The following is a 72,089-nucleotide window of genomic DNA, read 5'->3' as shown; positions in this document are numbered from 1 at the left end:
CCACCAATCTTTAACTTTTTTTGCGGAAATGGAAACCTGATTGTGCCCCTCCAGGAGCCCTCCGTGGTTAACGTCCTCCCACAGTTGCCCATGGAGCACATGATAACACCTAAATTCCTTCTATATCCTTGCAGGATCTTGCCACTCTCCCACTCACCCTGCTCTACCCACACCTGGCTGCTTGTGGATTTCTGGATGGCCCATAATGTCATGCTTTGTGGCTTTCCATATGCCGTCCCTTCCCCCTGAAGTCCCTCTTTGTGTTTTGTCGCCCTGGAAAACTCCATTCTTCCGTCAGGATTTGGTTGAAATGTCATCTTGTCTCTGTGACCCATGATGGCTCCTCTTCTTGCCCCCAGTCCTGACCCCGGTCACCCCAGAACACATCGAACACATGACTATTAACATTTACTTTAATCTATTTGTATTATTTCTACATTTTTATCAGACTCTCAGCCTCCTGAGAGCAGAAGTTATGCCTTATTCTTCTTTGTATTTCCAGTAGACGGAAGAAACTGGGGTTATAAATGGATGAAAGTTTTGTTCTGAATTAAATCCTCAGGGTTGGCCACAGAGAACAACTGTTAAGGTACCCTGAGGATAAGCTTGCCTTCCAGAATTCTGTAAAGTTGGCTCTGTCCCTGTCTAAATAATGATGAAGCTTAAACACTGCAATTGGCTCTGTCCCTGAATAAACAATGATTGGAGTTTAAACTCTAACCAAATAAATCCTTAGCTCACTTTTTTTTTTTTTAATGCTTAAGTATTGAAGGAGATGTGGCCTTACATCAAGGAACAGAGTGGTTTTATGTACTGTGTGAATGCTTTGAAAGTCAGGACATGTCCCATTCCTTAGTAACAGCACAGTGATACTGTAGCAACAGGTAGGGTCCAATAGCAACCATGTGTGGACAGATTCACTTTGGGGGAACTCCAAGGAGTAGACTAGCGGTGTTTTCAGTTCCAGCTTGGAGAGCCAAGTGTGGTTTTCACATGGTACTCCTCTCTGTAGGGTAGTTATGGTGACTGTCAATGGAATTATAAACTGCTGAGATGAAACCCCACAGAACTTTTTATATACTTTTTTTTGGTGATTTTTTTAAAATGGTACTAAAATATACATAACAAAATTTATCATTTTAACCATTTAAAAGGTATAGTTCGGGCTTCCCTGGTGGCGCAGTGGTTGAGAATCTGCCTGCCAATGCAGGGGACACGGGTTCGAGCCCTGGTCTGGGAAGATCCCACATGCTCCGGAGCAACTGGGCCCGTGAGCCACAGCTACTGAGCCTGCGCGTCTGGAGCCTGTGCTCCGCAACAAGAGAGGCCGCGATAGTGAAGAGGCCCGCGCACCGCGATGATGAGTGGCCCCTGCTTGCCGCAACTGGAGAAAGCCCTCGCACAGAAACGAAGACCCAACACAGCCAAAAATAAATATTAAAATAAATAAATAAATAAGACCCGGCGCAACCAAATAAATAAATAAATATTTTTTTTAAAAAAAAAAGGTATAGTTCAATGGCGTTAAGTACATTTGCAATGTTGTGTAACCACTATCCATTTCCAGAACTTGTTCATCACCCCAAACAGAAACTCCGTCCTCATTGAACTTTCCATTCATCTCCCCCTCCAGCTCCCGATAACCTTCATTCTACTTTCTGTCACTATGAATTGGCCGATGCTAGGTACCTCATACAGGTAGAATCACATAATATTTGTCCTTTTGTGTTTGACTTATTTCACTTAGCATAATGTTTCAAATGTTCATCCATGTTTTAGCATGTGTCAGAACTTCATTCCTTTTTATGGCCAAATAATATTCCATCATATGGATATACCACAATTTGTTCATCCATTCATGCATTGATAGACATTGTTTCCACGTTTTAGCTATTGTGAATAATGCTGCTATGAAAATGGTGTACAAGTATTTGAGTCCTTGCTGTTAATTCTTTGGGGTATATACCTAGAAGTGCAATTGCTGTACAATATGGTAATTCTACGTTTACCTTTTTGAGGAGCTGCCAAACTATTTTCCACAGCAGCTGCACCAGTTTACATTCCCACAAACAATGCACAAGGGTTCTTTATATCCTTGCCAACGCTTGTTATTTTCCCTTTTTTTTTTTTTTTTTTTTTTGGTTATAGCCATCCTAAATGGGTTTGGTAGTTTTGATTTGCATTTCCCTAATGACGAGTGATGCTGAGCATCTTTTCACGCGCTCATTGGCTCCTTGCATATCTTCTTTGAAGAAATATCTATTCAAATCCTTCGCTCATTTTTTTAATCACGTGTTTATTTTTTTCTTGTTGAGTTGTAGGAGTCCCTTATACATTCTGGATATTAATCCCTTTCAGATATATGATTTGCAAATATCTTTGCAAAATTTTAAGATTTCATCCAAAAGAAAGTAGTAATGTTATACTTAGTAGCCATCAAAGTGGTGATGCCCAGGCTTTCCAATGCTAAAATGAAAGCTCTGTTACCAGCCGGGCAATACATTTCCCTCCTGTCAGCACCTCAGAAATGGGGGCAAGCAACCAACAGCAACAGGTGGCAAGAATGAGAGCTCAGCAAGGTCAGGGTGGGAGGGGAAGGATGACCAGAGCTGGAGCCTTGTTTTAGGAACTCAGAGGGTCAAGGGAACAACCTGGGTTCTCCCTCCCTGTGCCCCCTGCTGCCATGGATGTTGACTGGGAAGTCTCTTCTGACTCCTTCTAGAGCCTACTCAGAAACATCACTTACTGAATTTGCCACCTGGAGGCACCCACCTCCCCTGCCTCACCTCCCGACCCTGTTCCCCAGTCAGGAGTCATGCAGTTATTTTAGGCCAAGCTTTCTTTTCACTTTGTTTCTGGGGCCTCATTCATCCAAGGCTGACAATGGAGCTGGTAATGAGACAGCTGAAAGTCCCCATCTCCCCCAAACAGAGCTGCAGTTAAGAACAAGGGCTCAGGTGTCAGTTGTAGTATCATTTTTTTTTTTGGCTGTACCGTGTGGATTGCAGAATCTTAGTTCCCCGACCAGGGATTGAACCCCAGCCCACGGCAGTGAAAGCGCCAAGTCGTAACCACTGAACTGCCAGGGAGTTCCCAGTAGCGCCATGTTTGAGCTCAGTTTTTGAAGAAACCGGCTGCGTTTGAATCCTGGATCCCCTGTTTATGAGCCCCGTGATCTTGGGAAATCACATCTCTGTGCCTCATTTTTTTCATCTGCCAAAGGGGGATAATAATAGGATCTACATCAGAGGGCCAAGGTGAGGATTAAATGACAAAGTTCCTGGAATGTGCTTAGACCAGGGATGGCACATTGTGAGGGCTTAATAAGCATTAGTTATTATTATCTTCACTCCCTCCAAGGTTCCTCTTAAGCTCTGGAATTGGCACTTTCCTGTGAGTGACCCTAAATGTTGTTCCTCCCGTGAATTTCTGCTCTGCACCTGTCCCGGATGGCTGACTGCATGTTCTACGAATAGGTGATGATGCTGCCAAAGGGGTCCGGGACTCACCCCCGATGACATTAGAAACTGAGTCACAGTGCCCAGGTACCAAGCGAGAGAAGAGGGTGTCCCAGGGAAGGTGAATCACTCAGTGCCACCCTCTGCAGAGCATCCACAATGCTCTGTGACATTCTCCTTGACCACCGACAATAACATCGTCCTCACCTGGGAACTTGATATAATTTCAGTGTTCTAGCCCAGAGCCAGTTATGGCAGCAGCAACCCAACCACGGATAGGTCTGGCATGCCCGGGAAGAGAGGCTTGAATGGATACCCTGACTCAGTCCAGAATCACTACGGCAGAGCAGCTAAGAGTGTGGATACTGGGCTCAGGCGGCCTAGATTCTTACCTGGGCTCTGCTATTCATCAGCTGTGTAACGCGGGCAAGTAGCTTAACCTCTCTGGACCCCAAGTGTTATTATCCATAAAATGGAGATCAGGGTACTAACCACCTCATGCTCTTTTATGAGGATAAAAATAGTCAATACATGTGCAGGACTTAGAACAGTGTCTGGTGTACAGTAAGCACTCTCTTAAAAATGTATGTGATGCTCTGAATTCATCAACCACTAAACGCACAGTAATGGAAGAAAAATGGAACTATCAAAGAGAGACAGATGGAGAGGGTGACCCCAGATCCACCAAGCAGCATGTCTGGCTGTGCGGTGAGGGAGAAGATAGCGTGGTGCCACGCCTTGGTGCTGGCACTCAGTGGAGAGGTTGGCCCTCACTATTACAGGGAGACACCTGCACAGCCCGGTATGGGGAGGAAGCTGAGGTTAGGAAGGATAGAGAAGCCTCACTGGGGCTCTTTAGGGGCTACGTATTGGGAGGTACCCCTGATGGGGCATTCATTCCATTCAAAACATCTTGGAAGAAGACCAGTTTATATTTGTATGTGACTTAAGCAACATCAACTTCATTGTTTCCACCAGCCTTTAGCTGGGAGATGACATTAACACAAATTCAGAAACCCTTCCCTGGCTCTCCACACCTCTGCCACTTCCAAACTGGGTTAGCATAAGGCAGTGGCCAAGGGTGCTGCCTTTTATGCTCCTCAACAGGCATGCGGGGTCTGCTCTTCTTGCCTCCACTTAGTGTCCCAGAAACACCTCCGCTTGGCCCCGTGGTTTCCAGCTACTGGACTGCCACTTCTCAGGTCTCAGACCCCTTCTGGTTTTGACACTTTGGCAATGACTGCCTTCCTGGCTCAACTGGCATCTCCTGGCACCCACCCTTGTTAAATCTATCGGCCTGAAGCAGCAGTGCACCCTGATGCTGCAAAGCTCAGGGCTTGAGAATCAGGTGAGAGTTCAAAGTTGCTTTCAGTTCCTACTGGCCATGTGAGTTCCTACTGGTCACGTGGCAAACGACTCCATCTCTCAGTCTTAGTTTCCCCATCAGCAAAATGGGAATCACTGGCACCTTCCCGCACCGTGGTGAGGATTACAGGAAATAAAGAAGTGTTTAGGGCACACCTGGCAGAGTGAGTGCTAGATAAATGCGAGCTCTTCTTAGCAGGCGTCGGATGGCACATCTAGGCCCTCCAGCTGCTCTTTTGAACCCCTCCTCCTTCCTTTCTGCCAGGCACCAGGTTTTAGGATTAGGGTAATTACTAAAGTGTTGACATCTGGGTGGGGCACAGGTACATTTGGAATTACAAATCAGTTTGTGACAGACTACTTCAGCAGTGCAGATTGTGGGGAGTCACTGGCCCCAGGCAACTAATTGCTGCTGCCTTGTGAAGTAATTTGAGTTGGGGCCCCAAATACTAGGCTCTGTTTTTGGCACCGGGAAGTGCGCTGACCTGGGCAAGAACTCTAAAGGAACCCACCCACAGGAAGGGGCGGATCCGGTCCCTTTCTGTTCTCCACGTTCCAGCTGGATTACTTGCGAGGGTTGGGGACAACTGAGCCAGAAGCCGTAGGTACTAGGATTTGCTTTTTGGCACCAGGGAAACCAGACCTTAACTGACTGTTGTACCCGCTCCTGCAGGGCAAAACAAAACAAAATCCACCACCACCAACCCAGGTGTCTTTGGCCCACACTGAGCACGGCTACTCTGACGAGGGGTGCTGGTATTTGGTGACCTTTGACAGCACTGGAATGAGCTCTACTTGTCTTCCAGGCAGAAACAAAATAGAGCTTGGGTCCTCTAGCTCAAAGGAAAACAGTCTCTATCTCTTGGAGGTCAACCTCCTCCCTTTTTGCCTAGCACAAAAGGGTCAAAGGTGCCCATGCTTATCGCTCAGCCAAATCCAGCTTTTCTTTGCCGAAAGCAAGCTTTCGGAACTGGCCACTCTCCACTTGTTACAGGTGAACCAGATCATTCTTCCTGGAGTCCCTTGGGGCTACTGCCCTTGGGGCCCAAGAGCCCCCAGAGGTCCTTCCCACCAGGAAGCATCAAGCTCTGGCCTCCCGGTTTCATGAAAGTTGGTGTAACGTGGCCGTGTGTACTACATCACACTTCCTGTGTGAAATCCAAACTGGAGCTTTCTGTTGCATGGGAGGAGGCAGAGGAAAAGGACAATTCCCTGTGGCATTTCTAAGTGGGGCTGTAATTATATACACAGATGTATTATATCCTCTAAAAACAAAAACTTGTGACTTTTTTTTTTTTTTGCTTCCGGTTAACCTTCCCTGAAAAATCTCCTAAGAGAGTCCTTGATATTGGTTTCCCCTCTTTCCCTTTCCCTCATCTTTCCTTAGTGCCTTCGCCTTTGCTCCCCTCCACAGACATTTTTGGAGGCTGGCAAATCAGCCCTATCAGGCAATTGCAGAGATCGGATATGGAAGTAAAGATGGTTGGACATACAAACATTGCCACAGCTTCAAATTTCGCACAGTATTTTCTAACAGCCAATGCCTCTCTATGGGAACGGCAAGAGAAATCTGAGCCATTGGCTTATGACTCTTTTCATGTCTTTAATCCTCAAGCCCACCAGCTCTCTGCAGGTCTCTTGGGGCAATCTCAGAAGCAGCCCATTTGACCCAGGCCTCTCTGCTCTGTCCCTCCCACAGTGGTCCAGCAGGACCTGGAGTGACCTAGAGTGCTGACATCAGGGCTGGAGCAGTTACAACACTATGGATAAGCATGAGTATACAAGGGCCCTGGGCTGGCAGGTCTCTAATGACCAGGCAGCACACAGCTGAGCCCAAGAGAACTGGAAGAGGAACAAAAAAGGAATCCAGAATCTCCCCATCCACAAGTCCTTAGGCATGTGACATAAAATTCATATTTTAAGGCAAGACAAGAAAAATCTAAACATAAAAATTCTTCTCTGGGGAATTTCCTGTCCGTCCAGAGGATAGGACTCTGTGAGTCCACTGCAGGGGCCATCAGTTCAATCCCTGGTGGGGGAACTGCGATCCCGCATGCCACGCGGTGAGGCAAAAAAAAAAAAAAAAATTCATCTCTGCCCTTTGGCCTCCCTTCTCCCCTCACTGTGCATTGTGTATCTGCATTATACTTCAACCAGACCTCCCCCACGAGCAGCAATACCTGCTCAGCCATAAAGAGCAACAACAAGACAACTCCTTAAAAGATAACATTCTTTCTTGATCTTATAAGGGGTCACATGACCCACCACGATGAAGACGCTTAGATCTGGATTATGTAAACTGTCAATAATACGTCATTTATGTACAGCCCTCTGTCTCAAAAAACTTATATAACTGTGCCTTGACTTCTAACCGGCGGAACAGTTCTCAGAGCTTTCTGATGTGCTCTTCCCGCGTTATAATCCTCAAATTTGGCTCCAATAAAGTTTTCCATTTCTTTCTTAGATCGACTGATTAATTTTTCATCAACAGGTACCTTCTTTAAGAGGTGGGTGAGTAGGAACTTCTCCCCATGGAGGGGCTGGGCTGCATCTGAGGGGCTCCCTGCCTTGAGGGGAGACTCAAGAATCCCCTTGGCATGCAGGGAAGCAAGACCTAGAATTTCCCTGGGGCTTCTCCTGAGTCACTCATTCTGCCTCAGCTTTGGCATTGGGGGGGAGGCACCAGAATGGTGTGAAACCCCTCCCTCGCCTCCTCATGTCTGCCCCTACCCAAGAAGGAGAAAGCTTTCCTTCTCTTACCTATGGGAACCTTGGACATAAGTGGCTTTAATTTATCTGTTTTCTTTTTCTGTGAGTGTTGGGAGCCACAAAAAACAAAACCAAACCAGGAGGTTTGTTGTTATTACTATGGAGAATTTTTTTTTTTTTTTTACAGTTAAACAAAGGCAGAGAAGAACCTCTCTAAACTTTTTGCTCAGAGGACTAAACTTGAACTTCCATCCTTGAAGGATTCTTGGAATACTATTCAGGTAAGCACAGAATCCCCACTTACCCCACAGGGTTCTTAAACTTTGCTGCCCAGCCCCTCCACGCATGCCAAATAGACACTGTGTCCCAACCCAAGAAGCTGAAAGGCTCATGAAGCTTAATCAAAAAATTATTAAGAAGAAACAGAGTAGCAAGGCCGCAGAGGGCTATGATGAATCACACCAACAGCAGCTCACACTGTTTTGCATGCAGGCACTGTGCCCACGCTGCTACCCGGGTTATCCCACTTGACTATCACCACACATAGGAAGGAAGCATTCTGTTTAGCCCATTTTACAATTCTTGAGAATCAGAGGCAGGATAAGAAAGCGGCCCAACGCTCTGTTCCTAGAGTCACACAGCCAGGTTCAAATCCTGACTCCATCAGTACCTGGCAGTGTGACCTTGGGCAAACTACCTAACTATCCCTTGCCTCAGTCTCCTCATCTGCAGAAGGGGGATAATAATAGTACCCAGAGTTGCTTCGAAGAGTAAGTGAGGGAGGCTTCCCTGGCGGCACAGTGGTTAAGAATCTGCCTGCCAATGCAGGGGACACAGGTTCGAGCCCTGGTCTGGGAAGATTCCCACATGCTGCGGAGCAACTAAGCCCGTGCACCACAACTACTGAGCCTGCACGCCACAGCTACTGAGCCCGTGTGCCACAACTACTGAGCCTGCACTCTTAGAGCCTGCGAGCCACAACTACTGAAGCCGGCATGCCTAGAGCCCATGCTCCGCAACAAGAGAAGCCATCGCAATGAGAAGCCCGCACACTGCAACGAAGAGTAGCCCCTGCTCACCGCAACTAGAGAAAACCTGCGTGCAGCAACAAAGAACCAAAGCAGCCAAAACTAAATAAGTAAATTTTATTTAAAAAAAAAAAAAAGAAGAGTAAGTGAGGTAAGAGACACAAAGTGCTTAGGGCAGTGTTTGCACACAGTAAATAATGTTTTATCATTGTGACCTTGTTCGTTCAGCTGGCAGGCCAGAATTAGACTCAAGTTATCTGGCCACCAAGGCCTCTCGCTCCTGACTGTGCAGGTAGATTCTAGGAAGCAAGAAGCCAGGGCCCGCTGACAAAGCCCCAGGGCATAGCCTGACTTGTCCAGCTTCGGGCACCTCTTGCTCAGGCAGGTCCAGGTCTCCCCTTTCACGCAAAGGCGGAGCCACAGCTCAGACACATCTGATGTCAGCAGTGAACCTCAACACACAGGCGAAACCTGCGAGTGCCCATCCTTCCCCTCAGTGGCCAGCTTGTGACGCAAAACCCTGCTCCAAGAACTGATTTTGGGAGGCCTTCACTGTACCTTTCACCTTGGTGTCCTGCCAAGCCCTGTGCTTGAGGCGGCCTCATTCTCCAGCTCTGGCCTCTCAGGCACCACTCTCTTCCATGAACAATTCAATGAGTTCTTTCTTCAGCCCAGCCATGCGTCAGCGAGGCCCGACATAGGCTTGGCTCACCACCTCCAATCAGTGGGATTGCTGGACTCCAATCACCAGTAGGGGTGGCCCCCTCCCTGCTGGGGGCTGCTCTTTCCCGGGTGTTCCCTTGGCTGGTACCCTCACCCTGGTAACTATTCTTGAGGGATTTCTGTGATTGTTATTAAATCAATCGCTCCTCCCCCTCCTCCATCCCCACACCCCACTGTCAGGTTGGGCTTCCCTGATCTCAGGGAAATAGACCTAGAATTCAAGCTCATGTTGCTGCTTCATGGAGAGGCTCAAGGGACACCAAGGAAAACCCAGCCTTTCATGGTGGTTGTGAGGCCTGGAGATATTTATGTAAACTGTTTAGCACATGCCCAGCAAATTATAGACTTTCATTAAATAACCTAGATGCTATTGTTATTATTTGCTGTGCAATCAACCTAAAAGCAGTCCCACTAAAACAGAGCGGGAAGACTGCAAGTGCACCTCCCAGAGTGTTGCCCTCTTACTGTGATGGACTTTTCCTTCTCTAGGCTGCCTCTGAAGTTCAATGCCAGTTGGGTTCTCCTACAGGAACTTCTTGTCATGGGAGGGGAAACACACAGGTGATTTGTTCCACAACTTGCTTAGGGTCATCCATTCTTAGAAAATAAGGCAAATAAATTGAATGGGTGAGAGGAAGCACTACGTGTTTGGGAAGCGTCTATAACAGTGTTGGTTGCAGAAAGTAGGGGTGAGGTAGAGAGGGGGCAGAGCAAATATGAAAAATGGGAAGGGTGTTCCAAGGGCACCTTCATCTGCTTTGCAGTACTGTGTAGGACCAAGATGACAGCTCCATTCCCCCTTTCATCCTCGGAAAGTCCTATGAGGTGGGATATTATTACCCCATTTTCACTTGAGAACACGGAGGGGAGCGGTCAGATAACTTACCTGAGGTTCAACAGCTGTTGAGAAGCAGCATTGAGCACTGAGATTCACCCCAGGTCAGCCTGAGCCAGAGCTTACGTGCATCCTTCCCAGATTGCTGTCTTCTCCATAGTGGTCTTGAGGTAGGGAAAGCAAGAAAGATCTGGAGTGAGGTAGCCTGATTTCCATTTCTTGACCCAAGCTACAAGAGGTGGGACGGCACTGCACTCACCCCCAGCACAGGGCCTGGCTACGGTAGGCTCCCAGCAAACATTGAGTGGGGCAAACAATGAGAACCGAGTTCAGGTGAACTCTAGCCAGGCCATGGAAGTAGGGCAGACAAATACCCACACTAGAAGTGCCACTTGCATCTTTTCTAAATGCTCTTTATTTGCTTCTCCCACAAGGATCTTGAAGCAGGAACCCAGAGAAAAATGCAATTATATAGTTTGTTTGGGAACCATTACTTTTCATTTATTTATTTATTTTAAATAGACAAAATAACAGTGCCCATGAGATGCCTATAAAAATAGCGTTGACCTAAATAATGTATATGTAATTTACAATGATTTCTCTTTCATTCTAAGATTCTTATTAGAATTAATACTTACATTTGGGGGCTGGAAAGGATCTTGGCATTTTTCTGATCAAAAAACCCCATTTCTCAGATGGGAAAGTTGACACAATATCATGCGGCTTGTCTAAGGCCAGGCTCCACGGAGCAACAGAGCTGGTTAGAAGGCCAGGGCACTTCCTACAGGTCACAAGTTTTTAAATTGTGGAGAAGAAGCCACCAGCAGGTAGTAAAATTAATTTTATAAATTACAACCCACTTTTATTTTTATTTTTTAAGATATTTTTTAATAGATTTCATTTTTTAGAGCAGTTTTAGGTTAACACAAAAATTGCACAGAAGGGACATTTTTAATTGATGAACTGATATTGATACACGATTATTAACTAAAGTCCATTGTTCATGTTAGGGTTCACTGTTCGTGTTATTCTATGGGTTTTGACAGATGCATAATGTCATGTGTCCATCATTACCATATCATACAGAATAGTCTTGCTGCCCTAGAAATGTCCTGTGCTCCGCCTATTCATCTCTCCCCCACTCCTCCTGGACTTGTGATTCAATTTTTTATACACAAGATAGAATAAAATAAAAAACTCATAGTGCATACCTCATGGTATGGATATTAGTTCATGAAACTTTTAGATATTTGTAAATTCATGTGTATTTGGGTTAAAATGTAAAATATATTTCTTACTATGGATTGAAGAGAAAAAAAGTTTGAGAAACACTGCTCTAAGCTATCTTTTACTTAAAATTCTAGGGAATAAATCCAGAAAATGAATACACAGATGGAACATTTCTTATATGAAACCGAAGCAAGAAAAACACATAACCAAGAGACATTACGAAAATAAACAAGCATAAAAAATGCTCTGAAGAGTGTGTACAAAGAGGTCAGAAAATTACTGTTTTTCCCCAAATCAGTTTTGATTTTAGTTTTCACTGGGACTGCAGATCATTCAGATTTGAAGACTTTAACATTCTCAGAATATAAGCTACAGTTAAGTGTGTAGGGGGGAAGGGGTAGGAGCAAGGGTTGCCTCCTTGCAAACTGATTCTGTTCAAAGTTTCCAAAACTGTTAGGTCCGGATGGTAATCAACAAAGAAAATTTCTTTTCCGGAGGGTTTTTGAGGTTTGTTTGGCTCTACAGCTTCACATTTCTTCCTTTTGCATCAGAAAAATCACAGAACAGGGATGCCGTTGTATTTAACTTCATGTCATATCAGGTGTCTGAAGATTTCTAAAAAATTTGAATTTATGCTTGAGTTAGATTCCTCTATTTTTAAAAATCTCCTTTCCATGTACATCGATGCTTCATCTGTCCAGGAGACATGTGGAATCTAGATATACCAGGGTGTCTAAGAGAAAATCCTGATTTCAAACTCAGAATCGCATTGGCTCATTATGTGGCCTGCAGGTAGACTAGGGTTTGAGTCCCAGGTTCTACTAGTGATCCCTGCATGAGCTTGAAAAGGAATTCTCTCCTAGGGTTCTTTTTTTTTTAATTTTTATATATTTATTTGGCTGCGCCGGGTCTTAGTTGTGGCATGCAGGATCTTTTTAGTTGTGGCATGCGGGATCTAGTTCCCTGACCAGGGATTGAACCCAGGCCCCCTGCCTTGGGAGCACAAAGTCTTAACCGCTGGACCACCAGGGAAATCCCAGGATTCTTTTTTAAGAGTGACATATAGGGCTTCCCTGGTGGCGCAGTGGTTGAGAATCTGCCTGCCAATGCAGGGGACATGGGTTCGAGCCCTGGTCTGGGAGGATCCCACATGCCGCGGAGCGACTAGGCCCATGAGCCACAATTACTGAGCCTGCGCATCTGGAGCCTGTGCTCCGCAACAAGAGAGGCCACGATAATGAGAGGCCCGCGCACCGCAATGAAGAGTGGCCCCCACTTGCCGCAACTAGAGAAAGCTCTCGCACAGAAACGAAGACCCAACACAGCCATAAATAAATAAATAAACCCAAAGTTTAAGAGTGACATATAAAAATTCCATATTAAATGATGCTAAGATTATATTAAGAGCTTCTCCTTGTATGAGTAATGTGCTGGGCTAAGCCCTTTGCATGTGCTTCTAATCCCATCAAGAATCCTATGACACAGAAATTATTGTACTCATTTAACAGTTGAATAAATTTAATCTCAGAAAGTTTAAGGAGCATGCCCAACACCACCCAGAAAGATAGTGGTTAAGCTAGATTGGAACCGATGCCTGAAAGAGCACGGGCCTATTCTGTGTGCCCCCAGGGCCTAACACAGTGCTCCGTACGTAGAACATGCTCAGTAGATGTTTCTTGAAGGGATGACTGATGGATAAGCTCAGCAAAGATTTGGGGGTGAGATAAATAACATACTACTTCTAGTACTGCAATAATAATATATTATGCAATATAATAACATAATATACGACCACTACTTCTATATCTGTCATTCACTGAACACTTATTTGTGACAGGCACTATGTTAAAGGCTTTACATGCATTCTATTACGTACAGAATGTACATAAAGGAATTAACATAGCATATGATGTCAATGTTACTAACATTATTACATATGACTATAATGGGAGCTATCAGCATTATAGCAAAAGAGCTGAAAGTTATGATCTCTTCCAACACACACACTTGGTGCTTCTCTTGGAGCGGTATTGAACAGGTCCAACTGAGGGTCAGCTCTTTCAGCAGTGAACCAACCCCAAACCTGGTTTCTCCTTCCGTCTCTTTTTCAGGTGGGTGCAATTATAACACGCTGTGTTGGTTAATCCCTACATCATATAAGGACGTGCTTTTTGGTGTGAGGGAGGAAGGGGGTTGCGTTTTTGTGCTCGCGCCTAGTTTCCATAAGGTGCTCTTCTCTTTCGGGCTGAAATGAGAAAGAAGCCATGTGGTCTGATGGCGGCAGCTGGGAGGAGAAGGCGGTGACTCAGCAGGACTCTGCGTGGAACAGTGCAGGGCAGCTCTGGGGAGCAGCCCGATCAGCCTCCCCCTAAGCCATGTGTGGGCTGAGAGCTCTGAGCAGAATCAGCCTGTCAGGCAGCCCTGGCCGGTAGGAAGGAGAGGAAGAAAGTTGCCTGTGGTGGGACCTGGTCAGGTTGTGTCAGTGGCCTTGGGGACACCATGAGGAAGTTCTGGGGAACAGGACTGTGTAGCATCATGCTAGTACTGAAAGTTCTTTGTGACCCAAGATAGCATATTTTTAAAGTGGGAAAGTACCAGGTATTGCTCACAGGTCTAGGTAAGGTCTTGAGCCTGTAGCCTTGAAGTTAAACTTCCAGATGGTAACTGGAATCCTTCATGAAGCACATGCCACAGGCAGGAATATTATGCATATTTTTAGAAATATAGCACTTTATCATAACTGGAGGTCTTCAATCTAGTGGTCCTACTACTGAACTCAGTATCAATATATTTTGAAACAGGACTTATATAAATAGAATATGAAGTCACTGTTACCTCTAACGACTTGAAAGTTTTTCAACAAAAATTCTCATGGAAGAGATCTTAGAGTGTATTCATTCATTCATTCATTCATTTAGAGTGTATTCATTCATTCATTCATTCAAGCTACAATTTATTATCCTTTTAAAAAAATATTGGGCTTCCCTGGTGGCGCAGTGGTTGAGAATCTGCCTGCCAATGCAGGGGACACGGGTTCGAGCCCTGGTCTGGGAAGATCCCACATGCCGCGGAGCAACTAGGCCCGTGAGCCACAATTACTGAGCCTGCGCGTCTGGAGCCTGTGCTCCGCAACAAGAGAGGCCGCGATAATGAGAGGCCCGCGCACCGCGATGAAGAGTGGCCCCCGCTTGCCGCAACTGGAGAAAGCCCTCGCACAGAAATGAAGACCCAACACAGCCATAAATAAATAAATAAATAAAATTTTTTTTTAAAAAAGGCCTTCCAAAATGAAGGGATAAACTTTAAAAAAAAAAAAAAAAATTTATATTCTCTGAGGTAGGCTGACGGTGACCTGAGTATACAGAGATCTTGGGAAGTCTGTAAAATATGAATAAAAATTCTTTGCCGTATTCTAAGAACTTTTTAAAAAATTCATGTGAGATAATGTATGGAAAGTAATTGCTAAGTGGTAAAACATGATATGAAATTATTGCGTTTTACCTATTAAAGAAACGAGACATGGAGTGAGCAAAAATTTCGCCGAAAGTCATCATTAGCTAGTAAAGGAGGGACAAAGATGAGATATAAATTCAGGTGACTGGACACATTACATGCCGGAGTTGATTCAGCAAAACAGTTTCCTTTTTGTAGCCAGGATGTGCGTGACTGTAAGAAACATCAGTCCGACTGAGGTAAAACGGGGTACTTACTGAGAGTACACAGAGATCTCACAGGATCCAAGGACAGAAAACGAAGTGTTGCTGGGCTCCATTCAAATTGGCCAGAGAACTGGGGAGCCCTCAGGAGCGGGGTAACTCTTCCCCGTGTCTCTCTGTCTCTGCTTCTGCGCCAACTTCCGCCTTTCCTCCATTTTGCCTTCCTTTCTCTGCTCCTTCACCCTGCGAGAGGCACAGCCTGGCTGGTCCTCCTGGACTTACACCATGGCCGGTAAGCTCCAGGACCCACCCTCAATTGACAACACACACTGAAGTCCTTCAGAGAGGAAGGAACTAGCCTGGCTCTTCTGAGGAAACCTGGGCCACACAAGTCGTTTCTGAGCAAATGATTGGTTCTTGCTGGGTCAGGTGTGTGCTCACCCCTGGTCCAATCAGCTGTGCGTTTCCCCGCCCCCATCACCTCCACCGCCCATCCCTAGAAGTCACATTATCTTACACTGTCTTGTGTAGCTATATCTTCCAGAGAGCCGTGGGTGGCAAGGGTGCTAAATTGCCAGGCTGGATGTTATCACATAAAGAGAGAAGCTATTTATAGGGAGACTGTACTTGGAAAGACTTTATGATGTATTTCATTTATGAAATCTAAGCCCCAAATTTCCTGGTCAAAAAAATTCAATTCATTGGAACTCCCTGGCAGTCCAGTGGTTAGGGCTCCATGCTTTCACTGCTGAGGGCCCAGGGTTCAATCCCTGGTCAGGGAACTAAGATCCCACAAGCCTTGAAGCATGGCCAAAAAAAAAAAAAAAAAATCAATTCAATTTAATAAATATTGTGTTGGGCTCTGAAGATAAGACATATATGCCCATAAGATATGCCCACAAATAATTATAATACAAGACAATTCTATGAAAGTTTCTTAGAAAACTTTTAAGAAACTGGGGCTTCCCTGGTGGCACAGTGGTTAAGAATCCGCCTGCCAATGCAGGGGACACGGCTTCGAGCCCTGGTCCGGGAAGATCCCACATGCCTTGGAGCAACTAAGCCCATGCGCCACAGCTACTGAGCCTGCGCTCTAGAGCCCACGAGCCACAACTACTGAGACCATGCTCCACAACTACTGAAGCCCGCGTGCCTAGAGCCCGTGCTCGGCAACAAGAGAAGCCACTGCAACGAGAAGCCTGCGCACCGCAACGAAGAGTAGCCCCCGCTCGCTGCAACTAGAGAAAGCCTGCGCTCAGCAACGCAGACCCAATGCAGCCAAAAATAAATAAACAAATAAATAAATGAACAAATTTTTTAAAAAAAGAAAACTTTTAAGAAACTTACAAAATTACATGAAAGCTTTAAAAAGGATTGTAAGGGTTAAGAACAGGCCTCCCTAAGGTGTACTAATTTGGCATGTGGATTCTTTTGTGCTAAAGGCAATGGAGACCCTGTAGGCTGAAGAGAAACTACTGCCCCTCCCTTAACTACCTGGAAGAATTAAAATTGGGAATTTTTCCCAGAAAAAGAGTTATTACCAGAAATAAATTTTATCTAAGCAGCGCCATCTACATGGCAGAGTAAACATCTAATTCCCAGCCATCTGCTCTTCTTCTTATCATTCTGAAATTGCCTTCCTGTCCTTGGAAGTTCCAGGCCCCGATCCCATTCCTTAGCTCAGGATGGCATATATGCCTCATTTTATCTTTCTGTCTCTGAACCTCTCATGTATGTAGGGTTTCCATATGCACAGATTAAAATTTGATTCTCTCCTGTTCATCAGTCTTACATCAATTTCATTCTTAGACCAGCCAGAAGAACCTAGAAGGGTAGAGGTAAGCTTTTCTTCCTCCCAGACAGCTTTTTTTTAAACACATAAATTTATTTTATTTATTTATTTATTGGCTGCGTTGGGTCTTTGTTGCTGTGCGTGGGCTTTCTCTAGTTTCGGCGAGCAGGGGCCACTCTTCATTGAGGTGTGCAGGCTTCTCATTGCCGTGGCTTCTCTTGTTGCAGAGCATGGGCTCTAGGCACGCGGGCTTCAGTAGTTGTGGCACACAGGCTCAGCACTTGTGGCTCACAGGCTTAGTTGCTCCGCGGCATGTGAGATCCTCCCAGACCAGGGCTTGAACTGATATCCCCTGCATTGGCAGGCAGACTCTTAACTACTGTGCCACCAGGGAAGCCCCCAGACAATTTTAAATCTCCTGGGGGAGTCAGAAAACTTTCACTGAGTAAATGCACTTTGAGATATGTCTTGAAGTGTTCATCAAATTTTTATAGAGTGACCAGGAGGACATATGTGAAGCAGTGGGAAAAGGATAAGCAAAAACTTGGAGGAGTGAAACTATGTGTGTGCTCTGAGACAGCAAAAACTACAATGTGGCTGAAGAGCAGGGTGCAGGAGGGAGAAAAAGAAACTAGCATGAATTGACTGGTCTCAAGTATATGCCGGACATTTTCAGATGTCACTGCATTTAATCGTTTCAGCAATCCTTGAGGTGGTGTCTATTGCCCCTATTTTACCAAGTGCACAAAGGCCAAAGCCATTCCCTCCATTGTACCGTGATGAGGATGGGGTGGAGAGGATGGCAGAGAGCAGAGGGAGGGAGGTTGCCTGCCAGGTAACGAGTCCACACTCGACTCCGGAGGCACTGGGAGGGAAGTCATGCAAGAATTCTGAGCCCAAAATGGCCTGATTGCCTCTGAATTTTAGAAAAATAATGCTGGTGGTAATGGAAGAATTAAACAGAGTATTCTTTCTCTCTCCTTCATTCATTTAATTAAAAATATATATTGAAAACTTCCTGTGGGACAAGACTGTGGTGTACCAGACCTGTGGGAAAAAATGTTTGGGGCGAGATACAGCCCCAAATCTCATGAATTTTACAGTCTCTGTGTGTGTGCATATAATACATAGCTCATATATACTATTTTATTTTATTTTATTTGGCTGCGCCGCGTGGCTTGCAGGATCTGAGTTCCCTGACCAGGGATTGAACCCGGGACCCCGCAGTGAAAGCACTGAGTCCTAACCACTGGACCTCTGGGGAATTCCCATTTGAGCTAATTTTTCTTTGTTTGTTTGGGTTTATTTTTGGCCAAAGAATTTTTATTACTTTTGTGTACAGAAAACTCAATAGTGTACACTCAGCTGGCCAGTTTGGTAGGCAGCTCTTTGGCCTTTGCCTTTTCCAGGTTGGCAATGCGAGCCCCTGATTTTGGACCAAGGATGTTGCTTCCCCAGTGATGGCAGATGTTGTCATATCATCATCGTAATCAGTCCTGATGGCTTCCACTAGCTTAGCCAGAGCCCCTTTGTCTTCCGAGTTGACTTGTGTGAAGGCAATGGTGGTGCAGGTCTTCCTGTGGACCACATGTCCCAGCCTGGCCATCCCCTTGGTGATGCAGTAGGGATCCCCCATCTTACAGCACAGGGCAGGCAGGAAGACCACCAGCTCAATGGGATCCATGCCATGTACAATCACCACCAGCTGAGCCTTCTTGTTCTCCACCAAGGTGGGGACAGTATTAACCCCTGCTTGAAGGACAGGTGGCCTCTTGGTGGGGACCTCCCCTTTGCCCTCAGCTTTCTTCTCAGCTCAGGCCAGCAGCCTCTGCTTCTTCTCTTGCTTCATCTCTGGTCTGTACTTGTGGGCCAGCTTAAGCGGGTGAGTAGCTGTTTGGCGGTCCAAGGCCTGGATGAATTGGTTAATCGCAGGAGGCACTTTCAGCTGCTTATAGAGGATTTGCCACTGCAGCCGGATATAGCGGGGCCGTTTAACGAAGTGGGTGAGGTCCCTTTTGGGCTGGATGTCCTGTCCAATGCCAAAATTCTTGGGCCTTTTTTCAAACAGGGGATTGATCACCTTCTTGGCCTCCTGCTTCTTCACGGCAGCAGGGGCCTGGGCCACCTTCCTCCCCGGGCCTTCTTTCCCTTCGGCATCTTGAACGGCTGGCAGAGAGAGCTTGAGCTGATTTTTGTATATGACGTAAAGTAAGGTCCAACTTCATTCTTTTGCATGTGGATATACAGTTTTCCCAGCACCGTTTGTTAAAAAGACTGTCTTTTCCTCATTGAATGGTCTTAGCACCTTTGTTAAAAAGCGTTTGACCGTATATTCAGGGTTTATTTCTGGGCTCTCTATTAGCTTCCATTGGTCTATATGTCTGTCCTATGACAGTACCATATTGTTTTGATTACTACACCTTTGTAGTAAGTTTTGAAATTAAGAAGTGTGAGTCTTCCGATTTTGTTCTTTTTCAAGGTTGTTTTGGCTATTCTCTTGAGATTCCATTTGAATTTTAGGATGGGTTTTTCTATTTCTGCAAAAAAAGCCATTGAGATTTTGATAGCAATCATGTTTGAATCTGCAGATTGGGTAGTATTTACACAGCATTTTGAATGCACTAAATGTCACAGAATTTATACTTTAAAATGGTTAATTATACATTTTGTGAATTTCAGCTTGATTTTAAAAAAAAAAAAGGGCAATTATACCTGAAGAGCAGGTATGGGGATGGCATGAGGCTGCTGGAAGGTAAAGGAGGTTGCGATCAGAGGGAGGAATGTTGGGATTGAAGACCCCAATACTGAATAGTTTAGGGCAGGTGAGGCCCCTGGAGCTGAGCAGTAAAAATGGCTAAGGTGACCCAAAGCTTATCTCCAGAGACACTGACTTCACAAGGAGATTCAAGACTGCAACTTCAGAAGGATACATGTCCAGTTAGGGATGGTGGCCATCACTGGAGTGGGGTGGGGATAGCTGAGATTATAGGGGAATTTTATTACTATAGTATCTTTTTAAGGAGAAAGAATAATGAAAGTTGTTTTAAAGCTATAATACAGGAACTTTAATTTAGGAAAGGAGGACAATGACCTAAGTGCCTTTTTTTTTAATCGTCGTGGGAGTGGCAGCAAGGTGTCAGATGATACAGGCATGGATAGGGCGTGGGCAGGCCAGCTGACTTAATCTCCTATTTATTTTCAGAGTAATGGCCTGGCAGTAATATTGTGGAGCTGGGAAATGGCCAATCCTGCCTTCCAACCCTGAAGTATGTGAGGCTTGTTAGAGTAAACACCCCTCAATTCAAGACGATAGCCAGGTTTCAGTTAAGGCAAGGAATGGGAGACAGACTGGGGATGTGGAAGGATTTGTTCACCATGAAATGGGGGTTCCAGAGAAAACAGAAAAGTGTGAGAAGGAAAGGAGCAGCTGGGGAATGCGTGTGGGAAGGCACAGAGCAGTTTGGGGACCAGTGTACAGGATGAGATGGATGACCAGAGGCATTCACATTTTGGCACTTATATGGGATGGGAATAGGGTAGTTCAGTGAGTCATAGTGGCCTTAAAGGCCCAGAAAGACCTGTGATGTCAAGTTTAGTAACAGTGGGACAGGCCTCCTGGGATCCAAACAGGATATTGGACTTCAGCTGGGACTTTGGACAGTAGACTCTGGGTAGACAATAAAACAACAGTACAAAGTCCCTGAGGCAGACACGATCATGGATAACTCGAGGGCCCACGAGCAAACCAGACAAACCGAAGCTGAAGGTTTGTATGGGGGTTTAGAAGGCTGGCTCCCAAGGGTGGGGCTGGGGTCTGAAGAGCCTTATAAGCCAGCAGAGGAGTCAAGACATGACTTGTGGGTGGACTCTGGGAGGCTTCACGCCAAGGAGTACTTCCCAGAACTTCTGCTGCCAGTGTCCTTGTCCCCACGGTGAGCCACAGCCACCCCCCCGCCTCTGCAGGAGACCCTCCAACACTAGCAGCCGTGTGGCTGACAGGGTCTTGGTGTTCCGGCCAGGTGTCAGGCCTGTGTCTCTGAGGTGGGAGAGCCGAGTTCAGCACATTGGTCCACCAGAGACCTCCCGGCTCCACGTAATATCAAATGGCAAAAGCTCTCCCAGAGATCTCCATCTCAGCGCTAAGACCCAGCTCCACTCAACGACCAGCAAGCTACAGTGCTGGAGACCCTATGCCAAACAACTAGCAAGACAGGAACACAACCCCACGCATTAGCAGAGAGGCTGCCTAAAATCATAATAAGGCCACAGACAACCCAAAACACACCACCGGACGCAGTCCTGCCCACCAGAAAGACAAGATCCAGTCTCAACCACCAGAACACAGGCACTGGTCCCCTCCACCAGGAAGCCTACACAACCCACTGAACCAACCTTACCCACTGGGGGCAGACACCAAAAACAATGGGAGCTACGAACCTGCAGCCTGCGAAAAGGAGACCCCAAACACAGTGAGTTAAGGAAAATGAGAAGACAGAGAAACACACAGCAGATGAAGGAGGAAGGTAAAAACCCACCAGACCAAACAAATGAAGAGAAAATAGGCAGTCTACTTTTGACCACCTAGAGGGGTGGGGTAGGGAGGGTGGGAGGGAGACACAAGAGGGAGGAGATATGGGGATATATGTATATATATAGCTGATTCACTTTGTTATAAAGCAGAAACTAACACACCATTGTAAAGCAATTATACTCCAATACAGATGTTAAAAAAAAAAAGATATGATTTGTAAGAAACAAAGCTTCATTATGGGTTTTTACCAGTGGAAGGACATGAAAACAGCATTTCAGGAAGATTAGTATGAGAAATATCCATGCTAAGTGGATTGGGGCAGGAAAAATTGGGTTTGCCACAGATTTTGCAACTATCCAAACATGATGTGGTATAGGATTGGACTAGGGAGGAGAAAAAAATGATAATTTCAAAATAAAAACAAACGGAACTTGGTTTATATGTGGGAGAGATAAAGAAAAGAAGGGATTAAAATTTTTCAAAAGTTTGAACCTGGCTGAGAGTTATATCAAGCATGGGCAGGGGAGACCTGAAAGAGGAGGATCAGTTTAGGGGGAAGGAGTGGACAGTGACGAATTTAGTTTGGGACCGAGATTCATTTGAGTCTTACAGCTAAGTGAGACTTTGCATCTAACCATGTGGAACAACTAAGGATCATGTTATATAGATAAAGAAATCTTGAATTTGAGATAACACAGGACATCCTAGAAGAGATGTCCTAGAGGCAGTTGGCCATTCGGGGCTGTACTTTAACGACAGATCAAAACTAGTGATATCCATTTTGGAGTCATAGGCATCGTCTTGTCAAATAACTGTAGGAATGGATGAATTATCCAAGGGAGAGGAAACAGTGAGAAGAGGAGAAAAGCCATAGGAGGAGACAGCAGAGAATTGAATCAAGAGGCAGAAAAGAGACAGGAATTTTGGCTTTGCTATTTGTTAGCTATAGGAACTTGACAATTTATCGACCTTCTCTGGGTCTCAGACGGCAGTCATATCAAGGCTTGCCAGGGTCGGGGTGGGGTGTGGTTGGGGGATCTGCTTCCAAGCTTTGAGTGAGCTTGGAAGCAGCCTCCGGTCCCTGGCTGTTGGCTGGAGACATTGGTATCTTACACGTAAGCTTCTCCATACGGACACTTAGAACATGGCAGCTGTCTTCTCTCTGAAAGTGAGTGAATGAGAGAGGGCCCCGGTCTCATACAACCGAATCTCAGAGGTAACGTCTCATCACTTTTGCCAAATTCTATCTGTTAGAAATAAGTCAAGGGGAAAGGGTTACATAAGGTTACATAAGTATTCACACTAGGGGGCAGGATTATTGGAGGCCATTTTAGCGACTGCCTGCCATAATATCTAACAGTTATATTCTTAGACACTCATACTCATTACTTTTGTAGCTAGTTCACTTAAATTGGCAATTTAATAAATATTGAATCCACTGAGGTGGGCACAGGCACAGGTGGGGCACAAAGAAGGCAATTTTACCTAGAGGGAAAAGTCATAGAAATTTCAAGAGAGGAAATTATGCTTGCACTGATTTTTTTTTTTTTTTTAATTTATTTTTGGCTGTGTTGGTCTTAGTTGCTGCACGTGGGATCTTTCCTTTCGGTGCGTGGGCTCCAGAGCTGGTGGGCTCTGTAGTTGCGGCGCGTGGGCTCAGTAGCCCTGTGGCACGTGGGATCTTAGTTCCCTGACCAGGGATGGAACCCAAGTCCCCTGCATTGGAAGGCAGATTATTAACCACTGGACCAGCAGGGAAGTCCCGCTTGCACTGATTCTTAATGGATAAACAGGAGTTTATCAGGAGACAAGATGGCCAAGTTAAAAGTTTATCCAACGATTATAATTTGGACTGTGGAGTTCTTAGGTACTGATTTTAAAGTTGAGTGGAAATATGGCAGGCATGAAGAAAATATTTCCTAATTTGAAAAGTCTCCAATCTTAACAAAATGTGAAACATTGAGCGATTCAGAGGATTTTATCATTTGATTTCAAATATATCTTTAGAAATCCTAATAGTTTAACACAGTCTACAAGATCTTGATACCCATTTTACTAAATTAGCACTCCTAAGTTTCATCTGTTTTCTAAAAATATTTTATGAGCACACTGATCAACTAAAAACTTGCATGAAATAATTCAGAAATTTAAGATTACAATTTAGAATGTACTTAGGAAAAACACAAAGGCTATTCTCCCATTTTCAGTGCTATTACTCTAGTACGATAAAGCTGAAATTCTAGTTTTATTTTTCATTGTTGATTTTACTAATTCTGTGAGCTTTGTAGGCCCCCATAGTTGACACACATTCTACTACCTTCTTGCTTTCCTCACCCATACATTCAGTATTCTGGATGCGTAGGATTATGAGTATGGCTGAACTTCAAGTAAGCTGGTTTGGCAGTTTCCCAAAGTGTCAAAAATGACAGAACATTATGGAGCTTCTCTAAGGGCTTCTCTCCTCATGACTAGGGCTATCACTGTAGAATGGGTAGTCCCATTTCTTTCCTGTAAGTCTGAATTACTCTTTGGGGCTGTCTGATCACTCAGGCTTTGGCCCAGTCTAATCTAACTCCCCCAGATCTAAGCAACCAGAAGGCAGAACAAGAAGTGACGGGAGGCCCTGAGTAATGCCAGCTCATCATATTTGGAAGAATATTGATTTTGATTTTCCGACCATTGTTCTCTAACAACTAAAAGGTTTGGTTCATCATTTTACTGTGGTATTAGCAACCAAATGTTGGATCCCAGTGCTTGATAGTCATGTAACTCTGCTGCCAGTGGGTACGGTGCCTGGGAAGTAAGAGGCATGCCACAACACAGACCCTCTGTGTTAAATCATCTCCCACTCAAGGGCTGCTGCTGGCAGCTGGAAATTTGACTTAGGAATCAAATATGTTGTTAAGCACCATTGTTTTTGTGTACAAAGAACAATGACTGAGACTTTTTCCTTTTAAAGCATTCTTAATGTTATGCTATTATAGTGTCCCTCATTTTCTATTTCTTCACTTTCTTTGAAAAGCAAACACTCTTTTCTTGGTAATTAGGCACACAAGTAAACATAAAACACCCCAGTTTTTCTTGGATAGTTTATCTCCATTTTTATGACTACCATTTAAAATTAAAACAAACAAACAAACAAGCACTATTCAGTTCTCTCAAATTAGAGGCATTTTCTTTTCTTTCTTTTTCTTTTTCTTTTTCTTTTTTTTCCTACTGTAGGCTATTGATTTCCTTGGGGAGGAGGAGGAATCAATAATGGCTAATCACAGATAAAATGCATCCTAATTTTAGTATGAGTAAATAATGCATTATAAAGAAATAGAACTTCATATGTTAATATGCAATCATCACATTTAAAGTTAAAATAATGCTAAATTTTGCTGGTTTTAAAAAAATAATATTTAATGAGTAGTAATGAATATGTTTCACCTTTACTTTGTGATTAAGTAAGGAAAGTGTCTAAGAGGTCCCTCTTCTCCAACATCCTCCCAGGGCAGAAATCCCCTCTGTATCTCTGAGTGAGTCCAGTGACAAGATATTGATAGCTTTCTGCTCCACAAGACATCCTAGGGCACTGCCAGTTACTACGCTGTTAGGAAGTAATCAGAGGTCTATGTGCAAGGCACTGTGCTGAGTGTTCCATCAGATTAAAAAAATAAGAATAAAATCCTTGCCATAAAGAAGCTTTGTGAACTTTTCACAAAGTTCAGACAATAATTACAATAACATAAGACAAGAAATTAAAGGGGCTATAGAAAGGCACAAACCAAACCTTGTGGAAACTCAAGGGGAGGAATGAGCTAGCACATCTAGCCAAGGAAACCCACTGGTCCTAGCTCTGCTGTCTGGACTGACACTGTAGTTTCTCTTGTCCACTTGTAGAGCTTGACATAGTCTATAGATGAGTCCAAAGAGGCAATATAGTTGAGGGGCTTGAAGCTGGATCTTGGGCATTAGACATCTTTGGACATGAATCTGGACCTTTTCTTTTTTAGCTGGGTGACCTTGAGCAAGTTACATAACCTCACCGTACTTCTGTTTTTTCATTTGTAAAATGGGCATAGTAAGACCTACCTGACAAGCTTACTGAAGAATTAAATAATAATATAAGAGGCTTTAGCATTAGTGCCTGGCACTTGGTGTATAAAAAATCGTAGCTTTTGCTTTTACTTTTTTTTCATTTTCCCTGTGTTTTTTTCTCCCCAATTTATCTCTAATATTTTTATCACTCCTAATAATATGTTGTTTCTAGACCTCCTCGTCTTTATGGCTATCCTCCTCCAAACTATCTCGTTTTCATTCTCCTGTACCATGTGCTACCTTGAACTTTACAACAATAAAAATTTCTCCCCAAAATGTTATTTTTTCTGTTCGTTGGTTTCTGACCAAAACAGTAAACCAAACCACTACTTCCCTTCTAACCTGTACTTCTGTTAATGCATTAATTTATTGAATGTTCAAAATTATTGCATTCAAGTTTTTTTTTTGTTTTGCTTTTGTTTTTTAGCAATTCCACACATGCCTTATCAGTTCATGGCAAGCTTGTGGCCAACTACCTTCTCTAGGTACTATTTAGATAATTAATGAACAATAGGTCTCTCCTGTCTTGTACTTGTGCTATTGATTTTTTTTTTTTTTTTTTTTTTGGCTGGTCAGACGGTTTGTGGGATCTTAGTTCGCCGACCAGGGATTGAACCAGGGCCACGGCAGTGAAAGCACTAACCACTAGACCGCCCGGGAATTCCCGTGCAATTGTTTTTTTTAACCTAAATGAAGGTCTTTTCCTTTCACTCTCTTGTGTAGGCCTTGATTCTTAGTAGCAAGCAACAGAAAGCTAGCTGGAACTAAAAACTTAAGTAAGAAAGACGAATTTTTCTGTTGGCATAACTGAAGAGCAAGAAAAATGGGACAACTAGAATGCTGACTATCCCTTCTTCATGATGAGCAGTGGCTTCATTTTCACATAGCTTTCTACTGGGACCCTTATGGCAGCAGCTCCTGGCTCATACTGTCATGACTTGAGCCACAGAAAAAATGATTCCCTCGTCCATTCCTCCTCCCTCCAACCAAGGTCTGACTCAAATATGTGCCAATCGTTATTGAGCTGCTTCTGCCCCCAAGAGAGGGTGAGAAGTTGTAACCCTTAAACTGGTTACTTTGTCCCAGCAAGGCAGAAGGTTGAGAAGGTAGCAGTTCCCAGCAGAACTCAGGGTATGGCAGGGGAGATGTTCTCCCAAAGGAATGAGGAATACATTTTCTAAAAGCAATGGAGGGGAATTCCCTGGCGGTCTACTGGTTAGGACTCTGAGCTTCCACTGCAGGGGTCACGGGTTCGATCCCTGTTCAGGGAACTAGTATCCTGCATGCTGCGCAGCCAAAAAAATTAAATAAATAAAAGCAATGGAGGTGGCTTAGAATTAAGTGATTTAGACAAGTAGGACCTAGATGAAATGAAGATTCTCAAACTACTGTTGTTACAGATGGTTGAATGACACAAAAATATTATTTTTGTGAAATCAAGTCATTTATGTTTCTTCTCCCTACTTAAGTAAAGAGGAACTAATCTTTTATTGTCTTTACTGCATGGTCTTTTCTCCTTTTAGTTAGTATTAGGTAAAGCAAATTTAGATTGATATAAATGTTTATCTGAGAACTTGCAAAACTTCAAGTTAAATGACAAAGTAACAAAAAATTCTCATTAAATAAAATGTAGCCCGCAGTTACTTATTAATAATCATTTAGGTGCTCAGGTGACAGCACCTAGGCTAGGTTATTTATTTTAAAAAATAGAGTAAATCATAATTCAAACTGGACAAGAATAGATTTCAGAGCTCCTATCTTCTATATGCCCTGAACCAAAAAGTTTAGGATGTTTGTCAGGAAGTTGTTTTGAGACAGAGAGATACAAGCTTATCTTGCTATGTATTACCCAACAAACAAAACACTTATCAGATAATGCCTGACAGCAAAGTGAAAATGAGATTAATTTTCCAAGGATTTCCTAACTTCCAAGGATTAGAGAAAGATATGAGGGAGTAAATTCAAGGGTCACGTCCATTGATTATTCTAGTCATGTATGTTACATTTATTTTTAAATTATTTATTTATTTATTTATTTATTGGCCGAGCTGTGTGGCATGTGGGATCTTAGTTCCCTGACCAGGGATCGAACCCGTGCCCCCTGCAGTGGAAGCTTGTGTGGCATGTGGGATCTTAGTTCCCTGACCAGGGATCGAACCCGTGCCCCCTGCAGTGGAAGCTTGGAGTCCTAACCACTGGAGCACCAGGGAATACTTGTATGTTACATTTAATTTGTAAAGCTGGATTACTGCTTTGCCCTTTTACACAGGTTTCCAAAACAGTCCTCTTAAATTAACAGTGAGTAATTTGTTATTTCTTGAAGTAATAAAAGACGTCAGTGTATTGCTTATGACGTGCTTATCTTAGAAACCATCCAAATCACTTGGGAGATATGCTGACCCATATTTAATGACATACACAACCACTGCAATGAAAATAGAAAAAAATTATTTTCCCTCAAACTGGGTTTGTATCTGGGCTCTCTCACCCTTTGCTTGCCAGGCATACCATTCTATAGTTCAAATTGTCCTGTGGACAAAGATATGGGTGATGGACATGAACGATTTCAAATCAGTGCTGGGATGCAGGGCACCTGGACTGGAATGCCACATAACCCCTGCTGACCTGATCCCTACATTTTGTGAGAAAAAAAAAATTAAATATGACAATAAAAAGTCTCCTTCCAAATTGATTCCTCATCTGAGGTGAAAATCAACCTAGGTAAAGGAATTATGACTCTAAAAGATTATAACAACAGATTCTTAGCAAATAAAGGATAGCACCTTATATCCATTCTGTTCAAAGAGAGAACAGTGTATAATCTGAACTCTGTGCTCAGCAAAGTAATTTACAGAGCAAGTGAGTAGTTACTCATTTTTACCTGTCTGTAAAAGACATAGCAGCAGATTCTTGATAAGCAAGTTAGCTTTTTCGAACATTATCAGTGCACAAAAAGATGTGGTGGACAACTGAAATATCATAACATATTAAAGTGTGAATGTTTTAACTATTTGAAATCTATATATTTTGCTTTTCTACATAATAAGGCGTACTCTAAGAATGTACCTTAGCAATAGAAATTCTTATTAAGTTCTCTTTAAACATTCCCATTAAATTAGGATTTTCACTCTCAGTTACCACTGGACTCTTTATTTTGTCACATTTATATATGTGACTACAAGATATTTCTATTACAGGCTAGTAATTTTAGGTTTACCCATTGTTTTTTGAGTGACTTGTCTTTATCAACAATCTAATTCATTCAGTCTTTTATATCTACTGGCACAAAGGCAAACAACTTTGAATCAACAGACCAGTATGATCTAAGTGTGAATGGTATTATATCATTTTATCTTAAGGCTCTCTATTTAATGATAATACTTTCTCTGGCACTACCTGTGTTTTTGTGTATGTGTAACCTGACTTGGCAAAAAAAACCCAAACCTCGAACCCGAAACGCAATTAAATATGCTGTTCTCATTAGGCAGCTATCATTCTGTTAAAGTTACATACTATGTTGTCTAGTTCATTGAAATACAGTTTTTAAGTCTCTATTGTATTCATTAAAAGCTAGCATTATTTAGATTTGAATACACAAATACTAATTGTGAGGGCACATAGTTTGAATGATAAATTGTTGGGTTGCTTCATTGTATAAATGATGTTGGATTAGGGTTTAATCCAGTTGAAAGAGTGGACATTCACTGACTTCACTTCAGCTGCTCCCCACTTGAACCTCTGCCACGTGTCTGTGCCTCCCACTCCACTGAAATTCAGTTAAAGGTCACACATAACTTGTTCTCAGGCCCTTATCATTCTCCTTACCAGATCCTTATAATAGCTTTCCAAGTGTTCTCCCTGCCACACATGTATAGTCCTTTTTCTTCCCACCCCTACACTCTCCCCTTTTCTAAAATTCAAATCACTCCCATGATTGAAACGTTTTTGTGTTAAAAATCCAGACTTCTTAACCTGAGTTTGGAGTTTACCGATGACTTGCCATTTTCCTAAATCAGAACCCCCTTTCAGCCATTTCAGGGATATGACATGCTGATCATTCATTCCATCTTGAAACACCTTCCTTGAATGGCTTGACATGGTACTACTGTGATTCTCCTCCTACTCCTCTGGCTGGTCCTCTTTACTGGCCTATCTTCTCTCTGGCATTTCTCTAAGTCCTGTGCTTATATCCCTTTTCCTGTAGACCTTAACATTTCCTTAATTATCATGTCTGTAGGAGAGGCTCCCAAATTCACAGCCAAAAGGGTTCCAGATCTCCCTATTTGCAGGGGCTTTTGGACCATTTTTACATGGATATCTCATCAACAGCTCAAACTATGCTCAAGGAAGGCTCATAGTCTTCCCTCCGAACTCGGTCATTCTATTTCTATCTCTGTTCATGATTCCAGAATTCTCCCTGTTGATTAGTTTCATATCTCCAAATCATTTGACAACTTCTCCTTTCCCTTGACATTCAAGATTACCTCTACTCTTTCTTTGACTTTTCCCTCCCATCTATTCTGAAACTCCTGGTACTCTTCTTAACTGCTATAAGAGTATCCTTCACTGTCTCCCTCTTCCACATTTTCTGTTTTCAATTCCACTGATGCCAGAGTAATCTTTTAAAAATATCTTTGAGTATATCATGTCCCTGATTAAATGGTTCCAGAATGAAGTCCAAGCTCTGATCCCTTCTTGAGCTCACCCTAACCCACCTTTTCCATCTCATTTGCAACACGATGCCCTAAGCTGGAGTCACAAAGGTCACTCGGTTCTCTGAACTGGCCCATTTCTGTGCCTTCTCTCACATAGTTCCCTTGCCTGGAATATCTGCTCTCAAAATCACTTATTTCCCATGTCTGGAATGTCTGCTCTCAAAATCTATCTCTACCTTTCCCCACCAGCCTTTCTCTCACTTAGCTGCAATCATTTCCCACTTCCACTAGGTTCCGTGCAACATTTTATTTATCTGTCAACAATTTAGTTATTTTGTGTAGTTGTTTTATTTCCCCTGCTAGATAGTAAGCAAGATTTCAAGTGGGGTATTCATTTCTAGCCCTCCTCCCTCCACCAGGGAGGGGGTCTAGTAAAGTGCTGTGCTTATAAATGTTCTGAAGCGAAAATAATTTTTATAGAATGAAAGAGAAAATCAAGAGACAACAGAATGAAATATGGAGATATGAAATCAGGAAAAGAGTCCACAGCTCCTGATTTCTACCTAATACTTTCATCCCAGAGCGTACATTTCAGCGTTGCTACCGTTCTACTCAGGAATGTTCTCTCTCTTACTTTCTTATCTCATGATTTAGTAATCAACCACAGTGCAGCTCACAAAGTAAACAGACGGTCGGCAAGTACCAGAGGAAAAAAGTCTGGGTCTTTATCTCAAAGACTTTGGAGGGGTGTGTCAGTACATATTTCATTGAGTCTGAGTTGCAAGGCATTAGCACGGGAGGACTCAGGGTTTCTGATGAGTAGCGCGAAGACATTTTAAAAAGATGAGAATAAACTAAAAGCCATGCAGGTCGTCCTAGGTTCGCCAGTAAAAATAAGTTCGTTATGGAGTAGTAAAATTCAATGACCGCGCAACGAGACGTAGGGGGTTAAAGTAATGTGCCCTTGTAACGTCGGTAATGCCCTCTACGACACTGGTCCTTCATTAATAAGGACTGGGTCTGACTGCACCAACTCTTTTAAAAAGGAAGACACAAATGCCACTCCTTTAGAAAAAAAAATCCTACTGCAACGTGCGAGTACGGGGACATTTCCACGCGGTCACGAGCCTCTGCAACCACCCGAACACTGGGCCGAGCCGTCCTGGCCATTAGGAACTCGCTTCCAAAAAGGAGCGCTGCATCCCGCGGGGACTGGAGCTTCACCCTGGGAGGGCAGTCCCCAGGCGCAGCCTACAGAGCCCTCCAAAGCGGAGGCTCTCGAGGCGGGGAGTCTCCGGGGGTGGCTGGCACGGACCTCCCTTTCACCCTCTCCAGGCAGTGCAGGCGTCGCGCAGCCCATGGCCCCGGACTGCGCTCGGCGCCGCGGCCGCCGGGCCCAGTTCCTAAAGCGCCCGGGCCCGCCTCGGGAGTGAGCGCAGGCGCCCAGGAGGCGGGGGCGCGGGCGATGCAGCGTTCTGCTGGAGCCACCTCCCTCATCCCCAGCCCGCCCACGTCCGCGCGGCGGTCTTCCTCGGGCGGGGAAGCTGCCGAGGGCGGGAAGCTACCGGACGACCAGCACCTGCATCGCGGGGTCGCCCGGCCCCAGCCCCTTTCTCTCCCTCCGCGCCGTACCCCTTTCTCTTCCGCCCCCTCCGTTCTCTCCGGGCCGCAGCCCCGCTCCGCCCGGCTCCCGCGGCGACCCGGCCGCTGTGACGTCACTATGCCCCGCCCCCTTGGTATAAATAATGGCGTCTCTGGCACCGCCTTCTCACACTCTCTGGCTCTTCGCTCGGTTGCAGTGTTTCTTCGCCTTCTCTGCCTCTTCTCATCCTTTCTCGCTCTCTGCTCTGCGGTGTGACGAGGCTGAATCCTCTCCGCACCCAGCCCTCGCCTTTCTTCTTCTGCCCGCGCTGTTCTATTTCTCTTCTTCGGCCGCCGCCGCCACTGCTGCACAGCTGGTGTCGGTGCCGCGCTTTTCCCCCCACGTCGTCCCCGCAGCCTATGGCCCAGGCCGCCTTGGGTATTTCTGCTCAAGGTAACCACATCCCTCTTTAAAAATTCCGCCTAAAAAGAGAAGACGCTTTACCCGACTCTTTGGGCCGTTATCTCACGTGAGTACCGACCCGAGGGGCGCGGCCGGGGCCGGGGCGCGGGGCCGGCCTCGGGGTGCTGCCGGGTGCCTCCGGCTGGGCCCCGCCGCCCGGTCGGCGTCCCCGCAGCGCCCCGCGGCCGGCCGCCTCGAACATGGCGGATGGCGGCGTGTGTGGCGGCTGCCGGTGCTTCCGCGGTGGCGGCGGCGCGGCGGGCCGGGGCGGCGGGCGGCCGCTGGCCGCCGGGCCGAGCCCGAGCAGCTGCTGTTGGGGCGAGGGGGCGTGTGTGTGGGGGGCGCGCGCGGGGGTCTCGCCGCCGGGGGTCGGCGGCACCTCCGGGCGGCGTGCGGCCCCCACCCCGCTCCCGTGGTGCATTGCTGTTTCCGGGGAGGGGGACGGGCTGCAGCCCTGAGGGGCCTTGGTCCCGCCGCCCGACCCTGAGCGGCGCCGCGCCTTCGCCTCCGGGAGACTGGCGGGAGCGCGACCGGTTGCAACCGCCGCGGCCTTAGGTTATGAATGGAGCGGGGCGGGCCCGGCGCCGGCCTCCTGTGACAGCTGCCGGAGGAGGACGGGTGCTCGAGGGTGCGGGGAGTGCGGCCCCCCTCTGCTGGAGGAAAGTTGACGCCGCAAGGGGCCGGGCGGCGGGGAAGCCCCGGTGTCAGGTAGCGAGCGAGAGGCCTTTGGCCCCTTCTGGAAGCCTCGGGGTTGCTGCTCCGCCCCCTGCGGCGCTCCTGATTGGGCCGAGTCGCCTTCACTCACCCCAGCCACCTCCTGGAGCCCGAGGATTAGTCACCATGGCTTCGTTTTCCCGGCCACGCCACGATTCCAGGGCAGAGAGAGGGAGAGCGGTAGGCTTGGGTGGCTTATCAAGCACTGTTTTGGCAGTTAATGGTGCTGTTTTAACCCTTCCCCAGTGTATATCCTGAACGTGTGTTTCTTAGGCTAAGCTGCTGGTTCGGCGACCTGAAACGGTCGGGAACACAGTTTACGGCCCCATGATGTTTCAGCAGATTTAACTGGCTTTTGTGGTTGCCTCGTGGATACATTAAGATGTTTTGTGTCCCGTCGGGTTTCCACCGTTGAACCCCCTGCTTGGATGGGAATCGGAGGACACTTAAGGGAGAGAATTGATGTGTGATCAAGGAAAGGTTGATGTGGACGAGCCTGGCAGAAATACAGCTGATGATTATAGGGCAAGGCTCTAACAGTCCTTTGATTTCTTTTGCAACTATAGGAGAGTACAGATGCTGGTTATGAAGGCATATAAGCCCAGAAGAGTTAGAAGGAAAGATAGGCTCCTGATGATTATAGGTGATATGGTAGGTGCCGGAATCAAGTAATAATCAGTGCCGTCCCTCTTGCCACCCAGGTTTAACTTATAAATTTTCAAACATAACAGAGGGAGTGAAAGAATTGTCCCCTCACCTACGTTCAGTAAACACTTAACATTTTTCTTTATTTGCCATTCCACTGTGCATTCATCAATCTTATGTTTCTATGTATTTTAAAATAAGTTGGAGACACCAGAACACTTCACCCCTCCAACTTCAGTATGCACATATCATTAAATAGAGTTTAATAGGGTAAAATTCACATAACAGCAAAATGCACAAATCTTAAGTTTACCATTTGACGAGTTTGACAGAAAAACAGTAATCCAAACCTTTAACAAAAGATGAGACCATTGCCATCAAACCCAGAAAATTCTCTTTTGCCCCTTCAAACTCCATCCCTCACAACCCACAGAGGCAACCACTGTTCTGACTTTTTACTAACCATATAGATTAGTTATTATGGAAGTCTATTCTACAACTTCCATAGGCATATACTGTATGTATTGCATTTTGTAAAAGGCTTCTTTAACTCAGAATGTTTTTGATATTCATCCATTCATCAGTAAATTGTTACTTTTAACTGCCAAGTAGTAGTCCATTATATGAATATGTTGCCTGATTTTTTTTTAAACAACTTTATTTTGGAATAATTTTAGATTTATGGAAAACTTACAAAGATAACATGAAGTTACTTTGTACTTCTCACTTAGTTTATTTTATTATAAGAGGTATTGATAGTACATTTGTCAAAATTAAGAAACTGACTTTGATACATTACTCCCACCTAAACTCCAGACTTTCTTTAGATTTCACCAGTTCTTAATGTGCTTTCTGTCCAGGGGCCAAACCAAGATACCACACTACATTTAGTTGTCATGTCTTCCCCAGTCATCTCTGATTTGTGACAGTTTCTCATGTCTTTGACAGTCTAGAGAAGTACTGGCCAGATATCCAGTAAAATGTCCCCAATTTGGGTTTGATATTTTTCTCATGATTGGACTAGGGTTTTGGGTTTTTGGAAAGAATACCCAGAACAACTTGAAAAGTCATTGGTAAAGGCAATGTAAGTTGTTCAGAGAAATACTGATAATTTGGGGGATACTAAGTTTCTGGGTAGTTACTGTCAAAAGTGATGGGAGGTTTTTGGTGATTTATTGGCCAGCTGCTGACTCGGTTAACTCTAGTTCTCCCTGTGCTGTCTGCCAAGATAGTGTAGCAAGGGTCATTCTCTTCAAACAATTGAATTTGATTGCAGTGTTGTACATGATCCAACTGATTGAAACACCATTCTAAATGAGAAAAATTTATCTTTCCCTATGCCTTCTATTTTTCCATATTTTAATTTTTTAATAAATTTATTTATTTATTTTTGGCTGCGTTGGGTCTTCGTCGCTGTGCGTGGGCTTCTCATTGCGGTGGCTTCTCTTCTTGTGGAGCACAGGCTCTAGGCGTGCAGGCTCAGTAGTTGCGGCGCACGGGCCTAGTTGCTCTGTGGCATGTGGGATCTTCCCGGACTGGTGCTCGAACTCACGTCCCCTGTACTGGCAGGCGGACTCCCAACCACTGAGCCACCAGGGAAACCCTTCATATTTTTATTTAACCTTCTCTTTTGGTTTATCGTGACTGTACAGGTGAACATTCAGTTCATCCTGTATGTAAACGGCCCTGTACCCCTTTTATTTATATTAAAGGGTGCCTTTCAAAGTTTAGAGCCTTCATTTCCTACTAGTATCTTTTTCGTTAGGTGGAAATATTTTAGAGATCCTGCTGAAGAACATTCTTGAATGTCTGAAGTGTAATGTTCTCAGCATTTCACAGTACTGCTCCTGGGTTGCATTAAGCAGCAAAATAACTATTGATCTATAGCGGGTCGGGGTGGGGGGGTGTGTGGATGAAAATGTCTCAGCCAGGATAATTATCCTATTCCTTAGAACAGTTAAGGATAAACTCTGTCTCTGTCGCTAGCGTGAGTCGGCTTTTAATTTACTTTTAAAATTACCTTGGTTTGGGAAGAATTGGAACCTTTGTTTTGGAGTACTTAGTTGGAATCTAACGAGATGATATAGTCACTGTTGCATACTAGTATGGATTTTTGCCTCATTGTCCATAAGTGTCATTGAGCATGTGAGCAGGATACCCCTAGTAGATTGAAAGAACATTTTACCTCCCCTAAGCGTGCCTCTTATCCTGGTTGAGATGAGATATGCTTAAGATGTGTCTAGAGTGCTTCTGAAATCTCAGATTCTTCTAATTCCTAAACTTCATTATTTTTCTGGTTCCCTTCTTACCACCCATCTTCTAGCAGATACTGTCAGGTTGTATTACTTGAAGGTAGCAATCACTGAATTACAAATAGAAGTATAGATGTAGCTGTTTAGGTTAGAGGTGATAAGTCTATCCTGTCAAATCATAATAGGTAAAAACCACTTCTAAAACTTATTTAGCATTTTGTAGCATGCCAAGCACGTTCACATTCATATGTTGTTCCTAGTGATAGAGTGACTTAGGTTAGGAATGAGGAGGAGGTAAACCTTAAGAGGTTACTTGTCGGATATGTAAGGCAGGTCTCAAAAGTTATTTCACATGTGTACTTAGTGTATTAGCTAAGTCACAAAATATTTTTCTTTTTGATATGTAGTAGGATTTTACACTTAAGCAAAGAAGAACTTAGAATTTGGAGAGTAGAATAAGGCTTGTGGGTAGTTTCAGACTATTAGATATACATACAAAATCTTGCACACACACCAGGTTAGTGAGGGCACTTGGAGATCTTAAAATTTTAGGCCACTTAGAAGTTTGGGTTTTGGAGGACTAATAAAAGCAAAAATGAAATTCGGTGAAGACTGGAAACTGAGTAGGTAGATAGAGTAACCTGGTAAGATGACCATGACCTCAAATTCTGTCAGTTCTGTACTCTAGCAGCTTGGAAATGCTTACTACATAAAAAAGTACTTGGTACTGTGATAAACCCTTTGAAAACATCATTTTGTGTAATGTGCTTTAATGAAACACTTCAAACTAAAACTTCTTCCCACCCACACTTAATCTTTACATCAATTTAACCTTCTTGAAGCGCCACCTAACATTTTTTACCACTGGACTTATATACTTTTATTTTCCTCTTTAGGGCGAACTTTCTGACCAAGTATACAACTACCCAGAGGGCCTAGGAGAAGTGCTGTATAGAGAGCAGTTCGACTTCAACGCTGAGCCACCTTGGGAACCTAGCTGATGATAGGGGGGTTCCATCTCCTAACTTGTCCATGTAAGTATTTTCACATCTGCAGAGGGTGAGGGACGGTCTTGTAAAATAGAAGTAAAGGAGAGTTATTGTTGCTCAGTCTTTTTCAAAACTTGAAATTGTATTTACCACTTATGCCCCACCCCGCACCCCACCTTTTTTTTTGGCCGAACTGGGTGGCTTGAGGGATCTCAGCTCCCCCACCAGGGCTTGAACCCAGGCCATGGCAGTGAGAGAGCCCGAAATCATAACCACTAGGCCACCAGGGAACTCCCCCACTTACCCTTAAAGTTGATTCAGTTGTATGCATTGTTTACTAGTGGCTGGATCCTTATTTGTTACTATATCTAAGTACATACTGCAGGGTAAGTTTTAGGAAATCTTACTATTCCAGATTTCAATATAAGTTGGAGAGATGGTTTTTTGTTTGTGTTTTAATGAGGTGTGGGTAGTAGTTTATCACGCCATTCAACCATTTAACTTGTTAGATTCAAGTATTTGGAGTAGTCAAGTATCCAAGTAAAGAATTCAAGTATTCAATACTTGAATTCAAGTATTCAAGCAAAAAATTCTGCTCTCCATTCCACTCAAACCTCTACCACAGAGCATGGGATATAAGAGGTGAATCTTAGTTCTTGTTTTTCTAGTTATGAGCATCTTGCCAAATACAATGTAATTTCTAAGAGTTTATGTTCTTTTTCAGAAAAAGACTTTGTATAATACTCACCTGGTAGAAAAACTGATTGTTTTTAGAGGTATTACTGAGAGATGATACATGCTTCTCTCTCAACCGGCTACCTTCCCAAGAGATTTTCAGGGATAGTTTTTGACTATACTTGATTTTCTGTGTATGGATTTAACTTTGAATTTAAAATGCAAATGCAAAATTTGTGCAAAATGCAGTTCCACAGTAAACTGTTGTTCGAACTTGTGCTGCTAGATTTGTGTGGTTCATTTAAAATTTTTTATTATTTGTAGATTTCTTGCAATTGAAATTTGGGTTTTGGTGTTGAGGTTTGGATGTCTTTAAGTGGGCTAGAGACTTGGAGGGAGTAACATTAGAAAATTTCAGGAAAGAGATCTAATTGGATAGCGTATGTTAAAGCAGACCTTTTCAACACATTTACTGTTAACCTCAAATTACAATTTTAGACTTCTTTTTTTAAGTCTAAAGAGAAAGGGGGGAAACAGTTTAAATAATACGAATTCTTGAAAGTTCTACTGACTTGGAACACAGACTGGAGGGTTTCCCGTACTGGCTTTCTCCTAGCTGTGTGAATTTGAGCGAATTGCTTATTTTTTAAATCACAGCTGTAAAATAAAGTTGAACTAGAACAGTTCCTTTAACTGTAAATTGATACAATGATTTGTCTTTTTTTGAGGGTTTTAATCGCCCTTTGTTAATGCAGTGTGTGTGGTCTTTGGAACAGTATCATTAGCATAACCTAGAATAGAACTGCAGACTCTCAGCTCCACCCAAACCTGAATCAGAAATCTGCATTTTAACCAAGTGGCTTGTATACATATTAAAGAGAAGTACAATTGCCACCAGTTCAGTGCCAAGCCAGTTATCTCTTTAATTTTTGTTAGTCATCTATTCTCCTTCCAGCATATCTGATGTTTTCTCCCAAGTTGTCTTAGAGATATAAAACTTTTCTGGGTGGGGTGTAGTTGACTCCATAGTTGAGAGGGGAATAGATTCTAAGATGGAAATTTCATAACAAGCTTCATGTTTTAAGGAAGACCATATTAAAGGATAAGATTTTTATTTCAAGTCTCTTTAATGGAAACCTAACTTTGCATTATATTTTATATTTCTACTGGTGTTTCCTCTTAGACTTGAGAAACATATTAGTGAGCTCATACATTTATAAATGATTCTGCCAACTCAGGGAAAAGTCTTTAAGATAATTAATATTGTAGAACTCAGAAAGTCTATAATTTCCCCCTCTTTTTTTGTTTGTGGAGGTGTAGTGTATATAGGCACAGATAGAAAATGCTAACACTTCATTCTGAAGGTTCCAGCAGCCAAAGTGACTGACTGATTTATTATGCCCAGGTACAGTGTATATTATGTTAAGTGAAACTTTAGTTCTTGGTGCTTTGCTATAAAGCTACAGCCACAATCCCTTATTCATGTAATTCCAAAATTGAAAAGTTAAAAAAAAATTTATAGCTTCCTTGATGTGACCTAACCTGATTGGGGAACAAAAAGTTGACCTGAATCTGAGCTAATTTGAGGCTATTTTTATTTTGACTTATCCCATTTAGTGCTAATATTCCTAATTCTGCTGCCTCCTGGAGAGCGTTAAATAATATATTAAACGTATATGTACTAAATTGCCATTCTAAAATCTGAGAAATTTTGAATCCAGAAAGATATCTTGCCCCAAAGGTTTCTTGACTAGAATTAGTAAAGGTGGCAAGAGAAATTCTACATTCCAGAAATGTCCTTAGGTATCAATAGCTGTTTGCAGTACTAGACATTGAAATCCTGATATTTCCTGTGGAGCAACAATACTGTTTGGAAAATTAGAAGTCAAAGGATTTAACACACTGGCCTTCATGGAAAACACTTAGCACATAGCATTGCAAAGTATATAATTACATGAACCATGTTAATACTTCTAGTACTGCAGTAGGATTTCTGTGCAGGTGGTCTAAGCTCTAGGATTTGGCTTCAGATTTAGGTTTTCAAATCAGGTAACCATCTGAATTTTTAGATAGTTCATTTCATTAAGTATATGGAAACTTTATAAGCTGCTTGCATAGTAAAATTTTTTCTTTTGGATATGTGTGTGGTGTAATGTGTGAGCACTGTAAAGATATAACAAATGCTTAAGCTTAATAATATCTCAGATTACTGAAGGGCTCTAATTGTGGAAGAGTTTTTGTGTACGTTTTAAATTTCTTAGGCTCTACGCTGTAGTAGTTTTTTCAGTGAGCTATATTTTCAAGTTATTTTAGCTAGAGCTCCGATTATAATTAATAGATCAGCCTAATGGAAAAATTTCAAAGTCTGTTTCAGAAAACTAAATTCTCTTCTAACCAGCTGCTTTTATTAGCAGATCTAGTGATGAAGTCAGATTGAATTAATTATTAACATATACCTTTTAATGTTTTGTTTCTAAGAATAGAAAAGGGATTCAATTAATTGATTTGTCTAAACGGACAAATTTTGTCTAAAATTTTAAATATTCAATTTAAATTACCAATATTTGGTAATTTAAAGATTCTGTGATGTAAGCAAATTCACAGAACTTTTATTAATGGTTGTTGGTGCTCTTTGACCGTGAAGACGAATAAAACTATCATTGAAAACACACAGATTTAGGGACCAGTTTTTAAAGTATGTGTATCCCCTTGGCATGCAAAAAGTAGTATTCAGTGGTGCCTCATTGCTTGTGTAAAGTAGCAAAAAAGCATTCTCTATAAGCCCAATGGGAATAATAGGATGTTAATGGATAAAACGGTTTGGAGGACATGGTATTCTTTCTTCAGGCAAATTTAAACTTTTCTGGGGGGGCCAAATAGATTAGAATGCAGTGTAGACCACTTTTAAAGGGAATAAAATTGTTCTTGCATTTATTACAGGAGATAGTGAGCTGAGAAAGTTAATAGTCACTACCAATCTGTGTATTCCATTACACTCCCTTTGGTCTTAATTTCAGAGTTTTTGAGTTTGGGGTTTTTCTCTGCCCTCAAAAAAGCATTTAGAGACACTTAATTCTTCTGATTAGGAGTAAATAAGATATTGTGTAAACTGTATGTCCTAAGCTATAAAATCTAGGTAAATGGTAGGCTGCAGTTTTAGGCTGGCCATTGTTCAGACCGGCCTAAGGAGGCCATTGCAAGTGCAATGCTGTCGTGTTGGTAAGGCCTAGAAGACGCAGATGCTTTTGTCCTTCACCTCCATTCCAGGGCCATCCATGCACACTGAAGCAGTTTGTCACAACCTAACCGAAACAAAGATTTGGCCATCCTTTTTTCTAATCCAGGGAATAATGTGAAGAACATTATGGCATAAGTAGAAAATATTTGTGCAGCGTACTGAGTTGCAAGGATTAGGCTGATGAAGTTCAGCCTGCCCAAACCATACCCAGCCACCATGAGGTCTTAAATGCCTGTAACTGAGTGAGTTGCAGCAGGAGCCAAGATGATAAAACCCTTTTGGAATGCTCTGCTCTAAACTTTTCCACCTTTCTTCATTATCTTATGTAAGCACACATTTCATTTCTCTAGGATTTACTTGGTGTGGAGTTTTGACCTTTCTTTCCTTTACTGTCTAGTTTTGTAAACTTGTGAATTGATCTTTGTTACCTTGAGCAAAATTATTTGGGGGTACCATGGTTTTTGTTCTTGTTTTTTTATCTGTGATGTGTGTGGACTTGATCCTTAGAAGTTTAAAATTTTTTTATGAAAACAGCATTCTCTAGAACTGCTCTGTTCAGTACAGTAGCCACTAGCCAGGTAGCTATATAAATTTAAAGAATTCCAATCAAATAAAATTTAAAATTCAGCTGTTCAGTTGCTTGGGCACATTTTGAGTGCTTGGGAATTATATGTGGCTAATGGCTATTGTTTTGGACAGTGACAAAGAATGTTTCAATCATCATAGAAAGTTCTGTTGGACAGCATCACTCTAGGATAATTGTTACTGTGAATGTGAGTGGTATTAGACATATTAATCTTAAAATATCTGTTAATAAGAATCATAAGAATTACACATTCTCTTCTTTCTCCTTAGATTTGTCTAATAAACTGTTCTTGACTGTAGGGGCTTTTCAGTTTTATATTCTAGTTGAATTCTTTAGTTGCCCAGCATGTTCTTAAGATCCAGCTCCCTGCTATACTTCATGTGCTCATACAGACTGAACTTAATATTAGGTTTACGTTGAATATATGACTTCAGATTATTTTTGATCTGTTTCTTTCTTTTGGCGGGAGGTGGCTTGTGGGATCTTTGTTCCCCAACCAGGAATCGAACCCTGACCCCCTGCAGTGGAGGCGTGGAGTCCTAACCACTGGACCGCCAGGGAATTCCCTATTTTTTGTTTTTTACTGCAAAGATACTGTGGTGCCCAGTATATAAAGAGCTCCTAAATAAGTATAGTCTCTCCTTAGTTCATCATCTAGGTTCAGCATGGTTTGCATGTTATATTTGGCATGACCAAGAGTAGGATGGGATATTCTAGTATGTTCAACATGGATACTATAGCAAAATAAATAAAACTCAAAATGAGAGAGATTTGCTATCCTGAATTCACGAAGAGCTCTTATAGGTCAATAAGAAAAAGCAAAAAACATGTAGGAAAATGAGCAAAAGGCTTGAAAACAATTTTTCACTAACAACATAGCAGTTTCACTCCCAGGTGAAGTAGCACACTGCTTGGTTCTTCATTTGTGGATCAGCTAATTTGCAGACTACAACTTGAGCAGTGTTCCCCTTGGGTACATAAATAACAGCAAGAAATTATATTATGGTGTTTATAAACAATATAGCAAAAAAATGGAACAACCTATAGGTCCTCTTTGGATAAATAAATGTTGTACATCTACAAAGAATAGTACACAGCAATGAAAATTAATGGACTCCAGTCCCATCTATCTGTGTGAAGGAATTGAAATTACAAAGTTGAGCAAAAGACGTCATAGTAGGAAAACAACAGTGACTCCATTCATGGTTCAAAACCAGTAAAGCCGATGTTTTAGGGGGCAGATAGAGGAATAAAAAGATTAAATAACAAGGGAATGATGATTGGAAAAGTCTGAACATGCTTATTCTAGAGGAGATGCAACCACTGCTACCTGGTAAAGATGTTTAGGGGCTTCTGAGGTATTCAGTCTTCCTTAACCTGGTGTTTACTGCAGTCATTGTAATGGACACATGCTTTATATAATAAAAGTAAATTTTCCTCTTGGTGAGGTGGCAATGAGATCTGCCCTAGGGTAATCAAAATAGTAGTTAAGTGCATTTGTTTAAAAGGTTATTTCCTGTGCTGCACCAGGAAAACTAGAAAGCTTGAAATAATATGGTTATGTATTTGCTGCTGTTCATGTTGCATTATAATAGTTATCTGTAATGTTACTACATTTTAATTACCATAAGGATTTACATATTTCACTTCTGTACAGGTACATACTTGTTCCAGAAGAAATTTAGTCTTCACGTCAGATAGTCAAGACACATTTTTTAAGAGAGCCTAATCTTGTCAATTTCACTTGCAAAAGTATATTGCTATGAAAATCCTGTATTTCCATTTTCTCATTTAGATGTATTTTAGAGTTTAATGTGAGGCATTTCATTGGGCAGCCTTTACCCAAGCATTTCGAACTTAGCCTGTTGGGCTCATTTCCTTTAGGATTCCCCCCACCTTTATGTATTTCCTATTCATTCTTGTTCTTGTCTGTTTTTTTAAAAATAATTCTTCAGCAGTCACCTTTAGTGTTCTTCCTCTAGAGTTAGTTTTTTTCAACCTTATCAGCTGAAAAATAAACTTAAGGATGTTTATTGCCGTTATTGGCTTTCCTCTTGCTGTCAATTAAAGCAACCCCTGTCCTGATGATCCTAAGTACTCAGTGTAGGCTATTGTTATTATCCATCACTTTTGGTCCAACATGGCAAAAGTTCATACGGTCTTATGATCACACAATTTATTGGATCTTCTACCTACCAGTTCTGATATGTAGCTTCCTGGAACTACCTTCCTGGAGGCCTGCTCCAGACCTCATGTTTGTAGTACCAGTGTCATCCTTCTGGCCGATTATTTCTAAAGGTATTCTCTGTGGTAAGTAACATTTTTCTGTGGGATGTAGAATGCAGAGGTGACTTTGACAGCATTGTGTCTATCTTTTTTTTTTTTCCCCATTGTGTCTATTTTTAAACCTGTGAGCTGAGTGCTAAGTCATCAAATGCCTATGTAAAAGTAATAATAAAGGTAGAAATACCCTTAGGCTTCTTCAGAATAATAATAGTAGTGTAAATTTCAAAATATCTTAAGTTCTCATTTTTAATGAGTAAAAGTCCTTTTAGAAAACTGGTCATGTGTTAAGGTTGGGTTTCCTGCTTAGATGTCTCTGAAACAGTACTCTCAAACTTTCAGCTCTCCCTGTTCTACTTCCAGGGAGGTCTTCACTTCAGAAATCCAAGACTCATATTCATCCAGCTTGGTGTCAAGTGGGCTGTTGCTGCCAGAATTATCTTGTGATTATTTGAGAGATGTATCAGTTTCTTCTGAAGTACAATCAACTGTAGAAGCCTTTGTAGCAGGTGTGTAACAAGGCAAGTGCCCAGCTGCTGCAACCACTCCTCTTGGAGCTACCCTCTCGATGACATGAGGACTCACGACCTCATGAAAGACTCCAGGGAGCAGTGTGTGGTTCTTGGGAGCCTTTTCTTTCCTTGGCAGCTCTTCCTGAAAAAATGTATTATCAAAAAACACCAATATGAAGGTGTAAATAAGGAATGTTAAACATGTTCTTTTCTTCCCAGCTATGATGTCCAAGAGGAAATTATTTCGTTTATAAACATAGTATTGTGATTGCAGCAGTTGTATTAGTGTAAAATAAGCTGAGCTTGCTTTCACCATATATTAAGGTGTTTGGTTGTGAAAATAGCTCAAAGGCTCTTGTGAATAGAGAGCACATTCTAGTGTCTATTGATAAAAATAAACTTGGGAGCTTTTATTAAAAATGGATTTGCTCTTTTAAGTTTAATTTAAATAAGTCAACGTCCAGCAACACTAGACTATAGTATGTAGTGGTCTGTAACATGTCGGAACCAATAAATCAGTCCTGTTTCTGATTTATACACCATTTAAAAAAATGGTGCAGTGTCTGTTGGGAATTATAACCAGGATTAGATTGGAACATGGGGGAAGTTTGGCATCATCTGGGTTTGAGTCTGCTGCATTCTTTTTTTTGGCCGGAGCACTTTGCAGGATCTTAGTTCCCCAACCAGGGATTGAACCTGGGCCCCCTACAGTGGAAGTGCAGAGTCCTAACCACTGGACCACCAGGGGAATTCCCTGCGTCTGCATTTTTAATGGAGAGATTCCTGGAAATTCCCTGTGGTGTGGATTAACTTGGTGGATCTGGCATACAGTATAAACTCTGCTCACCGCCAACACATGCACACTTATTTTCATTCTGACTCCCTAGGACATGCTGTGTGTCAGATTTTTGGTTTAATATTACCACCAAGTAACTTTAAATGCCTCTTGAAAACATTTTACTGAAATATTTCTTTACTTTAGTGCCTAGTAAAGCAGAAATGTAGAACATGAACCTTTTTGCAACAGTGCAACTTTAAAGTATTTTTGCTCACGTGTTAAGAAAATTGCAAGCATAGGCTTCTGAGGGTATGTTTATGAACTGCTTTTAGGACTCTTTCAGTGAGATCGGGCGTAGGAAAGACTCAAGAACAGTCTATGCTTAGCCACCAACTTAAGCCTTTTCAATTGTTGGAAATACTGGGCTTCCAAGTGAACATTTCATTTGAGCACAGGGTTTGTTGGCTCAAAATGTGTTAGAAACCCTCTTTCTTGAAGGTCTTTGTGTTTTGTGGATTCTTTTGAGGAATTAGTTTTTCCTGGGCATAGCTTTTAGTTTTTAACTGACAGTTGAGCTTTGCATTTACATGTGGGTCACTTGTATATCAAGGTTTTGGGCTCCTTTTAAGGATGTGAAAGATGGACCTCTTTTTCAACACACTTGAGGGAGTTCTTTCCTGTCATCACCACAACCCTTAAGTTTCAGAACTCCCCATTCTTAGAATCATCCTTTGTCCATCTGTTTCTCAGCACCTACTCTGGGCTAGGAAATTATGGGAATCTCAAGACCTTCCTAGGGAGCATCTGAGAAGATGAACCGAGATAGAGCTCACTTATCTCAACATTTACCATCTTTTATGCATAGACGTTATTAGTATTGGTTTTAATCAACTGTTATTGCAGTGCTTGGTATAATTACGGAAGTAAAAAATACTACGTTTACATCTGTCTTAGTTGTTGCAGGTGTGTTGGTCCCAAAATCCTTTTTGTCAGGTCCAGCCAGTAAAGCACATTTTATTTTATTTTTCTGTCACAGTCCTTTTGTGAGTAAGCTAAGGATTGGTAAACTAACCCTACGGTTACTTCAGAAGTCAGAGTTCCATTTCAGTGATGGTAATATAGCCATTCTAATGTACTCTCACTCTTTCCTTTAGAGCAGGGCATGCTTTAACATATCCTTATTCATGTTGGTAGTACATTTGTCAGCTGTTTTAGTTTGTCCTTTACTGTTTAAAATTATTCCACTTCACAGAGAATACAGTGTGGTTGCCAGGGGCTGAGGGAAGGGGAGATTGGGAGTTGTTCCTCAGTGGATGTAAAGTTTCAGTTATGCCAGGCAAATAAGTTCTAGAGATCTGCTCTACAACACAGGGCCTGTAGTTCGCAATACAGTATTGTGCACCTCAAAATTTGTTAAGAGGGTAGATCTCACGTTGTGTTCTTTTCCCCCCAGCTTTACTGAGATATACTTGACATATAACATTGTATATGTTTAAGGCTTACAACCCAATGATTTGATAGGAGTGTATGTTGCAAAATGACTACCATAATAAAGTTAGTTAAGAGCTCTAAAAAAAAAAAAAAATTATTCCATTTCACGAAAGTCTGTAGTGACAGAAAGCAGATAAATGGTTGCCTGAGGTGGACAAAAGGGACATGAAGAAATTTATCTTTATGGTAGTGCTGGTTACAATGGTGTATACATTAGTCAAAGCGTGGGTGTACATTATTGCATGTAAACTGTAATTCAAATTTAGAGTTTACCTGAGAGTTTTAGACAAAAGATATAGAAGGAGCAAGGTTGAAATGTAGAAACTAGTCATAAAGGTTTGAAAGGCTATGAGAAGGCATGATAGGATGTTTTGGTACCACATGTGAATAAACTTTATTATACAGTGGTTTAAGAACTATGGGAATTTGTATGTCTGAGAAATGATTAATTGATTATGGAGGTGTCATTTAGTCTATCAAAGAGACTGAGAGTTGTGTTTGATTTCCAAAACAGGAATCCTGTGTTTTCTAGGAACGGGACTGCAGGGGAGACAGAGTTTTCCTTTTAACAGACAGGCATACCTCGTTTTATTGCGCTTGGCAAATACTGCGTTTTTTACAGACTAAAGGTTTGTGGTGACCTTGCTTTGAGCAAGTCTATTGGTGCCATTTTCCAACAGCATTATTTTTTAGTTAAGGTATATACATTGTTTGTGTTTTTTGGGTGTGTGTGGGTTTTTTGGGGTTTTTTTTTCACACTTAATAGACTAGAGGATAATGTAAGCATTACTTTTATAGGAACTGGGAAACTAAAAAGTTTGTGTGACTCGCTTTAATGCAATACTCACTTTATTACAGTGGTTTGGAACTGAACCTCCAAGGTACGCCTGTTAATTTGATCATCAGCATCTCTAGAGCTAGCCTAATTAGTTGTTCTGTGCCTCAGTGTCTTCATCTGTAAAACAGAATAATACTGTCATAGTGGGGTTTTCTTTTAATATTTATTTATTCATTTATTTATTTTTGGCTACATTGGGTCTTCATTGCTGCACGCGGGCTTTCTCGAGTTGCGGGGAGCGGGGGCTACTCTTCATTGTGGTGCGCGGGCTTCTCAGTGGGGGTGGCTTCTCTCCCTGCTGGGCAGGGGCTCTAGGTGCGCGGGCTTAGTTGGCTCCGCGGCATGTGGGATCTTCCCGGACCAGACATCGAACCCGTGTCCCCTGCATGGGCAGGCGGATTCTTAACCACTGCGCCACCAGGGAAGTCCCTGTCATAGTGGTTTTAAAGGTTAAGAGAATATTGTATAAAGTACTTGGCACACTGCTATAAAAAATGTTTGCTTTTAGATTTAAGCTGGTTAGCAGGCAGTGAGAGTTGAACCTGTAGATTATATAGTTTGAAAATAGTTGGAGAAAATATCCTATCCCTATGACCATAACCTTACTTAATCTAGAAAAATTTCTGAAGAATGTGGGCATTCAGCAGGTAAGACTGAATTGAATGGGCCTGATGTTTTTGCAGCTGTTTAGGATCCTGATGTTAGAGGAAAATTAGCCTTCTTGTAAACACCAGCTGTAGGAAATTGAGGTTCATTTTGTCCTGGCTTTAAAAGCTAGACTTTACATTTGGTAGCAGTTGCCTGTGATGGTCAGTAATTGATAACTCAAGGTTCCCAGGTAAATACTGCATAGAGAGTAGAGTCTCCTTAGGAGTCTCATGAGTGGAAATACTAGGCTAAAGATCTTGATTAAGTATTTTTCATCATTAATAGAATAATTGGTCTTTTTGAATGAGTAGGTTTTATCTGTTCTGTTGCTTTAGTGCATAGTTCAATATCCCTCTAAAATTGATGTTCCAGCTGGTCTTATATTGCTTAAAATAAACATGTATCCTCAAGCCTAAAATGTGTACTTTCTGGGCACAGATTTAAATCATTTCTGGTATCATAATCTAAGAGATTTGCTCAGCTAAACTGAATGTAGTTGAGTTCTTGGAAATAAAATTGTCATTTTTAAAATACTGCTTGTATTTTATGAAATTTGACTAATGCTCTGGCTTATTGATGAGTTTGTTTTGGTACAGCCAAAAAGCCGACACTTTTTTTTTTTTTTGGGGGGCTGCATTGGGTCTTTGTTGCTGCACGTGGGCTTTTCTCTAGTTGCGGCGAGCGGGAGCTATACTCTGTTGTGGTGCATGGGCTTCTCATTGCGGTGGCTTCTCTTGTTGTGGAACACGGGCTCTAGGCGCATGGGCTTCAGTAGTTGTAGTTCGCGGGCTCTAGAGCGCAGGCTCAGTAGTTGTGGTGCACGGGCTTAGTTGCTCCGTGAAAGCTGACACTTTTGAGAACCATTGAAATGGAGTATATTTTTAGGACAGGGGCCGTCACCCATGGTGAACTCTTGCATAGAGCAGGGAGAGGGGAAAGGAAAGGGGGCAATCAAGGATGTAGGCAAAGCTGTGCAGGTTTTAAAATAGGTTGCCAAGAGCTGGTCTACGTCCGTTGTAATTAATGTGGCAACCAGAAATCAGTCCCAGGCAATGAGTAGCATCCTGTCTAGAGGACTTGTTTTGTTTATGGACTTTATATTAAAATAAATCTTTGCCTAAAGTAATGTAAGGACCAGTGAATTCAGCAAAGAACATAAACTTATTGTGTGTGCAGCTCCAGAGGACAGTGGGTGATTTGGAGAAAGAGGGAAAACTTTATTTGATTGGGGAGGGGTTGGATTTAGTCTGATGCCCTTTTAAAAATCAGAGTTCTTAGTAAATAAATGGTTTAGGATGTATAGGTCCCTAGCTTATGCCTAGTTTCAAATTATGATGGCATTTTTGTATTTCTGGCAGTTGGCGACTTAATTTTAGCTCTTCTGAGTCAACACTTAAACAAGTGATTTTAATTTTGTTTTTTACAACAATCTTTTGAGGAAGTAGTTAAGGTAGTTAACTGAAGTTGACCTCAGATTGCGCAGCTATTAAATGACACAGCCAGGACTAGGTCTTCTGACTTCTAGTCCAGTAACATTTTCACCAATCAGCTCACCTCATAAGAGACTTAACATTGTTAACTTGATTTAACTAGTCCATTTTAGCTTGTGGTGGGATCTAGATAGTGTGTATCAAAGCTACAGATTGTCCCCTAAAGTTGGCCTCCACTTTCACTCATTCTTATTACTGATATTTACACATCACCTACTCTAGAATTTTACTTAGAAGACGTTTATCTGCAGTTACCTGGTAGCACACTGTTATGTGGCTGGCAGTGTATTGAAGTTCAGACTATTTTGATTTCTTAGCTGCAGACATTCCGCTAGCTTTCTTTACTTAAAATGAGTAAAATTGTGTGTGTGATGGAGGAATCACGAAACAAGATGAATAAAACAGACTGGCTCTGCAACTCTGTATGTAAGGTGACCATGTTTACTTGTAATAGTTTGTGCGTATGTGTCAATTACCTTCTCAAGAAATTGTCATATTAAGCTTATTTTTTTGATGTATAAATTCACATTTATTTGCTTTAAAATGGGCACTAAAGGAAAGGATATTAGTGATCTAGTGTTTCTGAAAGTGTTAAGTGATCACAGATTCTTCACTAAATTGGGTACTTACTATTAACACACTCTCATTGACAACTCATACATTAAGTTTGACTAATGAAATAATACAGACTTGGAAATAACTTCTATTTTGACAGTTTGTTGCATATTCTAAGGACCCAGACGTAAGGCTTGGTGGCCCGTCTCTTGTTTTTCCTGGTTTATGACTTTCGGCTTTGTGGAATACGGCTGAGATGAAAGGATTTATTGACGATGCAAACTACTCCGTTGGCCTGTTGGATGAAGGAACAAACCTTGGAAATGTTATTGATAATTATGTTTATGAACATACCCTGGTAAGTGTGTCATCTCACATTTCTGAAAACAGTGTTATAAATTTCTGAAATCTGAAGCATCAGTGCTTTGTTTCCAAGGTCTTAATCTGATAAAAGAACTTTGTTCCAGGTTGTCTTGACTTGACAACCCCAGTTCCCCTTGAGAAGTGATGAGATTTTCTTTCTAGCTCACATTTTAAAAAAAATGCTTCCTGACAGCCCTTTCTCTTCTGTGCTTTATAGCACCTGGTTTTGTATGTTCTTTTATTTTCTTGATATGTTGCCAGCTATCCACTTAATCAGTACGTGGCTTCTTACCCATTTTTCTCAACTGTGTAGTACTTCAGTACACAGTTATAAATTATAATTAGATTTTAATTTATATTTCAGATAATCTTGGTTAATGTATGTTGAATGAGAATTTATATGTATGTTGAATGAGAATGAGTGTCAATTTCTATAGAATCATATTTATTGCTACTTAAGATCATTTTTGTTTCGTACTTACTGATAGAAAAATTTTGTTTATTGCCTTACTGATAGAATTTTTGTTGAAGCTAATTTCCCATATTCCCCAAATTCGAACAATTGTTTTCGTGTTACTGGTGTTCAGTAATAGGATATCCAAAAAACTTTCTTCTTCTCTTGACCTTTACAAATGTGCTTAAGTCTTCTCACACACCAGCAAAATCCTGTTATTTCTCTCTTCTGCCGTCAGAATTCTTTTTGGGGGGGTGAGGAAGAGTGACACTTGTCCTACCGTTCAGTCTGTTCTACAGCTAAGTCATTCTACAGTTAATTCTCTGATGTCACTAGTCTTAGTCACTTTTACAACACACTTCCTGGGGATGGCACTTTTACAGCACACTTTCTGGGGATGGCAGCATGTTTTTTAAAGATGGGGTAACTTCAGTACAACTGTCCTATATCTGCCACCCGTAACCATAATTTCTAGTCGTGTCTGTTTCTTGGTCAGTATGTTCCAGTAATGTATATCTTCAAATAATGTGGATTATAGAAAACAGTAATATCTTCATGGCTTTTCAAACAATACTTGGATGTTGTATGTTTTTAATAAGATTATTTTGTCTGCCATCTAACATTGGGTAATTTATGCTCTGGATGACATGCATAGTCATCTCTCTACCCCTGGAGTAGCCCCAACTTCGAAATCATTACAGATCTCTCCCAATCCCTAATTAAAATCTGTTTGTTTGTTTGTGTCACGCTATGTGGCTTGTGGGATCTTAGTTCTCCAACCAGGGATTGAACCCAGGCCACAGCAGTGAAGGCGCAAGTCCTAACCACTGGACCTCCAGGGAAATCCCCCAGTTTTCTTTCTTATGAGGGAAGAATATCCTTACTCAGATTTATCTGACATTTAGTGTACTTCTGTATTTTTAAATTCAAGTTGGCCACCTATATGCACACAAACTACCAACTTTATCTCCTTAAAAATGGGTTTCTTTTGTTTCCTTGTTTTACTGTCTTTAAGTGAAATTCATAATGGAGATACAGCTTTTTGTTTAGAATTCCTCATTCTACTCACCGTATTAGGAAATTAGATCCTTTACTGCTAAAGTAGGTTTATTTTAAACAGTTAAGGAAAGCATGGAAGGAAATAGGTAGTTTCCTTCCCCTCCTCTCCCCAAAAGTAAAATTGAGGCATTTCTGAAGTAGAAAGTCACTATAATTGATACATTTTTTTTTAATCAAAGAGAATATTTTCTATACCAGCATAGCATAGCACAGCACAGAGTCAAATTTAAAAAGAAACAAGCCTTAAGTGTGGTAGTATGTAAATGTTTATCCTGGCTCATTTGTGGAGGAAAAGGGAGTTCTTTCCTACTTTTGATAATCTGTTTTCAGTAGTTTTTTATGTTTCTCTTTTTCATAACCATAATAGACAGGGAAAAATGCATTTTTTGTGGGAGATCTTGGAAAGATTGTGAAGAAACACAGTCAGTGGCAGAACATAGTGGCTCAGATAAAGCCATTCTACACGGTAAAGTGCAACTCCACTCCAGCTGTACTTGAGATTTTGGCAGCTCTTGGAACTGGATTTGCTTGTTCCAGTAAAGTAAGTCATTTTCATTACTTTATTACTAAACTGCAGCATTTTAAAATTGACTAATATTTGGTGACCCACAGCAGTAGGAGAACACTTGCAAGGAAGTTTTGACTTTTGAATGTGTTTCCTAACTCTTGTTTAAATTTGCAGTTTAATATTGGAAATTTACAAACTTTCAAGTGTACCTTTCAAGGAATGTTTCAGTGAGATGAGATTTTATAAGCTTTATTTTTCTTTAATCAAAAACTGTTATTTGTTCCTCATTTTTAGCCTAGAGCTAGCTTGACCAAATTACTTCTTATGACAGCAAGATAATATCCTAAACTATGAGATTTCTCTGATGGTAATTACAGGCATACCTCAGAGGTACTGCAGATTGGGTTCTAGACCACTGCAATAAAGCGAGTCACATGAATTTTTTGGTTTCTCAGTCCATATAAAAGTTATGTTTATACTATATTGTGGTCTGTTAAGTGTGCAATATAGCATTATGTCTAAAATATAATGTACATACGTCAAATAAAAAAATAATGCTGTTGAAAAAATGGTGCCAGTAGACTTGCTCAACACAAGGTTGCCACAAATCTTCAATTGTAAAAATGCAGTATCTGCAAAGTGCAATAAAATGAGATATGCCTGTATACCTTTTTTTTAAAAAGTAGGATCAGTATTTATTTTTAATTTTTATTTTTTGGCTGCTTTGTGTCTTTGTTGCTGCGTGTGGGCTTTCTCTAGTGCAAGCAGGGGCTGTTCTTTGTTCTGGTGTGCAGGCTTCTCATTGTGGTGGCTTCTCTTCGTTGCGGAGCATGGGCCTAGGCGCATGGGCTTCAGTAGTTGTAGTTGTGGCTCGCGGGCTCTAGAGCGCAGGCTCAGTAGTTGTGGCGCACAGGCTTAGTTGCTCCGCAGCTTGTGGGATCTTCCCGGACCAGGGCTCGAACCTGTGTCCCCTGCATTGGCAGGTGGATTCTTAACCGCTGCGCCACCAGGGAAGTCCCTGTATACCTTTTTAAAAGGTTTTTAACAGAGTACAGTATAGTAAGCATTACCGGAATCTGAACTATGACATACATAATCCTAATTTAACCTTACATAATTTGAATTTAACCAAAAAATAAAGGTATGTGGTAGTGATTGAAAAGTAATAGAAAGCATGCCTTTTAGATGACACTGTTTAAAATCTGTTTTTAGACTGAAATGGCTTTAGTGCAAGAATTGGGTGTATCTCCAGAAAACATCATTTACATAAGTCCTTGCAAGCAAGTGTCTCAGATAAAGTATGCAGCAAAAGTTGGAGTGAATATCATGACATGTGACAATGAAGTCGAATTGAAGAAAATTGCACGTAATCACCCAAATGCCAAGTAAGTGTAAATCTAGGTACATGGGAATATTATTACCTAGGGTTTGGGGTTGTCTTTAGCCTGGGAAAAGGGGGCATTTATGTAGAGCAGTGGTATATGTTGTGATTACTGTGACTATTTCAAGTTCCTTTATGGAAAATGCTACTAGCATTTTATTGGCTACTTTTGATCCTTCCTGTGGAGCTGGGATGAGATAAGGGCATTTGGGGATATGAATTTATAATCTTTAATTCAAGGAAGAGAATCTGGTTGGTAGGATAATCAAATTAGAGCCACAGCTATATTTTCACAATTACATTAACCATGCTAGTTATTTGTCATATTGGGAACAGGATGTGTTTTGGTCAGCTTTTTTTCCTGGTTAGCTGAGGGTTTAATCTGCCCTTAGATGTGGTTTCTTGAATGGTTGTCCTTTGTGTCAGTGTAGGAACCTAGTCCATAGATTCCTGGGATTTCTTTAAGGCCCTTCTCCTCAAACAGGAAGTTTAATGTTTTTACTTGTACCTACATGCATCCCAAGAGTTATTTTTTTAACTAAAAACTTCACTTTTTAAAAGCAAAAGAATTTAAGGCAAAATTAATATTGCCATGAATTGGTATATCAAGAGGATTTTACAATATACTGAAAGTATATTAGTACAAAATTGTTTCCTTTTTAATAAGTTATTGTGTATGTTATATGTTGCCGAAAATGTGTATCATATCCATATTTTCCTTGTATTCATAATTTTCTTATTGACTTTAATGGTATTCTTAGAAAGGTATCGTGACAGGATTTATTACTCTGAAAACCTTTGTTTTGATAAAGGCCAGTTTTTTGATAAAGTGGTTCTAGGGAACCGCTTGTCTCTCTTAAAAGTCTTCTGGGGGTGGTGGGGGGGGAGTCTTCCTTTTCTGTGACCTGATTTGGGGTGTTTACTGTATTAGATTATAAATGGAATGGTATATTCTTGATAGAGCTGGTTCTACTTGTAGGTAGAATAATTTTGCTTTTACAAACAGCATTTTTGTATAATTGCATTTTTTAGTGGTTAGTAATTACTTGGAGATTGCCTGACAGTCTTGATCATTTTGTCTTGGTTGTCGTGGTTTGGAAGGAAATACCAAACAGATTTGAATCAGCAGTCTAAAAGGCTGCTGTTGAGATACGTAAAATAACGTAGGACTTCCTAATTTTTTTGTTAGATGTACAAAGTTAATGGGAGGAATGTTCAGAATAAGTGGTAGAAGGTTAGCTAACTAGAACAATTTAGGAAATTTGGAACATTTAAAGCCCTGATCATTTTTACTGAAAGACAATGATGGCATTGCTATTCAATTTAGTCTTTCTAGGTGGATTTATGGACTGATGGACTTGATTTGAAAGTAATGTCTTTCATTACAGAGCCCAACCGACTCTTGATGCTACAACAGAGTCTTAACTTCCTGCATTTTCCAAATTCCCATCCTTGTAAGCTTCATGCTTTAGGCCCTAATTGCTAGTTTTTTCTCTATACAGGATTGTTTTTCATTAGGTTCACTTGATTCATCCGACGCTGGATTTTGGAGCGCTGACAACATAATCAACACACTTCCTACAATCTTCAGGCTTCACATGTGCTGATGATGATGTAAACCAACTCTGCCCCAATCATCTTCCCCTTCTCTTAGGGTCTTACTACATATTGCAACAGAAGATAATATTGGAGGTGAAGAGGGTAACATGAAGTTTGGCACTACCCTGAAGAACTGTAGGCATCTTTTGGAATGTGCTAAGGAACTTGATGTCCAAATTATTGGGGTTAAGTGAGTATTTGTTTTAAACTTCATTTTGTGGTGATAATCTTTGTCTTTCTGTTTACTGATTTAGAATTTCATTTGCATGAACTCTAATAGATTCAACTTTGGGTTTAATATACACATTTCCCTTAGTTCAGGAAAGCAACTAAATATGCTTATCCTTCATACTATTTTGTACCTGTACCTTCCCCTCACCCAGTAAAGAGAGAAAATAGTAAATAACAATTCAGTTAGTAATGTAAATCACCTCTTTTTAAATTGAATGGAGGGATTTACTAGAATTCTAATGAATACCAAAATGGCATTCAGCTTCTAAGTTGTTGGAGATGTCATTTCATTTTTTCTTTTTCCTATCCTAAGACTTTTTCTCTTCTCCTTTTTAATCCCTCAGGAGCACTTCAAAAAATCAGTAGACTTTATTTTACCCTCTCAATTTTATGTGTGAGGAAAACTAAGACCCAGAGAGTTAATGATTTTGATCATAGTTTCAGAACCATGATCTGAATCAAATTTGGAGCAGCTTAATGCTCCAAATTTTAAAATTGCTCATAAAGACGGATAAAGAATCACCACTGTTAAGCTTAAATCTACCTTACTTGATAATATTAACAGTATTGGAGAGTTTTCATAGTTCAGCTAAATTTTATTGTTAACACACAGGAAAATTGATTTGGGGTATATTCTTCTATGAATTTTAACATATTTTTGTAACCACTGCCACAGTCAGGGTACAGAAAGAACCATATTTCAATTCAATTTATTTTATTTTATTTTATCTTTTGGCTGCACCACGCAGTTTGTGGGATCTTAGTTCCTCAGTCAGGGATTGAACCCGGGCCGCCTGCGGTGGAAGAATGGAGTCCTAACCACTGGACCGCTAGGGAATTCCCTATTTAAATTTAAATAGTCTGAATCATTGATAAGTATCACTGTTAATGAATACTAACAAGTATCAGTACTACGCAGCTGAATTAATGTTCACTTGTATTTATTTCACAATAGATAACATTTTTATATTTTTAGATAAAATTGTGCGTTCAAATTAAAGGTTTTGTAGGGTGATGCTTGTTACTTTACCATATATGCGTAAAAAGCATGTCCCTATCTGATAGTCATGAAGCATAACTGATAACTTATAAAAAATTGTTTATAAAACTACAGTATTATCCTAATATTGGATAATACTTTTCTAAAAGGCTGGTATTGTAACTTGGATGATTAGAGGCTCGTGCTTCTAATGCTTTAAATATTTGGTAAGGTTAATGTGAATATTTTTTGTGTCAGTATGGTGAATGAGAAAGGACTTATAGGAAAGGCCTCTAAAACTTGCAGCAGCTTCAAATTTATTACTCTTATTTCTTTCAGATTTCATGTTTCAAGTGCTTGCAAAGAATCTCAAGTATATGTACATGCTTTATCTGATGCTCGATGTGTATTTGACATGGCTGTAAGTTTTTCCCTTAAATTATTTCGATATTTTAAGCCAGGATGTTATCTAAGATTCAGTGGTTTTCTATCTCTGAAGTACTCTTCATTCATTCATTTTTATGACATGCACATTTTTAAAAATGGTTGTGAAGGGATGAAATAGTAATTTACTTGCGTATGTCTAAAGATAATACAGAAACATCAGGAAGACAATACATATAACATTGAATGAATCTGCTTCTGTTAGTAGAAAGCAAGAAATTTACTGTACTAAAGGTCAGAACAGAGATTATTTACCTCCTTTTTTTTTTGAAATGTCCCTATATGCATTACAATTTGGAAAAGCATTTAAAGATTTTCCCCCCTCCACATCTCTAGGGAGAATTTGGCTTCACAATGAACATGTTAGACATTGGTGGAGGCTTCACAGGAACCGAATTTCAATTGGAAGAGGTAAACCTTGTTCAGTGGGTGGACATAACTGGAATAATCTCTCATTCTTTACTACTTACCTGGTAGATTTGTAGACTAGAGTTTTTACAGCAGCAACTAAAGGTGTAACATTGTTTAAAATTTTATTCTAAGAAAATGAATAGGCAATGAGAAGATAGCTTAACTTTGAAAAGTTAAAACTCTATAGCATAATTTTATCACAGTTTCTATTTTCAGTACTTGATGGCACAGATGAATTCATAACTTGGAGAGCTTGAGCTATTTTATCCAGATACACACCACTCCTCACCTTCCCTAATATATAGAAACTGATTTGAAATTTTGCTCCTTCATTGATAGTGATTGAATATAGAGACATGGCTTTAAACAATCACCAGTAGCCATTTGCCATTGGAGTTACGATATTTTTTTTTTTTTATGCCATTCTGATAGTTGGAAAATAAACTTTGATGACTTGAAAGCCTGCTTTATTGCAAAGCTTCATGGTCTATAATTCAACTACTTAATTTTCCTAGAAAATTTAATAGCTATTAGTCTCTTAATATTGTGAATTATCTAATCCAGTATTAAAACCATAATGTGGGGTTTTAAATCCATAGATTAATCATGTTATCAGCCCTTTGTTGGATGTCTACTTTCCTGAAGGATCCGGCATTAAGATAATTTCTGAACCCGGAAGCTACTATGTGTCTTCTGCATTTACACTTGCAGTTAATATCATTGCAAAGAAAGTTGTTGAAAATAAGTTTTCCTCTGGAGGTAAGTTACAAAGTTTATAGTTTTGTTTCTGTTAGTAGGTAATTCCAATTAGTTCGAAGATGAGTTTATCAGATACTACTCAGGTATAAATTTACTGTAGGACATTTCATGGATTATAAAGTTGTGGATGGTCTTCATCCATCAGTAGGCAGCAGCTAGGGAGCTTTTCAAAATGCCCTAGCCAAGGTCCCATTCCATAATAAGACTTTCTGAATCCAACTCTTCTTGATACTGATGTTGAGATAGGCTTATTTTAGATAAACTTACCCAGGTGATTGATTCCCCTTAAGAACCAGTACAGTCTTTAAATGTATGATTTGACAAGTTAATGAAGGCTTACACTGTCATCCCTATCAAGCTACAAATAATTTTCGTATCTTAAAGTTTTTTCTCGGTTTTGTTCCTTTGCCAGATAATCACTCTGATTATTTTTCCACCATAGATTAGTTTGGGCTGCTCTTGAACTTCATATAAATGAGGTCATATAACATATATTCTTCTGTTTAAGACAGCTCGGTATAATGTCTGAACCATTTTGTTTTACATTTATTGCCAATTAATATTCCATTTTCTGAATGAATATACATTGTATATTCATTGTATGCATTCTCTTGCTGATGATTATTTGATTGTTCCCAGTTTTTGGCTATTAAGAATAAAACTATTACTACATTTTTGTACTACTGGTATTGTGGACATTTTTCATTTCTCTTAGGTAAATGATTAAGAATAGAATTGCTGGGTCACAGAGTAGGTGTCTGCAAAGATTTCAGAATGGTGTTACTATTTTGCCCCTCCGATGACAATGTATATATGCAAGTTCTGGTTGCTCCCCACCTTTACTGACTTTTTTGGGGGGGTGTCAGTGTTTTAAATTTTATCCATTCAGTAGGCGTGTGGTGGTGGTATCTCACTGTAGTTTTAATTTGCATTTACCTGGTGACAAATGATGTAGAGCACTTTTCATGTCTTCATTGGTTATCCTCCTTTGTGAAGTGTGTTCAGTATTTTAGGCTAACAGTTTTAAGGTATGTCAGTATATATATATCGGTGTTTAATTTATGTTTTGAGGAATGTGAAACCTACGAGTCAGTTCTGTAAATACTAATTCAGAGTTTGATACACCTTTTAGATGTTTTACTATAAACTTGTCTTTACTTTTCCTGTTTCATTTCAGTAGGAAAAACCGGAAGTGATGAACCAACCTTTATGTATTATATGAACGATGGTGTTTATGGTTCTTTTGCAAGTAAACTGTCTGAGGACTTAAATACCATTCCAGAGGTTCACAAGGCAAGTTTTATTACAAATAATATAAAAACTGCTTATATGGCAGTTTATGAACAAGCTGTTATTTTTAAGATACATCCCAATTTTTGGAGAAATATTTTAGGATGGGGGAAGGTTGCCCCTTTTTTGAGGATTTGCATATCTCTGGCTGAGTTCCTTTAGTTGCTTCCTTAGATGGAGTTAAGGAACATCACTGCCGCTGGTTCTAGGCCTTTCTTCCAGGGGCACATTTGATCTGAGATAGTGAAAAAATGCTCTTATCCACCTTCAAATTCAGTGCCTGCCTGAGTAAAAACCTAACAAAACAACAACCTTTTTTTTCCTACAGAAATACAAGGAAGATGAGCCTCTGTTTACAAGCAGCCTTTGGGGTCCATCCTGTGATGAGCTTGATCAAATTGTGGAAAACTGTCTTCTTCCTGAGCTGAATGTGGGAGATTGGCTTATCTTTGATAACATGGGAGCAGATTCTTTCCATGAACCATCTGCTTTTAATGATTTTCAGAGGCCAGCTATTTATTATATGATGTCATACAGTGATTGGTAAGATGGTGTTTTTGTTTTAAAGCAGATTGGGTATTTGAGGTGACAGAACGTTTGCTAATTTTAATTCTGTAATGAACGCACAACTTAAAAGTAATAGCAAAATGATCTTTTAAGAGTAAGTGGGGGACTTGCCTGGTGACGCAGTGGTTAAGAATCCGCCTGCCAATGCAGGGGACACGGGTTCGAGCCCTGGTCCAGGAAGATCCCACATGCTGCGGAGCAACTAAGCCTGTGCATCACAACTACTGAGCCTGTGCTCTAGCGCCCACGAGCCACAACTACTGAGCCCGTGAGCCACAACTACTGAGCCCGTGAGCCACAACTACTGAGCCCATGTGCCACAACTACTGAAGCCCGCGCGCCTAAAGCCTGAGCTCCGCAACAAGAGAAACCACTGCAATGAGAAGCCCGCGCACCGCAACGAAGAGTAGCCTCTGCTCGATGTAATTAGAGAAAGCCCGTGTGCGGCAATGAAGACCCAACACAACCAAATAAATAAATGAAAATTTAAAAAAAAAAAAAAAAAAGAGTAATTGGAAGACCACTTATTTTACAGTCCTATTTCATTGTCCATTTGTTATGTGGTTGTGTGTCTTTATCCTTAAATTCAAATTTTCTACTTTTTTCTTACGTAGGTATGAGATGCAAGATGCTGGAATTACTTCAGACACAATGATGAAGAACTTCTTCTTTGTGCCTTCTTGCATTCAGTTGAGCCAAGAAGACAACTTTTCCACTGAAGCTTAAGCAGGCATTAACGCTTTTTTAGATCTGAAATTGCAGGTTAAGCTTGTCTGGTCTACATTCCAGTGTGGAAAAAATCTGAACAATCTTATTCTGTTAATTCTCTTGGAAACAAAAACTACTAGTAATAGCTATTTGGGACCAGACAAAATTAGCTCTCATCTATAATTCACTGGGGGTAATTGGGAGATTAAGATAATGTATCCACATTTAAACTTACCAGTTTGCCCTACCCCTTAAGCGTTTAAAATAAAATATGCAACAAAATGGATGACTTAGTGGAGATGGAAGCCCATTAATTGGGTTCCCCATTAAACCGTTTACATACAAGTACACAGTTTTTATACTAAGGATTCGTGTTTAAAAAGTCTTGTAAAGTTAATGTCTTTCACCCAGATATATCAAATGTCAGTGGAAGACCAGTGTGATTTCATTAGATACGTTTAGTGTATTTAGAATGTGTAAATTTGTGCTTTGAACTGTAGTTTAATAAATGTAAAATTGCATCATAGTATTTGTTGTATTTGACCTAATGTAACCCTTGTATGATTGCAATAAAATTTTGTGTAGATTTTACTGTTTTTTCAGGCTAAAACTTTGGGAAAGGGGCTAGCTAGCAAAGGTAGTTTCGAAATAGATGTGTATATGGACTGTTTAGAAGGTTATTTTCCTTTATAGCCCATTTAAGTTTAGTTTGGCTCAGTACATTTTTCATTTATTTAATTAGTAATTTAAGTAAAATGTTTGGTAAATCATTGTGAAGTTGAGATTCATTATGGAGAGTTGATGTGCAGTAAGCATGATGTTTAACAATTTTAACACCAAAAATGTTAATCCTGCATAAACCAATTGTAATAATTAATAGGTGTTTCTGTACAGATAGAATGCATAGAGTACCTTAGTAAATCTTTGAATCACAAATCTTTTGGCTGAAATGGAAGATTCTCTTAAGTACCTTGAAAAAACTTTGGGGGAGGGAAATAAAATTGCAGAAAACTGCAGCGCACTAAATCTTAAAGAAGGGCTACATCTATATCCAGAAACCTGATGCTCCTTTGCACGGAATATTATTTAAATTGAAAATTGTGAGGTGGGGTGGGGAGAAGCACACCTATTTTCAGTTTCTCAATTGCAGTGATTTCAGACTTAGGGTTTGTTTTGTTTTAGCTATTCACTTAGCTTCTTGTTATTTCCCGTTTGTTCAGCTTAGTGTAGTTTTAATTCTTTTCATACTAAAATTTTATGGTGATTGGGGGAAGTGAGTTAGAGTCACTAACATGACAGTTGTTGCCAGGAATTTGCGTTGTTCACTGCTAGTATATTAGTAATCCTAGATCTCAGAATCACGATAGTAATAAACAACAGGGGTCATTTTTTCCTAACTTACTCTATGTTCAGATGTGGAATTTCTGTCTACCAAGAGGAAATGTGACTTCACTTTGGTGCCAATGGACAGAAAATTCTACCTGTGCTACATAGGAGAAGTTTGGAATGCACTTAATAGCTGGTTTTTACACCTTGATTTCAAGGTGGAAGGAAATTGATCATGAATCTCTAATAAATTTCAATCTCTTAAACCAGTAGGTGCTTAATATTTTTGATTTGATTAATTCCCATTTGAATTATGTGGGTTCTATTAATTAAAAAAAAAAAAGACCCCAATCTGTTGTCATCTAATTACCCTTTGGCTTTTCCAAGATGTAATGTGGGGTTTTATGCAGAATTCCAAGCTACCAAGCAACTTTTTTTAACTGTAATAAGGAGGAGGAATTGTTCCTAACCTTCTTTACTTGTTGTGCTTTTTGGTCCAGAAATGCCAAATCTTTTAAGAGATGGTACAACTTTGACTCATTGGCCTGACTATACAACTTTGAGCTTCCTGGCGTGTCGATTTTGCCATATTTATAGGAGAGCTATTCTGTGTATAACAGCTCAGAGTTGCAAGTAAGACGTGAATGATAGGGTAACTTTAAGAAATATCTGTGTTGTATTTGAAGACTGTTTGCCATAAATCTGAAGTTTGAACTTATGTATTTCAATTTGGTTTGCTTAAAATAATGAATTAATGTAACAATTTTTTTAAAACAATATTGTAATCTCAGTTCAGAATTTTAACTGAAACTATAAAACCCAAATGATTTCTATATAGTAAATTGAACTGTAAAGGTAACTTGTGTGTGATTCTGAATACACAGATAAAATGTTTTTATTCCTCCTTACATTTTAGTTTTGCTTTGCTTTGGCTTCTGTCGTGAAAGACTTGTAATTTTACATATCAGCTTTGTGTGTTAACTTGTAAGCATTCTTTCAGAATCTTAACTTGCTTTATCACTTAGTAACAAATTGAATCTGGTAAAATGATTCTGGATATTACATACAGAATACTGAAGGCTTCGATAAAGTCCAATATATATGTGAGCCCAAAGATTTCAGCTTTTGTGTGTTGTCTTGGAGCAGGTAAGCACCATCTTTCTTACTCCTGAATTCCATGACCTATATTGGCTTCAGTTTCAAAAGCAGTTCCATTTTAATCTTTGAAATCCTGATTCTACCATAATACCTCTTAACGCCTGTCAAAACCCTTTGTAGTTGATGGCTTAGGAAGAAATTTAGCACTGGATCAATTATGGGAAATTGGAAAGTTAATCCACAGCTGGCTAACAGGTGAAGTGATCATGTATTGGCAATAGAAAAAAGGGGTTGCATGAGAGTGCAAGAGAAGAAAGATCCTTTGGTAAACCAGCAGGATCTTATTCTGATTAGATTCAGTCCCAGATTCCAGTTAGAGCTTTTCCTAAATGACGGTGCCAGACTTCATCCTGTCCGCCTGTGCTTACAATTCTGTCACCACTCAATTTTTAGCAATGGTATACAGAGCAAGGGGGACACGGTTAAAATTAAGAAATTTTTAATTCTCTGGATCTCATTGATTTCCTCCCATCTGTTTTTTTTTTTTAATTTTTGGCCTCACTGCACGGTATGCGGGATCTTAGTTCACTGACCAGGGTTGGAACCTGCGCCCCCTGCAGTGAAAGCGCGGAGTTATTTATTTAGGCTGCATTGGGTCTTAGTTGCTGCATGTGGACTCTTAGTTGCAGCATGCATGTGGGATCTAGTTCCCTGACCAGGGATGGAACCCAGGCCCGCTGCATTGGGAGCACGCAGTCTTACTCACTGGACCGCGAAGAAGTCCCCCAAGTCTTTTTTTTTTATCTCTGCAATTTTTACAAGCTAATGATCTCCCAAGAAAGCTTTTTGGAAGTTCCCCCCAGCCAGCCCTTCTCCCCCGCATCCCTCACCCCCAGCTCAGACATAGTCTTTTTTTTCTCTCTCTCTGTTTTTGGAAGTCTTTTTTTTTATTTCCCTCTGTTTTTGGATTGGTCTGTATCTTTATTAGAGGCATTCTTCGGATGTGTGGTAACCCTTCTATCTGAGTGGGGGGCTAAAGAGCGAATAGGAAGTTGTGAGTGCAGTTTGTCAACTGAATGTGCTCTGTCCTAGTGGATCGGTTGGGGAACCTCATGTCATAATTTTGAAGTCTTTGCTCATTCTCAGTGAACACTTTTCATGTCTCCTTCCTGAAGGGTAATGGGCCATCTGCTAGCATTCTAGAAGACAAGTGGGGTCAGAGGGGTTGGGCTTCTGTATTCAGTGTGCAGTAGGGTACCCCTGCCCTCAGCAGTGCTCCGTGTCCATTATTCCAGAGGCCCGTTTACCCACTTGAGAGAAGGAATCTCCAGTCATGACGAATGAGAGTGGGCTCTTGCCCAGCTGTGCAGCGTAGGAGAAAGGATTTAGGAATTGAATGCTTAGACTTCCAGACAATCCTTATTTTGCCCCACCTCCAGATGGGACTGCTGCCAATTTCTCTGCAACGTTTTAGAATTTGAGGGTTTTTTGGTACCCCCTGGCAACTTGGGATTCTGTTTCCTGCAGTTTCTAAATAATTTACTAGTCTGTCCACTTTCCAGCTTCATTTTTTCATCTGATGTCTCCATCCTTGTGAGTTTTTGCCTTAGTTCAGGAAGAAACAGATGTGTTTCCAGTCCACCATTGTAAACGTGCCTCTCAATATATACTACGTGCATGAGCAGTCAAATTAGAACTTTTAAATTTGGGGAGGCCACTGAGACTATTTCCATCTGCTCACTGAGCTTAATTTGCGGGGGTTTTAAAGTTTTATAATTTTATGGGTGTACCAACAATCCCTTTACCATAAGGGATATATGGGAATAGAATTTTAATTTGCATTTATCTAGAACTGTTCTTTTTTAAGCTTAGTGGGGTGCTCTTAAGTTGTAGTTTATGCAACACAGTCACATACTCAGCTTTTGTTGCTTCAAACCAGTCTTAATGCACTTAGGCAATTTCTTTGTTTTACTACTCAGTAATGCCCCTCGGCTTTAGTTACTTCTGTGACTTAAACCTACCCTCTTAATAGTCTCTCTTACTGTTAAATTCTCAACAGAAATAAAGGAAGCGAGGGCATTTTTGAAGTTTGGTTTCCTCCTTTTCTGATTCTACGAGAGAACACACGTAAAGAGCTTGCTGGGAGAGGGAGGAGAACTTTAGTGTTTCCCAAAAGAGAGGCATCATCTTAAAATGTGTTTTAAAAATGGGTTTAGGGACGTCCCCGGTGGCGCAGTGGTTAAGAATCCGCCTGCCAATGCAGGGGACACAGGTTCGATCCCTGGTCCGGGAAGATCCCACATGCCGCAGAGCAACTAAGCCCATGCGCCACAACTACTGAGCCTGCGCTCTAGACCTCCTGAGCCACAACTGCTGAGCCCGCGTGCTACAACTACTGAAGCCCACGCACCTAGAGCCCATGCTCTGCAACAAGAGAAGCCACCAAAATGAGAAGCACGTGCACTGCAACGAAGAGTAGCCCCTGCTCACCACAACTAGGTAAAGCCCATGCGCGGCAACGAATACCCAACGCAGCCAAAAATAAATAAATTTTTTTTAAAATGGGTTTAGTTAATGTTACCTTCATGTTGCCCCAATAGGAACTGGGTTTAGAGTATTTTAGATTGATGTCAGGGGAGGGCGTGTAAAGCTTCATATGAGAACCTATGCGGACATACAAGAAGTTCACGTTGAGAAGGAAAGTAACTACCCAAGTGGCACAATGCTACTGCCCCCTCCCTTTTATGTACAGTCAGTTTTGCTAGAACTTGGCATATGCTTTCCTAAAAATCATTACACTATGTGAAACCGCACCATGGGCTGATGGGGAATATGAGGTTGGGAGCACTCATGCTGTCAGTGCGACATTACAATATTGATGGTAACCAATTTTAAATGGCTGTACAGTTGTACACATGTTAAACAAATACATAGATACTACAGCCACTGTAGCACGTCACCTTGAAAAACACCCACAGTTTGTGGAAGTGTTGCAGCTTGTGAGTTGTGAAGTGGTGGAAGGGGGTTATCTGAAAGTGGAAGGTAACATCAGTTTACGGGTGGGTGTGGCTTGTTACACTTGGTGAACTGAGGTAGCTGGTAGATATTTGAGGAGTGTGTATTTTGCATATTCATATGTTAAGAACCACGAAGTTCAAGTTATCTTAACGTTGACCCCTAATGAACCAATCACCCTGGAACAAACGGTTTCAAAACTGACTTACTCTTCACCCTGTTGGGAGTAGGTTTGGAGGGTGTATCAATAATAAAGGATTACACTCAAGTCTTTACTACAGCAGTTTGATGGCAATTGAGAAGAGCAAAAACATAGGACACAGTGGAACTAAAAGCCTAGCCTAAGCCATTTCGTCAAGGACAAGCATCTCCACAGCCTCATGATACCTCTGTGTGACACAAATATGGAGCTCAAAGTATCCTAGGGATATTCTTATCTAATTTCTTTGTTTTACACTTGAAGAAATGGAGACTCAGATAGGTAAAGGAATTTGCCCCCAAATTTTACAGCTAAGATGTATCAGAGCAGGGATTTGAACCCAAGGCTTGATAAACCTGTGTCATTGTTTTAGACTGGGTTTCCTGAACACAGGTGAAGACAGCTGCACGCAGAAGGTTGATTGGAAGTGCTCGTAGGAGCTGGGAGGCAGGAGTGGGCAGAGGGAGAAGCTGATCCATGATGTATTTCCAGCCGAGTCCTTAGCTGAGCCAGTGGGGGGTTCTGGAGCTGGGCTGGCCCTTCAGAGTTGGACCAAATTGAGAAGGCGGGTCTGGGACTTTGTATCACAGTACTAGCCAGCCGTTGGCTACAAGCTGCACCTTGTGAAGAGACATAACCTTGGGCAAGCAGTTCCCTGTGGCAGAGGGCAATTCTCAGAGATGAACAAAGTTGTGAGCCAATTCCCAGTGAAGAATGCAGCTGTGAGCGTTCAGCGGCTGCTGGCTAGTATCTGGGGGATGCGTCCATCAGCCCTGCAGACCAGCTTGACAGAGCGCTCTGTACTCAGTCATTAAAAGAAAAAGACTATATCATGTTCAATTTCTATTTAAGAAGGTCAGAACCTCAATTTCTGCTAGGATGTGTGTCAGTTTGCTACGGCTGCTGTAATAAAGTACCACAAACTGGGGGGCTTAAACAACAGAAATTTATTGTCTCATAGTTCTGGAGGCCAGAAGTCCCAGATCAAGGTGTGGTTAAGGGTTAACTAAGACGGCTGTGAGGAAAAGATCTCTTCTAAGCTCTCTCCTTGGCATGTAGACAGCTGTCTTCATGTTGACATGGCATTCTCCCTGTACCTATGAGTCTGTCTCCAAACTTCCCCTTTTTACAGGGACACCAGTCATACTGGATTAGTTCACTCCCTAATGACTTCATATTAACTTTAATCATGTCTGCAATGACCCTATTTCCAAATAAGTTCACATTCCTTGGTACTGGGGGGTTAGGACTTCAACATGTGAATTTAGGGGGACACAACCTATAAACACAGATATGTTTGTAGCTGCCCTGGTGGCCCCCTGCCTGCCCACTCCCTTCCCTGACAGTAGCTGCTCCTTTCTTCTGCTGCCTTCCTTTCCTCAGCACATTTTCAGGCTTCCTGCTTTTTATCTTTTCTTTATCTTCCCTTTTTCCTACAAGGTTAAAGGATCTTTGTTTTTTCCTATTATTATAAAATTCTTATAAATTAGAAAAACTCCGACGAAAAAAATCACCTGAAACTCTCCAACAGAGACAACTGCTTTTAATATTTTGTGGCACTACCTTCTAGATACCTGTTTTTATTCCAACATTCCAACCCTCTTTCTCCTTCGGGAAAAAGTCTGACCATAATGGACACTACCCAGCATTTTACTTCTGCCACTTCCAATCATTTCAAACCTTTTATCTTGAATAGTGCAGGAACCTGCAGGAGAGGAACGTCTGGGGAGACCATCTGAAGTCGGTTCACCCCTCAGGCGAGCCTTCAGGTACGCCTGCAATGCCTGGGAAGGGTAAGTTCAAAGGGATGTGGCGACTCTGCCACCCTCCAGATGGTTCTCTAGGGGAAGGTGAGCCTGAGTTCAGGCCTCGGCCCGGCTCAGAGGGCAGCTGGAGGTGTGAGAGCATGTCCAAGAACTAATTTCCTCAACCTGAGTGGCCCCTTTTTATTTTCAACACTTTAACCTCTCTCTTCCCACAACTCAGCCCCCAGACCAGCGGCTCAGAAGGCCATCACTCACTTTGCTGTAGCTCCCTTACCTCTGCCGGCTTCCGCCTGCTGACAGACCACCCACACCACGTGACCCCGAAGATCTGCAGCCCCAAACTACCCCAACGCCACGGCGGGGCCAGAGTCAGGCTAGAGACCTGGTTCTAGAGCCTTGCCTCCTCTCTCTGACCTGGACTATTTCAATGGTTTCTAACTAGTTTCTCTGCTACTAGGGTCTCCCCTCGAGCCACCATCCTTATGGCTGCAGAGTGAGCTCCTGAAACGGGTCTGATGAAATCACTAATCTGCTTTAAAGTCTCCCTCTGCAGTCCTGTCTGGGATCTGTGCTTTCTAGGCCCTGGTCAACCTTCTAACTGAAGGTACAGGGACTTCCTTGGTGGCACAGTGGTTAAGACTCCGTGCTCCCAATGCAGGGGGCTGGGGTTCGATCCCTGGTCAGGGAACTAGATCCCGCGTGCATGCTGCAATTAAGAGCCCACATACCACAACTAAGGAGCCCGCATGCCGCAACTAAGACCTAGCGCAACCAAAAAAAATAATAAATAAATAAATATTTTTTTAAAAAACCCCAAAGGTGCCATCTTGCTACTCATCCCATGAGATCCCGCAGCACCTCTCAGACAGCGTAGCTCCTTCACAGCAATGCCCGAGGGTGAGTTCAACCTTATCATTCATTCATTCATTCCTTTGGTTGTTCATTTATTCTCCAACAAATATCTTTTGATATTTCCAGGCCAGGGACTATTCTAGCACTGGGACAGCAGTAAACAAAATACCCCTAAATCCCGGCCCACGTGGCACTTCCATCTCAGGAGGCCTCCTAGAGGCTTTCAGCTCACTTCTGGATTCTGAGGGATGGACCGGCCCCCACTTTATCTTTAGGCCTGCTACAGTAAGTGGTCTGACCCTTCAGGGTCCCCCGCATCCCTCATCCAGGATGCTGGGCTGGACAAGAGTCAGCAACTGTGTAATATCCACACAACCTCAATTACACACCAACAACTGCAGGCGGTTCTGTGCCGCACAGCTCTGCTTGTGAGTTCCTCTTTCAGTCTGCGACCCTGAAACAAAGCCTCTTTTCCCCATTCTGGCCTCAGCTGCTGCCTGACTCAGAGTTCATGAAGCAGCAGTAGAGCCCAGTGGTTAAGAACGTGGACTTGGGGCATCGTAACTCCATTTCTACCACTTACTAGCTGTGTGACCTTGGACAAGTTATTTAACTTCTCTGATCCTCAGTTAACCTCTTCCATGTATTGATGTATAACAAATTGCCCCCAAACTTTGAGCTTCATTTCTTCATCTATAAAAAATAGGATTGTAAGAATTCAATGAGTTTTTACATTTAAAGTGCTTAGAAAAGTGCTCAGCATGTAGTAAAATTTCAGTATGTGTTTGCCATTATATCTCCTGGGTTCCTGCTCATTGAATCTCCCTGGGGCTTGGAACCCTCTTGCTCCTGATGACTCCTGAATAAGATGTTTTGGTAATGGAGTCTGTGTGGAATTACTGGTGACTCCACCTTCTTCCAAAAATTCTTTGAAATATCCTTCATATAAGATAGAAACTAGAGGGGACTTCCCTGGTAGTCCAGTGGTTAAGAATCCACCTTGTAATGCAGGGGACACAGATTCGATCCCTGGTGGGGGAACTAAGATCCCACATGCCGCTGAGCAACTAAGCCCACAACTACTGAGCCTGTGTGTTCTAGAGCCCATGCACCGCAACCAGAGAGAAGCCCGTGCACCACAAGGAAAGATCCCATGTGCTGCAACTAAGACCCAATGCAGCCAAAAAAAAAAAAAGAAACTTGATAAGAATATGGCAGTAAAGTGGAAAACAACTTTAAATATTAGATAAAACTGAGTCAAGTTTAGTCCAAAAGTGATCATCACAAGGTGCTGCTAAAGTCTGACCACACTTTGTCTCTGAGGTTCCTAGCAGCCAGAGTTAAAAGGGAAACACTTTAAATTCAAATTTAAAAAATGTTAACAAAATTCAAAGCATCCATAGGATATGAGTGAAGCTTTCTTTCCACAGTGCAGAGCACAGTGCCAGGGGCAATTAAGCTCAAAATGCTCTTTCTAGCAAGGGCCCAGATGCAGATGGCTGGCCTTCCCTGTTGGTGGAAACAGAGCAGACATCGCTGCCACTCAAGAAGGGCTCAGGGGTTGGGCGGCAATGGCTGATCTGCCCACTAGATGGCGCTCGTGGATTATCTTTGCTCATAGTGCCTCGAAGTTGCAGCAAGCAATTGTTTTTCAGTTTTCTTAGTTGATTTCACGTAGTATTAAATTCTTATGTTCTAGCATGTTTCTGAACGTCACACAAGCCTCCGCCTCTCTGTCCTAATCCACTGTTACAGTGGGTTTCGAGGTGGGGCGGAGCCAGGAGGAAGAGGGGATTCTGCCTCACCTTCCTTCCCCTCCTCCATTCACCCACCCCCATTAGCAACAGCTTTTGCCACTGCAAATCCCAAACAAAGTACAGGTTTGCAGTGACCATGACAACTGCTGGAGCTGAGCCCACTGACAAGTTACCGTGACAACTCTGAGCCCAAGGGGGACCCTTGTTCCTGGGTGTGAGACAATATAACCAAAGGCTAGAAGACCCGGACACTCAAGGAATGTGGTGGTTAAACTTTGTGGCTTTTTCCAGGTGCATTTTGAACTCCAAGTTGGGATGTCAGGTCCACCAATGACATACCTATGGCCACACAAAACCAAGTTTACATAGCTTGATGCATCCAAGGAACCCACACACCAGGCAAGCCTTTGGACCCTCTCAGTCTTTGAAGGTCAGGTTGGGCTTTTCGTAGGATCAAGTGGTTGAGGCCAGCTTGAAAAGCAGGGAACGATTAGGGCTGGTGGGTTGGGAGAAAAGGGACTTTTGCTGATTGGTTCAGGTTCAAAGAAGGGATCTTTTTATCTGTGGGGAATGTTCTCTGTGTGACTATGGCTTTGCTAGATCCATGAATCAGTTTTTGTGATTTAGAAGTTAAGATCTTGAAGGCAGTCAGTCAACTGGTTTCTCAGTCTGCCATCTTCCAGTAGCTCTTGAGGTCATGCCTGTATCTTTTTCATATCCCCAAAGCCCGGTGCATAACAGATGCTCTTTGTTGGGTGGGTGAATGAACTCACAACACCGCCTCCTTTCCGGGGTTGTCCCAAGATGGGTGAGCAGACAAGGTAGCGGATTCATGGAATACATATTCAAGAAGTACTTGCTTTATGCCAGGCGCTGGGCCAGGTGCTGGGAACACCGTGATGGGCAAACCAGACAGGACCATGTCCTGAGGGAATCAACAAATACATGTAAGACTACAATAGAGTCTCAGCTTTGAAGGAACAGCACTGGTGCTAAAGAGCAGATGATGGGGCACTTGGCTTGGTCAGGAAGATTTCCTGGTGAAATGATAGTTGCACTGAGATGTGAATGAAGAGTGGAGTTAAGTAGGTGAAGAGATGCAGGGAGAATGTTCCAGGCAAGGAGTACGGCAAGTGCAAAGGCCAGGAGATGGAAATTCAAGGGCCTGAGGAAGAAGGTCAGTGCTCCTGGAGGGTAGAGACTCATAGCACAAGCATTCTGTAGGATGCACCAGCCCAGGCAGGGCTCTGCAGGCCTTTTTATGGATTTCTATTTTTATCCTAAGAAAGATGGGGGTGGTGTTACTCTTTTTATACCTAGAGGTGGGGTGTGTTTCAGAGCTGTCAAACGATTTTGTAGAAATCCTAGGTGAAGCCATAAACCTTGGAGCTGCTCCTGGTGGTCCTGCAGTGTATGTGAAGTAATTGAGTTTGTGTTCGAAGGGATTCGTCTGGCTTCATTGTGGAGAAAGGACCTGAGGAGGGCAAGAATTGGGAGTGGCGGCTTGGTTAGGCTCTGGC

At 41.7% G+C, this 72,089-nt stretch overlaps 1 protein-coding gene across 4 annotated transcripts; it reads left to right on the top strand.

The window, feature by feature from the left end:
• The first annotated feature begins 31,849 nt into the window (after nucleotides 1-31,849).
• On the top strand, nucleotides 31,850-62,741 carry AZIN1 (antizyme inhibitor 1). Of its 4 annotated transcripts, XM_061171395.1 has the most exons (13): nucleotides 31,850-32,176; nucleotides 36,617-36,754; nucleotides 43,855-44,000; nucleotides 49,964-50,161; nucleotides 52,047-52,220; nucleotides 53,400-53,572; nucleotides 55,223-55,357; nucleotides 56,717-56,798; nucleotides 57,158-57,232; nucleotides 57,832-57,991; nucleotides 59,169-59,284; nucleotides 59,610-59,824; nucleotides 60,463-62,741. In XM_061171395.1, the coding sequence occupies exons 4-13, from the start codon at nucleotides 50,060-50,062 to the stop codon at nucleotides 60,572-60,574; spliced, it is 1,344 nt and encodes a 447-aa protein (XP_061027378.1). In that variant the 5' UTR covers nucleotides 31,850-32,176; nucleotides 36,617-36,754; nucleotides 43,855-44,000; nucleotides 49,964-50,059; the 3' UTR covers nucleotides 60,575-62,741. The 4 variants fall into 4 exon arrangements, with proteins under 4 accessions (XP_061027378.1, XP_061027379.1, XP_061027380.1 ...); XM_061171396.1 differs by lacking the exon at nucleotides 43,855-44,000 and having other exon boundaries at nucleotides 49,982-50,161; XM_061171397.1 differs by lacking the exon at nucleotides 43,855-44,000 and having other exon boundaries at nucleotides 59,172-59,284.
• The last annotated feature ends 9,348 nt before the right edge of the window (nucleotides 62,742-72,089 follow it).

The sequence above is a fragment of the Eubalaena glacialis genome, chromosome 17 (genome assembly GCF_028564815.1).
Source record: "Eubalaena glacialis isolate mEubGla1 chromosome 17, mEubGla1.1.hap2.+ XY, whole genome shotgun sequence".
NCBI classification, from domain to species: domain Eukaryota; kingdom Metazoa; phylum Chordata; class Mammalia; order Artiodactyla; family Balaenidae; genus Eubalaena; species Eubalaena glacialis.
Note: the sequence above shows the minus strand (reverse complement) of the source record. Positions and strands in the feature narration are given on the sequence as shown.

What these genes read in the sequence shown, in the direction of transcription:
- AZIN1 (XM_061171396.1), top strand. Translation starts at nt 50,060, where the DNA reads ATGAAAGGATTTATTGACGATGCAAACTACTCCGTTGGCCTGTTGGAT. An exon ending in ATGTTTATGAACATACCCTG is followed by an intron (nt 50,162 to 52,046) that starts GTAAGTGTGTCA and finishes TAACCATAATAG; the next exon opens with ACAGGGAAAAATGCATTTTT. An exon ending in AAATAAGTTTTCCTCTGGAG is followed by an intron (nt 57,992 to 59,168) that starts GTAAGTTACAAA and finishes GTTTCATTTCAG; the next exon opens with TAGGAAAAACCGGAAGTGAT.